The sequence below is a fragment of the Cupressus sempervirens genome, chromosome 11 (genome assembly GCF_028749045.1).
Source record: "Cupressus sempervirens isolate cs-2001-9-10 chromosome 11, ASM2874904v1, whole genome shotgun sequence".
NCBI classification, from domain to species: Eukaryota; Viridiplantae; Streptophyta; class Pinopsida; order Cupressales; family Cupressaceae; genus Cupressus; species Cupressus sempervirens.
In genome coordinates this window covers 771,841,275-771,913,363 of record NC_143128.1, presented here as the reverse complement: position 1 = coordinate 771,913,363, position 72,089 = coordinate 771,841,275, and the positions used below count along the sequence as shown (strand labels likewise).

Genomic DNA, 72,089 nt, shown 5'->3' with positions numbered 1-72,089 from the left:
CTATGTTTTGAAAGATTTCCAGTATTGATGATGATGATAAGACTTAGTTTTGTGAAGCCATGTAAGGAAAGCTTGTGTGTTTCTTTCATGTCTAACTTGATGTATGAGGTCAAGGTGATGATGTCTATTAGATAAAGGCCCCTATGTAGGGTCAATAAATTTCTTTCTTGATCTTAAAGATGTTGGTCGCTTTTAGAGGTCCTCAGTTTTGCAGAGTGATAATGAAGGAAAAGGGGTACCCATATATGCTCTCTATTTATGGGTGGTTTGTGCACAGATAACCTCTTTTTACAAGTTTTCTTAGATGTATTGTAGGAATCCTCAAATGTACTATTTAATTGCTCAAATGCGTCATTTTATGTTATGCCAAGCACTCTTCTGTATTCTGAAAGTGTTGTTTTAAATGTAGATGTGCTATTAGAATATTCAGATGCGTTGTTTTATCTGTCAAATGTGCTATTATAGGATTCCAATGTATTAAATAAGTGAGAAAATGCATTATTTTAGGTTTTAAATGTGCTATTTCAATGTTTATTTGTTGACATTAAGTCAAGTTTGTTATTAGTGACAACACTTATTCAGACAACAGTTCAGTGCTTGCCAAGTACTATAGTTTAGACCAAGCAGTTCAATGTTCACTGATCTTTACAATTTCTACCAAGTCAATAGCTTAATTCAAGTGAAGCCAGTGTTAACCGAGTTGAATGAAAATAGTGTCTATTGAGCACAGTTGTGGTAAATAGGGAATGCAGTTTATATCGAGTGACATTGTATCTACCGAGTCATCGATGTATACCAAGTTCAAAACTATGTTGAAGTGATTAGTATGGACCAAGCCTCTACTTCTACCGAGTGCATGATGATATTGAGTAATGACAATGGACATCGTGTATCAGAAATTCACCAAGTCAGTTTTCAGAACCCGAGTATCTATATTTGGGCTGACTTTGTGGTATTGGTGTTAACTTGTGTATTGGCCAACCTTGTAATTATGTAAATTGGATTGATATATATGTAATGTATTGTATCATATCCAAAAGTGTAATGAAATGAGATAATGTGAATGAAATGTAAGCATGTGAATGTGAATCAACAATAGATCAAAGTGTATTGCAAGGCCATTTTAGGAGTAGCAGAGTTACATCTATCACATAGAGGTGATCAGTACTTCAAGGATCTCAATCAATAATTCAATTGTAAGTCAAAGATCTTCTGTTTCATCCTAATAGGTAAATTAGCTTGAAATCCTTTGATAGGGTAGACTTAACAGTCTTTTCTTAAATCTCTTTACTGAGTGCATACTTCATTGTATGTTTGTAAAACCTCTAACAAGGTGGACCTAGCAGTCCTAATTGCTCCTAACAGGGAAGATCATCAGAAGTGATCATTGTAAGCCTTAATAGGCCAACTTTATGCTACAGTATTGAATTTGTGTGGGTATCATCCCCACCCCAGTTTTACTTTCTATTTGGAAGGTTTCTAGGTCACCAAATATTGTGTTTAAAGTGTTTTATGCTTTCAGTTTCTCATGCATGCAATAGATTAGATCTATTGATGGTAATTGGTTTATGCTATTAAGTTTTGAATTTGTTAAAACTTTTGAGGTTACTGTTTTACCCCTCCCCTCTCATTAAGCTAGCTAGTCTTGAATATTTCAACAATTGGTATTAAAGCTTTGTGGTTCTCGGGATAAAGTTTGACAGCTTGAGCAAAGATCAAGGACAATGGAGATATTTAGACTTGACAAAGCTATTGACAATGAAAAGTTAGATCTAGAGATGGCCATGGCCTAACTCAAGAAAGCTAAAGAGCATCTTTCCCAATCTCTAAAAAGAAGGAATGAGCAAATCAGATGAATGACCACCAGTATGTTGAAGAGAAGATTGAAGATTTTCTCCCTTCAAGTAGTTTAGATGAGGCAAATGTTGCAATCAAAGAACTCCTAGAAAAGAATGGTTCCCTACAAGAAGTAAGAAAATTAAAAAGAGAACAAGAAATTCAATCAATAAGATTGTGTGAAATCTTAGAACAGAGAAATAAGGCAAAAGAAGACTTGGAGGTAAGAAAAAATGAAATTCAAAATCAATCCCTTCAGCAAGAAAATCTTATTAATCAGCTCTCCAATGCAAATGAAGAAATCATGAGCCTAAGATCTGAAAATGAAAGGTAAGGAATGACTTAAACTCTGAAAGGCAAATCAATGAAAGGATGAAAATTGATCTAGATTCTGAAAAGCAACTCAATGAAAGAATAATGAAATCCCAAGCAGACATGGATCAATTGAATCAGCAAAGTGAACAGAATCTTTATAGGCAAAAAGGTAAGGCAAGACTTGGATACAAAGAAGAAGGTGAATCCTCCAAACAAGATGCTCAAAGGAATCAAATACCTACTTGTAATTATTGTGGTAAGATAGGTCATACATCAAATAAATGTTGGAGTAATGGAAAGGAAAAATTCAATAGAAAATGCTACAATTGCAATCAGCATGGTCATAAAGCTAATGAATGCAAAGAAAAAACAAAGTTTGAGGGCAAGTGTCATAAATGCAAGAAACAAGGTCACAAGGCATTTGAATGCATATCTAACACATTCAATCGAGCTAAACAATTTGTGAAGGCAATATTTAGTTGGGACTACAACAGTTGGTGTAGATGTCATTACTATGGAGAATATAGACACATTGGCATGAATTGTGTTAGGCATCACATGAGAATAAAGGATACCACCATAAAATGTTACACATGTACTGAACTTGGTCATATAGCTAAGAATTACATGAATACAGGTAGAATTGAAGATGAAAAGAAAGCAAAATTAGATAGCATCATGAAGCAGATGAGACAACAGTGGATTCCTAAATCTACTAAGCAAGCTAGTTCAAGTGAAGATAGTCATGTCACTCAAGAAGTGGGTGACTCCACCATTTCCAATTAAGTTCTTAAGGAAGAACTGGAACTATGTTTTCAAGGTCACATCTTAAATAGTTCCAATTGAAAGGAAGTAAAGATTCATATTGGTATTCAAGATACATAAGATTCATCAATAAGATCGGCAATAGTTATCACCAAATTGACTTACCTACCAAGAAAGGTTGGGTCATGCACTCTACCAAGCGAATTCAGGAGAAACATGGTTATGTTTGGTTGCTGAGTTACAAGCTTTCACCGAGCAGTCCATACAAATAGTGGACGAAAGGTTGTCACACACAATGTCACTATGACTCTCACCATACCAAGTATTAATGGGAAGTTTTACCAAAAAGGTAGGAAATCAACTTCATTTTCACTATGAATTTAGTATATTGCAAATAGAGTGATTTGTAGAGCATCCCATTGACATTGAGCATAATTTGTAGCAAAAGTTTTTAAAATAATTTTCTCAGCTTACCGAGTTATCATGGCATCCAACAGTAGCAAGGCAAAGAAAGGATCTAAAATGTTGGTGTGAGATGTTGAATGGAAAGCTCCTAACTTCAAATTGGTGCCAGAGATCATCAAAACCCTCGACCCAAATAGAGCTCAATCGTAGATACCACCTAAGGTACTTCTTATAAATGATATTCAAACTTATTTTAAATGTGCAATTCAGGAGATAGGAACCCTTGAAATGGATAATGCCATAATTGAAATGTGTGTGAATGGAATCCTCAAACCTGAGCACAAACATTTGGAAGAGAAAGGTTTAACCCATATTCCTCACGTACCTCAAAACTTTCAAATCAAATGGATTAGGTACATCCTAAGTCGAGTTCATAATGGTCAAGTATGGTTAGAGCAACCAATTTTAATTACTAAAAAAATGATACATCTCATTACTGGTCTTCACATGCTCACCAAAGCTAAAGCCACTAAAACCCTAGGTTGGTGATGAGTTACAAAAGAAAACCCTAGCTGAATGGGATGGTAGAGGAATGAATATCAGCAATGTAACTGACACAGAACTAAAATTTGGCATCCATGTGACAGCACACAAGATTTATAGTTCAAGCCAACTCAATAATGTGTCATGTCAAGTAGTTGACTTAGCATATAAGGTCGTAATGAAGAATTTTTCATATGACCTAGCAGATTTGTTGTTGAAGTAGCTGAATAAAAATATGGAAAGCATTAGAAATTCAAAGAATAACCCATGCAAATTTGGTTCATTATTGACATGTTTATTTTTCTATGTTCAAAAATTTATCCCCTCAAAAGGCACAATTGTATGGAGATAAGACATACCAATTTTATATCTAATCAAATGCAATTAGCTAGTCAACTACTCCATAAGAAATCAAAACAAAAGAAATTGAGAGAGGAAAGAGACAAAGAATATAAAATCATAGAAAGTGCTAAAAATATTTTGAGCAAAGCTATAGGTGTTGAAGTTGATTCTTCTCAACACATTTTGTTGCCATTAGAAGAGGCAGTTAGCAAATTCAATGAAGATCCCAGTTGCCAAGACAAGTTAATTAAGAAAGCAGAAAAGAAGTTTGATAACAAAGTGCTTGAGCACATTGCTCAGCAAATAGCTATTCAACAGGTAGAGCTTTCTTCAATTCTGTCAATCTTGAAACTTCTTACACTAATGTAACATCTCTTTTTGCAAAGTTATGTGATGTTACCAAGCATACTAAGGAAATAAAGAGCAAATGGAATAAAATTGATGAAGATCTGATGGCTAGTGCAAAGCAATTGCAACTTGACCCCAGTTCAAGCTCTACACATCATAGGAAGATCAGATTCTTATTAGATATGTAGGCAAAATTATTGAGAGAGGAAGCAAGGTTCCGGTCTACACTCATAGACATTCAAAATATGATCCTTCCCATCATGGATACAATGCAGAAGCACATTCTCTATTCCAAAACATTGACCCATGACAATAATTTCTCAATTATAGATCACATGATCAAGCTCTCTGTAGAAGTATAAGTTGCTCTTCAAACTTGCAAAGTTTTGCAAGATAATTGGGACAAGACCTTAACTCTTATTCTTAAGGTACATTCTGAATTTCTCTCACATTTTGGTGTCTCTAGTTAAGTAGATTGTGTATAAATATTTGACATTATTGTCAAAAAGGGGGAGAGACATGTACATAATTAAGGGAGAGAGGTATTTCTAAATATCAAGAGAGAAAGATACCATACCAGGAGATACACTTTGTATGTCAATATGCCTGATATGATGTGTACATTGTATGGAGGAGAATTATGCAAAGAAAATGTATATATAATAGAGTTACTAAGACAAATTTTGAAAAATCTCAAAAAATCAGCATGCCATACCAAGCTAAGTATCACACTATGTTGTACATAAGTTTTGGCTAATAAGTGCTTTTGTCACTAATGCCAAAGGGGGAGATTGTTGACATTAAGTCAAGTTTGTTATTAGTGACAACACTTATTCAGAGAACAGTTTAGTGTTTGCCAAGTACTACAGTTCAGACTGAGCAGTTTAGTGTTCATCAAGCTTTACAGTTTCTACCAAGTTAACAGCTTAAATCAAGTGAAGCCAGTGTTAACCAAGTTGAATGAAAATAGTGTCTACTAAGCATAGTTGTGGTAAATAGGGAATGCAGTTTATACCAAGTGACACAATATCTACCGAGTCACCAATTTATATCGAGTTCGAAACTATGTTGAAGTGATTAGTAAGGACCGAGCCTCTACTTCTATGAGTGCATGATGATGCTAAGTAATGACAGTGGATGTCGTGTATTAGAAATTCACCAATTCAATTTTCAAAACTCAAATATCTACAATTGGGTCGACTTTGTGATATTGGTGTTAAGTTGTGTATTGGTTGACCTTGTAATCATGTAAATTGGATTGATATATATGTAATGTATTGTATCATATCCAAAAGTGTAATGAAATGAGATAATGTGAATGAAATGTAAGCATGTGAATGTGAATCAGCAGCAAATCAAAGTGCATTGCAAGGCCATTTCAGAAGTAGCAAAGTTACATCTATCACATAGAGGTGATTAGTACTTCAATGATCTCAATTAGCAATTTAGTTGTAAGTCAAAGATCTATTGTTTCATCCTAACAGGTGAATCAGCTTCAAATCCTTTGACAGGGTAGACTTAATAGTCTTTTCTTAAATCTCTTTACCGAGTGCATACGTCATTGTATGTTTTTAAAACCTCTAACAAGGTGGACCTAGTAGTCCTAATTGCTCCTAACAAGACAGATTATCAAAAGTGATCATTATAAGCCTTAACAGGCCAACTTTATGCTATAATATTGAAGTTTTGTGGGTATCATCCCTACCTTAGTTTTACTTTCTATTTCAAAGGTTTCTGGGTCACCAAATATTGTGTTTAAAGTGTTTTATGATTTCAGATTCTCATGCATGCAGTAGATTAGATCTATTGATGGTAGTTGGATTATGCTATTAAGTTCTAAATTTGTTAAAAGTTTTGAGGTTACTGATTCACCCGTCCCCTCTCAATAACCTAGCTAGTCTTGAATATTTCAACAGTATTGCATTCTTTACATTCAATTTAGGGTTGGTTTGCAGTCGTGTTTGAATTGGCTTGGAAGGATTGTAATATGAAGCTCATTAACATGTATTAAACAAGCACATCCAATCACAAGAATGAAAAGAAAATGAAATATTCAATGCACAAACCTTTAAAAAGAAATGACCTCTTGAAAACGGTCAGCTACGACTGGCGCAAGACTACTGGAGGAAGGCTATGTTTTGAACATAATTAACTTGCATTCGATTAGGAATACAAGATGAAAGGGTTTCCCTCTCACCAACCCTATTAAGGTAAATCTTGGGAGGTAACCTTTCTACGACTGAATAAACTACCTAGTGAAAAGCATGAGTAACAGAAATATGAAGCAAGTTTGGGAATTTGATCACCCTAAAAGAGTGAAAGCATATCCCTACTACTCCAAACTCTCAAACATGACAAGCAAAATGTTTAGTTACGAGCCTTCAAATATAAAAACAAGAGGCTCCTATTTAGTTTATGTGTTTTTTCATTCCCAGATTAATTCCTACTAATCCTTTCTGAAGGTTTGGCATTCTGATCAACTCAAAGAATTGAGAGCATAGGCCTATTTCCAAGTAGATCAGTTAAATCAGAGTTCTTACTTAAGCTAGGTTGTGAACTTTGAAATGTTGCTATCTAATTGACAAGGATATTAGGCCTACTTGATTTGATGCTAGCAAAGGCTAAGCATATTTTTTATTGTCTTCATTCCCTTATCTACAATTTCAATGACCTGGGGGTTCCTGTCTAATCTAGAAGAGACCTGTAAAAAACCAGAAATTAGATCTACAAGTTAAATATGATAGTTTATAGCTTTAATCAAATGAGCTACAGAATTATACATATGCATTACATAATTATTTAGATGCATTATAATATCAGTTAAAAGCGCTAGATGAACATGTAAATGCACTAAAACATCAAGTAAAAAGACTATAAAATAATGAAAATGCATTACAGAACACTTCAAATGCATTATAAAACAAATATGAAGCATTGAAACAATTTTTGCAAGCACTTGAATGTCAGAAAAATCGCAAATCCGATATTCATGAGTTCAAGAGCATCTTTGAAAGGTTGTTGTTCCTGTTATGAGTCTTCCTGAATGTTGTAACACCTGTAACAAGTTAGATCTTCACAAGAAATAATAGTAACATAGAGATCTACAAATAGATTCAAAGATTATAATGAAAAGTTAAAGAATAATGAGGCTTTAAAATGAAGCCCCACTGTGGGTGCCAATTTGCACATGGTGGAATCGTGTATCCATGAGACCTTAATGCAGAGTGCAATCAGAATAACAATGAACTAATCTAGACCCAAGAAATCACTATTAACTAAAGACTCCATGAACATCTCATGTTTCCTAAACTACAATTGCTAAAAGTGCTCTCAAACCAACATCTTAGTGATAGTTCTAGAATGGGAGTATGTCATTAATGTGGATCTAGGAAAGTCTTTAGGAGATCTATATGAAATGCCAATTATATGAAGATAATAACACTAAAATGCTATGATAAGTGCATGCATAAAACTAAACAATGCTAAGTAATGCTAAATAGATACCAAAATGATGCTAAAATGACATTAATTCTCTACAACAATGATGTTAAAGGTGTTTGTGAGGAATGCGGGGCAACGCTACAGATGACTAGTTCAGAGCGAATTGAATTATTAATTGATAATGGCACTTGGTGTCCTATGGACATTAATTTTTCTAGTACAAATGTATTAGAAAAACAGCATACGACGTTTGACATCAAAATGGTTCAAAGGGTCTCAACTTTATTGTACAAAATAATTTATGACAAATATTTTGACTTTGAATTTTTTCACGAAGAAAAAAATGAGTTGAAAACATTAGTAGGATACAATATTACTCTTGTTAATATCGTTAAGGTTGTATTAGAAAAGAAATTCATAAAATATTTGAGTTTAGAAAAAAAGGAAACTATTAAGATAATACAAAATATTATTGATACAGGTTTGAAAACAGTTCAATTTGTTCTTTTTGAAATACATTAAAAAATAACAGATGAATTACAGCGATTTGCGCTTTTATCTATTTTTTCATCTATTTTAGATGATAAAGATTTGAAAGATGATGAACAACTTATATGGTTCATGTGTATTTTAAATATAGATACATCATTTGAAAATGATGAACTTATATTTCTATTGTCAATAGATGTTGTGCACGATTTTATAGATGCAGCATTCGATCAAACTAATCAAAATATAAATCCTTTTTTTGCTATACTAAAAAATTCTATTCAACCTGTACAATCTTTAATGGATTTGCTTGAATTGAAAATTTTCATAAATTTGACCTTCCTAATTAAATTAATTAAACAATTAGCCAATTTAAAAGAACAATTACTATCACAAGATAAGTTCTTGAAAGTAGCGGCGGTAAACTTAGTGAAAATAGAACTTGATTTTCTGGAAGAAAAAAGAAAAGCAAGGAAAATAAAAAAACTATTTCCTTTTTATCCAGGAAATAATCCAGAGACAAATTACTTTTTATGGCTGCGAAAACATACGGCGATATGTTTGATGGAAAGATATCTGGTTTTGACAAAATTTAAATATTGGTTTAAATTTTGTTGTTGTGGTTTACTTAAAGGAGAAGAATTCTATCGGTGGCTCATTTATCCACTGATTTTTTACTTCCATTCGAACTTATTTCTCTAATTCTTCTAATTGCTCTTATAGGAGCCATTACTATAGCTCGTCGAGAAGAAACAGTTTGAAAATGAAAGCTCTCGTGCGGCATAAATACGTTGTTTTATCTTCATAGATCGTTCATGTAAATTAGAAACTACCACTTTTGTTTGTATCTGAAGAGATCAAGGTATGAGGAATTATTATGCTCGAACATGCACTTCTTTTAGGTGCTTATTTATTCTTTATCGGTATTTATGGGCTAGTAACAAGTCGAAACATGGTTAAAGCACTTATGTGCCTTGAGCTAATACTCAATGCAGTTAATTTAAACCTAGTAACATTCTCATATTTTTTTGATAGTAGGCAAGTAAAGGGGGATATCTTTTCGATCTTTGTTATAGCTATTGCTACTGCTGAAGCAGCTATTGGATTAGCTATTGTTCTGGCAATATATCGTAACAGAAAATCAACTCGTATCGATCAATTTAATTTGTTAAAATGGTAATAAAGATCTCCTTGCATATGAAAAATTTGTATATCTATTTCTATTCAAATAGATACTAGGTTTGTCTCCCTAAAAATAGATATAAATCTTTTATTTAATAGAGATATTTTTTAATAGCTGCTACGCCAAAACTAGGTGCAAAAAACCAACCAGACTGACCTAATGGATAGATCAAGAATACGGAAACAAAAATAGCAATCGGAGCAGAGAACGCAATTGCATTATAAGGTCGTAATTGCACAGATCGAGCAAGTTCAAATTGGCGTAACATAAAGCCTATTAGACCAAAAGCACCATGAAGAGCAACGAAAGTCCATAGACCACCTAATTGACACCAACGAGTAAAATCTCCTTGTGCTTCAGGACCCCATAATAGTAGCAAAAAATGTGCCAAACTATTAGCAGGCGTAGAAACTGCAGCAGTTAAAAAATTACAACCTTCCAAATAGGAACTGGCCAACCCGTGAGTATACCACGAAGTCACAAAAGTTGTGCCCGTGAACCATCCGCCTTATTTGCATCATTTTGGTATCTATTTAGCATTACTTAGCATTGTTTAGTTTTATGCATGCACTTATCATAGCATTTTAGTGTTATTATCTTCATATAATTGGCATTTCATATAGATCTCCTAAAGACTTTCCTAGATCCACATTAATGACATACTCCCATTCTAGAACTATCACTAAGATGTTGGTTTGAGAGCACTTTTAGCAATTGTAGTTTAGGAAACATGAGATGTTCATGGAGTCTTTAGTTAATAGTGATTTCTTGGGTCTAGATTAGTTCATTGTTATTCTGATTGCACTCTGCATTAAGGTCTCATGGATACACGATTCCACCATGTGCAAATTGGCACCCACAGTGGGGCTTCATTTTAAAGCCTCATTATTCTTTAACTTTTCATTATAATCTTTGAATCTATTTGTAGATCTCTATGTTACTATTATTTCTTGTGAAGATCTAACTTGTTACAGGTGTTACAATACTATGATGTTAAATGATAGCTCTAATATGCCTATTGTATGGATGCCTAAAACTTGGGTCCTTTTTGCTCTTGATTTTCCCTTCTATTTATAGGATTTTAGAAGGGGGTTGGGGTAAGGATCTAGATTTTACTTTTCACTGAGGGTAAGAGTGAAACTAAAAATATCTCATAAAGCCCCAAGAGGAATAGTCCAATAGGCTTGGTTTGTAAGGATAAATAGGGATTTTCAATTCTTTAAAATTCCAAAAAGGTGAATTTCACTTTGAGAGGGTAAATGTCTTTTGTTGATTTATTAAATGTTGCTTTTATTTTCAACTTTTATCTTTATCTTTTTCCTTTTTATTTTGTTTTATTATTTTATGAATTGATTTTTCTCTTTTTAAAATGATTTTAGTCTTTTTGAGTTTGAATTGATTTTGTAATTGATTTAAAAATTCATTATTTTCCTTTGTTATCTAATTTTGTCTTTAATTTTTATTGTTTGATCAAAATTCATGTTGTTTTGGGTCTTTGCCAATTTTAGGGTGTCTATAGGTATAGTTAACACCACATTTAGCCCTCAAATTATCAATTTTACACTCCCACTCAATTTGTAGTATGTTTTCAATTCCTTCTTTCTCAATTTAGTATATTATAGTAATTCTAGGATTAGGTGCTTCTTTCTTTCATTCTACTTCTATTTCTCTGTATAGCGGTAATGGTTTGAGTTTGACCTTTTTATAGACTTGGGTTTTGGTTGATCTAAATGAGAATTCAACTTGATGCAGCAGCATCCTAGGTGTAAGAGAAATCTTGCATCACCCAAAACAAAATTCCTTGAATAAGGGTTGTCTCAGTGTAGAGTTGTTGTTTTTGGAGGCTTGCTACTTAGTAAGTCAGTCATACAAGCTTGAAATGTCTTAGTTTTAGAGGTGGATTTTCATCTTGGATATATTAGATGACTAGTTGAGGCTTAGTGCCATATCATAAATATTCATGGATTTATTGTAGATTTTTGGTGTACAATTTTGGTATAAAAACTTTAGTCTCACTGTTGAAGATGTTAGAGGCCCCGGATGGCCTCTTAAATGGGGTTAATTGGAGCTTGCACAACTCAAACCTTGTAGATGAGAAGCTGAGGATTCTGAAAAGTGATTATAATAGCCAATAATAGCAACGGTTTGAAAGTTATGGTCTTCTGAAGTTGGGTTGCCCAAAATTTCCAAAATAAGTATCAAAGATGTATCAGGCCAACTCTATATGTAATTTTAGAGTTGGTCGATCTCAAGAGTTAGGATTTGATGTCTAAAAACTTCTTGGGTGGTATAAAAATGCTTATTTAAGGAATGCCATACATTGTCTAGGACATTTTTGGGTGACAGTTTGTAGCTTTGCGTTACAAATTTTTGAAAGGAATGAGCTTATGTGGGTTTGCATGTTGTATTTCAAAATTTTGTAATTCCACATTTATAGCAATAATAAGAAGCCCATATTTTGTTCTCACCAATTGTTGTTATTCCTTTATTTATGTTATGTGTTTGTGGTATTAAGGGGAGCCTCCTTCATCAAGTGGTATCAAAGAAGGAGTTCCTAAGTGTGTAAATAGATCGTTGACTATGAGGTAGTTGCACAAGGACTGTGGTTTGGGCTATGCATATAGACAAATCACTGATTGTAAGGCAATTCGTACTAGGGTTTTGACAAAAGCGTAAAGATGCCTCCACGAAGAGAGCATGGTGGGAGAGTCATAGGTGTTACACCTAAGGGTTTTAGATCCCCCCAGAGGCAAATGCAAGCATTGCAACAACAAATGCGTAGAGGAATGACTCTTGTTGTAGGAGATGATGAAAGTGAGTATGAAAGAGAAGAAGAAGGAATCATTGATCAAGCGGTAGTAGATGTAGTTCTAAATCCAAAGGAAGAGAGGCTTTTCAAGGCTATTTCCAAGATTGGAAAAAGACCTAAGTTTGATGTTCCCACATTTTTTAGAAATATTAACCTAGAGGAATTGATCAATTGGATCAATGAATTAGAGGAATACTTTGAATATGAAGATATTAAAGATCCATATAGGGTCAAGTTTGTAAAGGCCAAACTAAAGGGTCATGAGAAGATCTGGTGGTAGGAGATCCAATTGGAGAGAAATAGAAGAGGGAAGGACAAAATCTCCACATATGATCAAATGATAGCTAAAATAAATCAACCATTCATTCTAGTTGATTATGAGCTTGATATGTTAAAGAAAATGCAAGGATTAAAGCAAGTGGGAAGATCTGTTCAAGAGTATACTAAAGAGTTCTATCGAGTTCTCATTAGAAGTGGCCATGCGAAAGTTGATAAGGAGAAAGTTTCCTATTATCTTAATGGGTTAAGGAGGAGCCGAGTCTCATTCAAATGACTAGTATTGAGGAGACATACTAGTTTTCCCTAAGAGTTTAAGAGAAGCTAAGAAAAAAGTTTGATAAAAAGAATAGTGGAAGAGGTCATGGTGGAAGATCTAGCAAATGGTCTTATGGAGGTCAAAATGATGATCAAAAGAACCAGGATGAGGCAAGTAGTAGTAGTCAAAACCAAAGGGGAAAAAATTCCAATCATTTCCATGAAAAAAATAATAGAGATCAATGAGGAAGAGGAAGAGGGCAAGGATCTAGAAGAGGAGGATTTCATGGAAAATGTTTTCACTGCAGAGAGGCAGGCCATACATCATTTAAATGTTCCTAGTTCCAAGAAAGGATAGATCAAAGAACAAAATGCAAGGCCAAAGTTGCACATGTTGATGAAGATGCAAAATCATCCCATTCTAAAGATACTAAAAGAGGAGAAGTCCTAGTTAATAGGAGAGTCTTGCCGAATGGTGAAAATGAAACTAATCAAAGGAGGACTTTATTTCATACCAAGTGCAAATGTGAAGAAAAGTGTTGTGATGTGATCATTGATGGTTGAACTGTTGGTAGTGGACTAGTATCCCTCATAGGTTTTGTGACATGGCTTAACTATGTCCTATGGTTCTATAAGACTATTGGTTGTATCGAGCATTAATAGGTCAATATTTTGGTGCAATGGCAACCTTTTCCTTTCTAATAATTGCTATCAGAGCTTGGTCACAGGTTTGAATCCTACAAGAAACAACAAGTAACACTGGGAGGGGAATTGTTGGCAGTGGGCCAGTGTCCCTCACAGGTTTTGCAAAATGACTTAATTGCCTCATGTGGTTCTATAAGACTATTAGTTGTATCAGGAATTAACAAGTCGATCTTTTGGTGCAATGACAACTCTATCTTTTCTAACATGAAGTACTGTCAATTTCGTGTCAAACAAGATGGTCACCAAGTTAAATCTCAAGGTAGAAACACCCACATCTATACCATATTGCCTAAGTGTAGGATAACCAGAAGGTCATGGTCAATGAGTAGTGCCTAGTGAAGTTTAATATTGGAAGCTAACACGATGAGGTGTTTTGTGATATCATACCTATGGACATATGTCATATGTTGTTGGGTAGGTTATGGTAATTTGATAGGCATGTTGTATGTGATGGGAAAAAAAATACCTATACTCTGACAAAGGATGGAGTGAAACATAAATTGAAGTCGTTGAAGGGGAAGGAAGGAAAGGTATGTAATGCTACTAGAATATCTTTTGTTGATGGAAAGGAGTTTCTCCAAGGTATGAAGAATGAGCATGTGTTTTGTTGTAATTCCAAGCGATGGTAAAGAAGAAGTAGAGGAGGTACCTGCAAAAGTTGTAAATTTGTTGGGAGAGATTCTTGATATTGTGTCAAATAATGTACCTGATGGATTAACCTCCAATGAGGAAGATCAATCACCAGATGGATTTGATTCTAGGAGCTAGTTTGTCAAAAAAAGCAGCACACAAAATAACACCAACAGAAAGTGAAGAGTTGAGAAAATAAGTACATGAGTTGTTGTAGAAGGGGTTGATTTAAGAGAGTCTAAGTCCATGTGTTGTACCATCAATATTAGCACCAAAGAAGAATGGAGAATGGAGGATGTGTACAAATTCATGGGATATCAACAAGATCACAATCAAGTACATATTTCCATTGCTAAGGATGGATGATATTATAGATTGTTTGAGTGGAGCTATATATTTTACAAAGATAGATCTGAAGAGTGGGCACCATCAAATTTGCATAAGAGAAGGAGATGAGTGGAAGACTACCTTCAATATAAGGGAAGGATTGTAAAAGTGTTTAGTCATGCCTTTTGGGCTAACCAATGCACCAAGAACTTCATGAGGCTCATGAATGAGGTACTGAAGGAGTTTCTAGGTAAGTTTATCTTTGTTTATCTAGATGATATTTTGATCTTTAGTAAAATATTGGAGGAGCATTTGATGCATATTCATAAGGTGTTTTATAAGTTGAGGGAAGAAAAGTTGCTAATATATCTAAAGAAGTGTAATTTTGTGAAGAAGGAGTTGGTGTACTCAGAATTTGTACTATTAGTAGAAGGTCTGAAAATGGATGTTGAGAAAGTGAAGGATATCCTTGAATGACCTTAGATCTTTCCATGGACTTCTAGTTTTTACAGAAAGTTTAGAAGAGGTTTTAATAGTATTTGTGAACCCTTGACTAAAAGAATGATAGGGATAGAAAAGAAATTAAGTGGATTCTAGGAGTAGATAAGAGTTTTAATTTGTTGAAACATAGAGTTACAAAGAAGTATATTTTAGTACTTCTTGATTTAAACAAGGTGTTTCAAGTAGACTGTGATGCTAGCAGTGCTACAATAGGAGCTATTTTGAGCCAAGAAGATAGACCATATGCTTATTTTAGTAAGAGTTGAATTATGCTGAAATAAAATACTATGTTTATGGTCAAGAATTTATGCTATAGTTCAGGCATTGAAGAAGTGGAGACACTATCTTCTTCCTAAGGAGTTTGTTTTGTATAATGATCATCAAGCTTTGCAACATTGGAATAGTCAAGGAAATTTGAATGAAAGCATTTGAAGTGGGTTGGTTTTTTGCAGAGTTATACATTTGTTTTGAAACATGGGAATGGGAAGTCTAATAGAGTTGCAGATGCTCTTAGTAGAAGACAACTTTAGTTGACAGAGATGCAGATTGAGGTGGTTGGGTTCAAAGAACTCAAGAATTTGTATCCAAAGGATCCTGATTTTGATGAAGCTTGGAAGGCTTGTATATAACCTATTACACTTAATAGGACAATTTGGTTGGATTTCATTATCCAAGATGGTCTATTGTTCAAAGGAAGCCAGTTGTGCATTCCCATAAGTTCTATGAGAGAGAATCTCATCAAGGAGAAGCATAATAGAGGGTTGGCTAAACACTTTGGTAGAGATAAGACCATTGCTTTAGTTGCTAATAATTATTATTGGCCATAGTTGTAGCAAGATGTGAAGAAGTTTGTGCAACATTGTAGAGTATGTTAGATGGCGAAAGGAGTGAAGCAGAATATACTAGAATGTAAGGTCCACCAATATAACTAAGAGGGGGGGGGGAGGGCGAATGAATCAGTTATCCAATTATTATAATAGTCATAAACCTTATTAATCCTTAACCATGTGAGAAATATAATCAACAACCATAACAAGATACTCATACATAATAATACCAAATATGTTAACTAGGGAAACCCTTCATCAGAGGAAAAACCCCGGTGGGGATGTGACAGACTAATATAAATATTCCTTGTGAGAGGATGGACCCTATAAGGAGTCAATGAAATAAATTTAGTACGTATCAATCCCTGTTAGAAGATTCCAACCTTGTTAAGAGTTATAGAAGGCAGATGAACCCACTGTCCAAACAGCTTCAGAGGCAAGACCAATGAACCCACAATCCAAATGATCTCTATATTATTCCTTGCAGAATAATAAAAATGAATTGTACTTGTACTTCCTCTTCCTTTGTCTTGTCAACTAACTAATCTTCTTCTTTTGATCTTGATACCATATCACCAACTTTGCATCCAATAATCCCTTGGATTGCTTACTCGCACATACCAAGCACTATGCTCTTATTCACACTTGATGCTCACTACTTATGCTTCTCAAACAAGGAAAACATGTTTCCTTTATACCATGTCCTCAAAACAATTCTTTGAGTTAGCCTTAAGGCTTTCACAATTAATTATATTAGGACCACATTAAGATAATTAATTATTTCTCAACCACACAACACTGTTGACTCATACTCTTTACAACTTCTCACATGTGTGACTCTAGACTGTATGCACTCACTAATGTCACCATTAGGCTTTCTTATGTCATTGTCTAAATTTTCATATCATGATTCCATCTCTATTAGAAGATATAATTCATTCATCACAAACTACTTCTTAGATATTCTATTTGTTTACTGCTCTCTATAAATCATGCATATCTTTAAGTTATTTGATGTGCACTTAACCTTGTCATCAAGACACAATCTAGAAAACATCCTTAACCACACTTGAACTGAACATCAAACCTTTGTTTGTACGAGCTTGATCTCTATCTACTACTCTACTAATCTTCAAAGAAATCATATTATGTTGTCATCAATAAAAAACACAGTCATGAATGCAACATATCAATAATTCTACCAATCTCCACATGCTCTAGCAATGCTTAGGATACTCCCCCAAATTTGAATCAAAGCATTTGAAGTGGGTTGGTTTTGTGCAGAGTTATACATTTGTTTTGAAACATGGGAATGGGAAGTCTAATAGAGTTGCAGATGCTCTTAGTAGAAGACAACTTTAGTTGACAGAGATGCAGATTGAGGTGGTTGGGTTCAAAGCACTCAAGAATTTGTATCCAAAGGATCGTGATTTTGATGAAGCTTGGAAGGCTTGTATAGAACCTATTACACTTAATAGGACAATTTGGTTGGATTTCATTATCCAAGATGGTCTATTGTTCAAAGGAAGCCAGTTGTGCATTCCCATAAGTTCTATGAGAGAGAATCTCATCAAGGAGAAGCATAATAGAGGGTTGGCTAAACGCTTTGGTAGAGATAAGACCATTGCTTTAGTTGCTAAGAATTATTACTGGCCATAGTTGTAGCAAGATGTGAAGAAGTTTGTGCAACATTGTAGAGTATGTTAGATGGCGAAAGGAGTGAAGCAGAATATACTAGAATGTAAAGTCCACCAATATAACTAAGAGGGGGGGGGGGGGAGGGGGAATGAATCAGTTATCCAATTATTATAATAGTCATCAACCTTATTAATCCTTAACCATGTGAGAAATATAATCAACAACCATAACAAGATACTCATACATAATAATACCAAATATGTTAACTAGGGAAACCCTTCATCAGAGGAAAAACCCCGGTGGGGATGGTACCCACAAAATGACAGACTAATATAAATATTCCTTGTGAAAGGATGGACCCTATAAGGAGTCAATGAAATAAATTTAGTACGTATCAATCCCTGTTAGAAGATTCCAACCTTGTTAAGAGTTATAGAAGGTAGATGGACCCACTGTCCAAACAGCTTCAGAGGCAAGACCAATGAACCCACAGTCCAAATGATCTCTATATTATTCCTTGCAGAATAATAAAAATGAATTGTACTTGTACTTTCTCTTCCTTTGTCTTGTCAACTAACTAATCTTCTTCTTTTGATCTTGATACCATATCACCAACTTTGCATCCAATAATCCCTTGGATTGCTTACTCGCACATACCAAGCACTATGCTCTTATTCACACTTGATGCTCACTACTTATGCTTCTCAAACAAGGAAAACATGTTTCCTTTATACCATGCCCTCAAAAAAATTCTTTGAGTTAGCCTTAAGGCTTTCACAATTAATTATATTAGGACCACATTAAGATAATTAATTATTTCTCAACCACACAACACTGTCGACTCATACTCTTTACAACTTCTCACATGTGTGACTCTAGACTGTATGCACTCATTGATTTCACCATTAGGCTTTCTTATGTCATTGTCTAAATTTGCATATCATGATTCCATCTCTGTTAGAAGATATAATTCATTCATCACAAACTACTTCTTAGATATTCTATTTGTTTACTGCTCTCTATAAATCATGCATATCTTTAAGTTATTTGATGTGCACCTAACCTTGTCATCAAGACACAATCTAGAAAACATCCTTAACCACACTTGACCTGAACATCAAACCTTTGTTTGTACGAGCTTGATCTCTATCTACTACTCTGCTAATCTTCAAAGAAATCATATTATGTTGTCATCAATAAAAAAACATAGTCATGAATGCAACATATCAATCATTCTACCAATCTCCACATGCTATAGAAATGCTTAGGCTACTCCCCCAAAGGAATATCAACAACATTCATGCTAACAATCTCCCCAAAGGAATACCATCAGCATTCATGCTAACAATCTCCCCCTTTGGCATTGATGAAAACATAGCTAAAAAACATATAAGTTACAAGAATACCAAAACAATACTCTATTTTTTATGCTATTGTTCTCTTTCTTTTCAAATCCTCTTCATCGATCAAATCTAAAATCCTCTAGAACACAACTTTGTTCTATATCTTTTAGGATTGGCATCAATTGTTTACACACTAAACAACTCTCAGCTTCTCCCCCATTCAATGTTACTTCCCATTGACATCATTATTATTTTCTCTTATACATAGGAGATCTCAATCTCTCCCCCACAAATCAATCTCTCCCCATTAGAGGATTGTTTCCCCCATACATGGTGCATCTCTATGCAATCTCTCCCCCATAATACTAAGGAGGTGTTTTTCATGCATGATTTTCTCCCCCATTGGCATCAATGACAAAGGCTTCATTATGTCAGTCATCTGCTCCAAGTCTTCAATTAGCTCAAGTGTCCAAAAACATTGTTCAAAACTAGCTACCAAGAGTCCTAGATCACACTGCTCATCTCAGATACTCCCCCATATAGGAAGCATCAACATTTAGTCCAATCAAACAATAGTGCTCTATACCATTGGACTAATGCAATTTCTACATCATCTACTAAGAAGTAAGTAGGAGCATAACCTCAAGCATACATCTCAAGTACTCAAATGTATCTTTAGGCAAAGGTTTTGTAAAGATATCTACAATATGATCTTTTGTATTGACATACTCCTATTCAATTTCTTTCTCAACAACTTTCTCTCTCAAAACATGATACTTAATAGATATATATTTAGTCTTAGAATGCAATACATGATTCTTATAGACATACTCACTATACCTGTGTTGTCACAATGTATGAAAACACAATCTGAAAATTCTATCCCAATATCCTTTCACATCTTCTTGATCCACATGATTTGATTATAATTATTTGTTGTTGTTGTGAAATACAATCTTATTTCTTGCTCAACCAAGAAACCAATCTTCCTCTAAGCAAAAATGCTCCAGCACTAGTATATTTTTTGTCATCCATACTTCCTGCCCAATCTATATCAGTATAAGCACACAAAATGAAATCACTTGATCTACCATACCATAATCCATAATCAAGTGTTCCCTTCAAAAATCTGAATATCATTTTCAGTGGTGCATAGTGATACTCCTTAGGATTAGCTTGAAATCTTGCTACTATCCCAACTGCATTTGTTATATCTGGTCTAGTGTGAGTCATATATCACAAATCTTCAATCATTGATCTATACTTCTTCTACTCAACTATAGGTGTCTCATCTTTGCTAGATAACTTGTGATCAGTTACCATTGGTGTACCAATAGGCTTACAACTTTCCAAGCCAAATCTTTTCAACAATTTTTTTGAATACTTAGCTTGTGATATAAAAATACCATCTATACTCTGCATAATATGTCAACCCAAGAAAAACTTCATCTCACCAATCATGCTCATCTCAAAATCATTCTTCATCTCTCAACAAACTTATTACTTGCTTCATCATTGCCTCCAAAGATCATGTCATCAACAAACATCACTATTATTAGCAAACCATTCTCAATTTATTTGAAATATAAGTTACTATCTGTTGTACCTTTAGCAAATCCAAGTTTTTCCAATTATTTGTCCAACCTTGCATACCAAGTTCTAGGTGGTTGCTTTAGACCATATAGTGATTTCTACAATCTACATACCATGTCTTTATCATCTATCAAAGGAAATCCTCCAAGCTACTCAATATAGACTTCTTCTTCAAGTTCTCCATTCAGAAAGGCTAATTTGACATTCATCTGATACACTTTGAACTTCTTATTTGTTGCATAAGCCAAAAACATTCTTACTGCTTCCATTCTGGCTACAGGGGCATATGTTTCTTCATGATATATTCTTTCCTTATGTGAATGACCTTTGCATACTATTCTAGCTTTGTTTCTCACAACTTCACCTTGTTCATTCATTTTGTTTCTAAATACCCATTTATTTCCTATAACATTCTTGTCTTTAGGCCTACTAACTAGCTCCCATGTTTCATTCTTCACACTCTGGTCCAATTCTTCCTTCATTTCTTGAATCCAATGATCATCCTTGCATGCCTCATCTACGCTCTTAGGTTCAACTTGAAAAATCAAACATAATTCCTCATGTACTCGAGTTCTTGTCATTAGTCCTTTGTCTTTACTTCCAATTATCTGCTCTACGGGGTGATTCTTTGTTAGGTTCCTATTCTGTGTAGGAGTTGCTATCTAAACTCTTATCTCTTCTCTTGGTTTAGATCTAGGTTCTCCTCTTTGCTCAAAAATATGTACATTATTCTACAAGTCATTGTTAGTCTCAAAGAAAACTTATGCATTTTCTCAAAAAATCTAGGATTGTCTTCTTCCTCATTACAATTTTAATCTATTATTCTCTCTTTAACTCCAAACTTTTCATCAACTTTCACATTTGCACACTTAACAATTGTCTTAGTTCTATGATTAAAACTTTTGTAATATTTTCTTTTCAATGAATAACCAATGAACATACCTTCATCGCTTCTTGGATCAAACTTACCAACATCATCATCTCTCTTTATGTAACACTTACTTCCAAAAATCTTGAAATAGTTCACTAAAGGTGTATGACCAAACCATAATTCATAAGGAGTATTATTTGTACCTTTTCTAATTTGTACTTTGTTCATGGTGTATACTGTTGTATTAATTGCTTCTCTCCAAAAAGTCTCGGATACATATTCTCAAACATCATTACTCTTGTTGCCTCTAATACTTATCTGTTTTTTCTTTCTGCTATCTCATTCTGCTCAGGGGTCTTGGGTGATGATAACCGGCTCTTAATTCATTTTTCTTCACAAAACATGTTAAACTCTCTAGAAGTGAATTCTCTACCTCTATCTAATCTCAAACATATAATCTTTATGCTAGATTCATTCTCAACTCTATTTTTGAATATATTAAACTTCTCAAATGCTTCAGATTTTTCTTTAAGAAATGCTACCCACATCATTCTAGTGAAACCATCAACAAAAATCATTAAGTACCTTTCTCCATAGAATCTTCTTCTTCTAGTAGGGCTACTCAGATATGTATAAAAAATCTCTAGTTTTTCTATAGTAATGAACTTCTTGCTAGGAAATGATACCTTCTTCTACTTAGCCATGATACATTCTTTGCAAACAACATTAGCAAGCTTCATGATTCTAGGAAAATCTTTGACTGCAAATGTACTACACACCTTCACAATGTTATCAAAGTTTATATGGTAGAACCTTCTATGACATAACTGATTGTTATCCACTTTTGTAACCAAATAAGTTATCTCAATAGGATTCAATTGAAATACATTACCTCTAGACCTTGTATATGTTCCTATTAGCTTACCATCCTTATCATTGATTATACAAGTCTTCTTTGTAAATTGAAATTGATAACCTTTATCTACTAGTTGTCCAACACTCAACAAATTATGCTTTAAACCATCAACAAAGTAAACATCATCAGTGTTAGTCTTCCCATCAAGAGTAATAGATCATATCCCTATGATGTGACAAGCTGCATTATTTCCAACTCTAACAATACCTCCATCATGGTTTTTGAATTTAACAAACTTGTTCATATCACTAGTCATATGATGTGAACAACCACTACCTATGATCTAATCATATTTATTTTCAACTTGAGAAACTATAGCTTTTTCTTCTCTAACTTCAATTTTAGAACTTTCTTCTTTTATAGCCACAAATCCTAGTTCATCATCACTTTCACTCTGAACTCTTTCCTCAGATTCATCATCCTCATTTATATACAAACAATCTCTAGGTTTCCCAAGCTTGAAATTTCTCTAATAATTTCTCTCTTTTAGGACACTTAAAAGCATAATGACCAAATTCATTACAAGTCCAACATTTAAATATTTTCTTACCATCTAGTTCTCTTCTTATGAGCAAGGTTATACCTTTTTCAATCTTTTTGTCCTCTTGAGATTTGGTTCTACTATTGCTAGCATAATCTCCATGTGTACTTATGCTTCCAGATAAGGAGGGACAAACACTCAAAGCACTAAGAGTCATCTCCACTCTTGTTAATTCTCCAGACTATCTCAAACTTGATTCTGTTGCTTTCAATCTTCCACGAAAGTCTCCTTGGTAAATTTCTCAGTATAGGGTATCAAAAGCTTATTCATCTGTGCTACTTGCTTGAATGGTGGTGTCAAAATTTTTAAAAAATTTAACACAATCTCATCTTCCTCTTTGGATCCACTACAAGATTTGATTCTTGCAACAATCTCAGACATCCTACTGATATAGCTTCTCACATAGCCATCTTCTAACATTTTAGCATCTTGAAACAAACATATCCAATTTTGTAATCTTACTCTCTTTGCATGTTTATCTCCTTTGAAAGTAGATTCTAAAAATTTCCAAATCTTATGAGATGTTTCTAGTGATTTTACGTGAATGTATTCACATTCAAGAAGAGCTGTCAGTAAAGCTTCTCTAGCTCTCATATTGCACATAAATAGATCTCTCTTTGCTTCATTGCATTCCACAAGCTTACTTTCTTCCACAATTGTTTTGTTATCCTTTGTCAAAATCCAATATCCAGGACCCATTCATAGCAAATGAGTCTCCATCTTTTCCTTCCAACTGTCATAGTTAACTCCATCAAAATTAAGAGTTTCTTTTCTGACGTGACTCACCATTGATCTCCCAAATCTATTAAGGTTTCTCTTCAAGGACATGATGCTTTGATACCAATTGTTAGAATGTAAAGTCCACCAATATAACTGGGGGGGGAAGAGGGTGAATCATTTATGTAATTATTATAACAATTATGAACTTTATTAATCCTTAACCATATGAGCAATATAATCAACAACCATACATGATACTCATATATAATAACACCAAATATGTTAACTAGGCAAACCCTTGATCATAGGGAAAACCCTAGTGGTAATGGTACCCACAAAATGATGTACTAATATAAATATTCTTTACGAGAGGATGGACCTTGTTAGGAGTCAATGAAATACATTCAGTACATATCAGTCCCTATTAGGAGACTTTGAATCCCTATTAAGAGATTCCAACCTTGTTAGGAGTTGTAGAAGGTAGATGGACCCACTGTCCAAATTTCAAACAACTTCAGGGACAAGACAATGAACCTGTTGTCCAAATGATCTCTGTGTTATTCCTTACAAAATAATAAAAATGAATTGTACTTGTACTTCCTCTTCCTCTGTCCTGTCAACTAGACTCTTCTTCTTCTTCTTCTTCTTCTCTCGATATTGGATCGCCAACTTCCCATCCAATAATCCCTTGCATCGCTTACTCACATTTACCAAACACTCTGCTCTTATTCACACTCTTCACACTTGATGCTCACTACTTATGCTTCTCAAACAAGGAAACCATATTTCCTTTATACCATTTCCTCAAAATAATTCCATGAGTCAACCTTGAGGATTTCATAATTAATTATAATAGGACCACATTAAGATAATTAATTATTTTTTAACCACACAACACTGTCGACTAAAAGTCTTTACAACTTCTCACACATGTGACTCTAGACTTTGCGCACTCACTAACATCATCATCAGGTTGTCTTTTGTCATTGTCTAACTTCACATATCATGATTCCATCTTTGTTAGGAGATACAATCCATTCATCACAAATTGCTTCTTAGATACTTTGTCTGTATAATGCTCTCTATAATGACGCATATCTTTTGCATATATTCTGCATATCTTCGACTTACTTGATGCACATTCAACCTCATCATCAAGAAATAGTTTAGAACACATCCTTAATTGCACTTGACATGAACATCAAACCTCTGTCCATACGACCTTGATCTCTATCTGCTACTCTACTAGTCTTCACAAAAACCATACTATGTTGTCATCAATGACAAACACAGTCATGAATGCAACATATCAATCATGCTACCAATCTCCATATGCTTTGGCAATGCTTAGGATACTCCTCTAAAGGAATACCATCAAGATTCATGCTAATAGAATATTGGGTTATATCATCCTTACTTGACCATATAAGTCTTGGTAAGATGTCAGCATGGATTTTGTTCTTGGTTTACCAAGGATACAGTAAGGGTATGATACCATATTTGTGGTGGTTGATAGATTTTTGAAAATGGAAAATTTTATTCCCTACAAGAAGAGAAGTGATGGTGTTTATGTGGCAGAGTTATTTTTTCAGAGAAGTGGTGAGACTACATGGTCTACCAAAGACCATAGTTTCTTATCAAGATATTGAGTTTGTTGGGTGTTTTAACATACATTGTGGAAGAAATTGAAGATAGATTTAAAGTTCAGTTCATCACATCATCCACAAATTGATCAAAAATCGAATTTATGAATTAGAGTTTGGGAAATTCACCGAGATGCTTGGTTGGAGATAAACCAAAGGGTTGGGATCTAATTTTACCACATGCATTATTTGCATATAATAATTTTTTCAACATGAGTACTAATAAATCACCATTCCAGATTGTATATGGGAGAAATCTCAAAAATGCTTCTGAATTGAAGCAATTGGATAAAGGAGAAATAAGTAGTGTTTAAGTAGAAGAATTTGCTAAACATTTGAAGAATATCCATGAGAGGGTGAGGAAGCAAATTATTAAGATAAATACACAATATAAAGCTAAGGCAGATGTGGAAAGGAGGTAGAAGGAATTTTACATTGGAGATGAAGTCATGGTTCATTTGAGAAAGGAGCATTTTTCCAATAGGTACATATAATAAGTTGAAATGAAGAAGTTTGGACCATGCAATATAATGAAAAGGCATGATTCTGGAAATGCCTATGAAGTGGAGTTGCTTGCTGAATTGAATATTTCACCAATATTTAACATTTCAGATTTGATAGAGTATTATGAAGAAGGTGATGGAGATGAAGTTGCAGAAGCATAGTGGAGTATTCCAGTAGCTAGTCCAACTACAAAGGAGATTGAGGAGATACTGGATAATCATGTTGGTAAAAGTACAAGAAAAAAACTTATAAAGGGTACCCGATCAAATAGAAAAGGAGGCCAATAGAATAATCATCATGGCTAGTAAGGGAGGAGGTTAACCATCTTGGTTTTCCTCTGAACACCTGAGATGTGACTAGGTTGCTTCTAAAATTACCCCTGGTGTTTGATGTAGGAGCATCTTGGGTGTAAGAGAAATCTTGCATCACCCAAAAATACTTCCTTTTTATTTCTTGAATAAGGGTTGTCTCAATGTAGAGTTGTTGTTTCTAGAGGCTTGCTATTAGAGTAATTAGATATTTTCTAACTCTAGTTGCTTAAGCTAAAATTTAGGCATCTAATAATTAATTCTTTTATTAATTATTTTGATGCAACCTAGGTTAGACCTTTTTAGGGTTTTGATCTCCTTTATAAGGATGAACTCTCATTGTAAACAATTCATTCACTTTTGATTATAGCAATCTACTTTTTTGCTACCTTCTGTAATAAGTGTTTGCATGCAGGTGATTCTTGGGAGTTGTGGGGTTGATCATTCATCAACTCCAACATGGTATCAAAGCTCCAGGTCTTCATGCCCCTGTTCTGTTTATGAGAGATTTGGCATCAGATTTGACATTGGTTTTCAGATATGAGCTTTTAGCTTTTTTTTTTATTGGATCTGGGGGCTCACTAATTTTTGAGGCACTTTGAGCAAAAACGAACATCATCATTGAGCTAAGAGTGCTCGAAAACCCCCATTTCCATAAAAAATACGTCTACTTTGGATGCTATTGAAATTTGTGGCAATTTTTTTTTGCACGCACAACATTTTTCCTAGCACGTAAATCAAGGAAACAGTTTTATTTTATCAAAATATTATTTTGATTATAATCTTGTTGTATTAATCATGGTATTGAAACATTTTTCTCTAATGCAACTATGCTTGTAACTATTCGTGAGTCTATGTGCAGCGGTCTAATCATGGTGTTTTTTGCATTGGTGGAGTCGACCGATTGGAGGTCTTTATCGACCTAATTTGGTGAAGTTTGGGATTTCCTTTTTTTTGATCGACTACATTATTATTTCACATTATTAAAGCCCACATGCTTCACATGCTTGATGGAAGTGCTTCATGTCGTTGCCCCTCTGACCCACACTCTTTTTTGGAGCCCATACTTTGTGATTTGTTTTTTGATGTGGTTGAAGGACAAAGAGACCACCACGATTTATTAGGCATGATTTTTTTGCAGATTAACATTTCTTTTTTCTCCATTAATGGGAAGGCATGATTTTTGGGGCCATTTCAAAAGTTGTAGGTTGTCACCCCTACAGGACTGTCCCATTCCCATAAAACCCACACCATTACCATGCACAATTGGTGGAGTCTTTGTGCTTGGAGCATAATTTTGGGAGAAACTTTAGCTAGTTATTGACATTCTTTGGTGGTTTAAATCCTTTCAATCACCTTCCTTAGGCCTTAACTCCAGTCCATGCACCTAGCACCTACTGCCACGTCCTTGGTGGACTATGTGTTGGGCTTTACCAATGTTATTTTTTGCATGGTTATGAGAGATGACGTGGTTTCTATGGATTTTCCACTACAGTTTATTTTTCTCCATATCTTTGTGATTTTATTGCTCCTAATAGTGGTTGGCTTTATTTAGAGGAGAAGGTGACTTTTGCAGCATCTTGGGTGATCTTCTTTGCTATCGGTGAGTTAATTACTAGCGGATTTGGGATTCTTTGGCATTTTTTGCTCTACTTTTTGCATTGTCTTCAAGGGTGGACGAATCATTTGGAGGAACTTGTGGCAAGGGTGGTCTGTGTCTTTTCTTCATAGGCCTCACCTCGGGCTTTCTAAGAAAATCTAGAGAAAGCCATTAGAAAACCAGTCATTCCCATTGATCCTCTGTCGTTTGATCTTCTCGACAACAATCTGACATGGACAATATGTACGTCAAGCGATAATTTCCTTTGCATTGCTAGCTCTCCCTGTGATTTTGTATGAGCACTTGGAAGCTCTCCCACTAACATCGACCTTCAGCTTGATTCCTTGTTGACTGTTTGATTCAATGCATTATGTTTTCGTTGGGCTCTTCTCCCAAGATATTGACACAAGGCTTTGTGCCTCCTTTCTTGGTCACATCAACATTTTTCTCCATGCCCAATGCACATGAAAGTCATACTATACAAACCCTTTGAAAGGCTCCTCAGATTCTATGTGGAAGGCAAAGTCATTGTTTGGTCCCATACACATCTCAACCATGGTTGGATGTTTGACATTTTCTAATGCATTGTTTGGCGGCCTCAGGTCTGATTAATGACCTTAGCACAAGTCTTTTAGAGGGAGACATCTTTTGGAGTAGATGTTGCATAAGACCCAGATTTTTTCCATGCTTGGCAATTTTGCGGGTTTTTATGCTCATGCTATTTCCCACATGGTGTATTTTCAAACATGGAATTTGTTTTGGCCACCGGTTTTTAATTTAGCACTAGCCCTTTGTTTGCCGATGAACTAGTTTTTTTTGACATAATGGATGTTTTTTCTTTTCGACATCAGGTGTCATATTTTTGGCATTTTTTTGCCTTGATGACTGTTTCACCATCAAATTTGGGCTCATCACTTGCTGATGTCAGTGTTACATCAACACTACATCACCACTTTTTGTCACCTCCTTGGCCTCTGTTTGGACCTACTTTCACCTTTTTGCTCATATTTTGGGCATACAAACTTTGTTTTCTAAAAATGTGATATTATCAGAAAGCTAGTTCTGAGACCGTCATAGTGGTATAGTTAGTTTTCAGTTTTGATGGCTTTTTCTGCTATCAAATTTAGGAGATCAATTTTGCACTTTGGGAGGCATATCTTGAGCATCTGATCTCTGATTTGGAAATTCTTTATATCATTGGAAAGTTCTTTCTAAGCTCTTTCCATTGATGCTAGTTGTTTTTCCAGATTCTACTCCAAGCACATTCTATTCAATCTTCTACTTTTTTGCATTCTGGTGGATATCTTGGTTGTTTCAGGTTCAGGGATCGATTTCATTGCTTCAGATGATTTGTCATGACTTGTATTACCTTTTGTATTAGTCTTATGTTTCTTCTAGTCTATTTAGACATCATTTTCATGCATTATTGCAAATGCACTAAGATAAAGTGTCATATTATATCTGTATTTTTGTTTTAGTTGTTTGCCTTTGTTTGCCTTCTGATTCGAGCAGTGTCATCTGAGAACAATTGTACAAATTACTATATTCTTGGGATTCCTTATGTCTTATGCCTTATTGTACATGCACTACTCTAATAAAGTGCCAGGCGAGGGGTTGGTGTTTGTCTTTGTTTGCCATCTTCCTATGTCCAGTGAGTGTCCCTTTCGTGACATTAGCCTCATGATGTGTCTAAGATTGATCACCTCAGTACACACATATGTACTCTTTTCTGTATCTTGATCGTAGTTCCTTGATATGCAGTTCTTTTGGCCCACTTTTCCAGTTCCCTGTCACTTCACCCTTATTTGTATTAGGGGGTTCTTTTGTTGTTTCTCATGCTTCCTTGGTTTGATTGATCAACTCTTCAAAATTTGGTGTTTCATACCATTTGTATCTTCGAGTTCAGTTGTTTGCCTTTGTGTGCCTCCTAATTCGATGTAGATTATAGTCTTCTCTACCTAGTCAGGTTCTATTTTAGTGGAGGTTCTTTAGATCAGTAGTTACTTTCGATAGAGCTTTGCAACTTCTACATGATCATCTTTGTTCCTATCTTCTGGGACATTCCCTAGTTTGGAAGCTTCTTCAGTCTTTCACTAGTTTCTTTTCAACATTATTTCCATCTCTTTTTGGAGTAGAGGTTTTCTCATGTGGTTTTCTCTATTTCTCCTCTTTTTAGAGATTTGGTTGTGCTTGGGTACCTCATCAGGTCTTATTTGTCAAGACCCATTTCTGCTTTCAGTAGTAGTTTCTAGGTTTTTAGCTACTCCCTCAGTTTATCTTAAGGGGGGTTGTTAGAGTAATTAGATATTTCCTAACTAACTCTAATTGCTTAAGCTAAACTTTAGGCATCTGTCAATTAATTCTTTTATTAATTATTTTGATGCAACCTAGGTTAGACCTTTTTAAGGTTTCAATCTCCTTTATAAGGACGATCTCTCATTGTAAAAAATTCATTCACTTTTGATTATAGCAATCTACTTTTTGGCTCATCAAAAATGTCTCGTCTATGGATCTAGCAATTTCTGCCTCCATAGCTTTTTGCTTCTCTCTTCTGTAATAGGTGTTTGTATGTAGGTGATTCTTGGGAGCTATGGTGTTGATTGGTCATCAACTCAAATACTTGCTACTTAGTAAGTCAGTCATACAAGCTTAGAATGTCCTAATTTCAAAGGTGGATGTTCATCTTGGATATATTAGCCTACTATTTGAGGCTCAGTTCCATATCATGAGTATTCATGGATTTATTGTAGACTTTTGGTGTGCAATCTTGGTATAAAAACTTTAGGCTTACCGTTGAAGAACTTAGAGGCCCTAGATGGGCTCCGAAATGGGGTTGACTAGAGATTGTGTTAGATAGGCCCTGTAGATTAGAACCTAAGGATTTCAAAAAGTGGTTGTAACAGCCAATCAGAGCAACAATTCAAAAGTTATGGTCTTCTGGAGTTGGGTCGACCAAATTTTTTAAAATAAGTGTCAAAGGTGTATCAGACCAACTCTATATGTAATTTTAGAGTTAGTCGGTCTTAAGGGTTAGGGTTTGATGTCTAGAAACTTCCTAGGTGGTGTAAAAATGTCTATTTAAGGAATGCTCGCATGCTGTTTAGGACAACTCTAGGTGATAATTCACAACTCTGTGTTGCAAATTATTGTAAGGAAGGCACCCATGTGGGTTTGCATATTATATTTCAAAATTTTGTAATTTTGCATTTGTGGCGATAATAAGAAGCCCATATTTTGTTCTCACCAATTGTTTTTATTTCTTTGCTTTAGTTATGTGTTGTGGTATTAAGGGGAGCTCCCTTCATCACAAATTGATTGTTGGAATAGCTCACAACTTTCATCTTGGAGTATAGAGTGTGCTAAGTATGCTTTAACCTAAGTTGAAAGACATTGAACTTGGCTAACAAGTGTTTTAAATGAGCATATGGTCCCTCAAAGGATAAAGTAGTACAAAAAAAGTCAATAGATCAAAATAAGAGTAGGGTTTTTATGAATGGACTTATTAACAACCTTTCGGTGTATAACGGTAAGACTCTTTGATAATGAATAAGACAAGTGAGCAAATAGTCTCTCAAAGGACAAAGAAACTTTAAGAGAGAAAAGAAAATGCTCTCTTTTGCAAAAGAATTTGATAGTACCAAATATGTATGTTCAACAATTGTTTTTCACATGGTTAAGTCACAAAGAATATACTTTGGGCACGTGCTTTTCCTAAAAGGAAGGTGACTTAGTATTCAAAATCCTTTCCTACACTAAGTATCTCACAAGCATTGACATGTTGGGGTATGAGTGAACCTCACGTTCAAAGAAACCCCATGCATGTTTATGTTTTGTGGAGTGCATATAGTGAGTGTAAAGTCTTCGGGTAATCTGGGTAGTCCACTTGGATTGATCCCTACATAAGGATTATGAAACTTTTAGAGATGAATTGGGTAGGCTACTAATTTGGTTTATATTTAGATCCATGGAGTCCTCCCAAATGGTTGTTACGTGTGTGATCACTGAAGAGTATATTTTGACCATGTTAAAATCATAGGAAAGTTTTCCTATCTCAGAAGTACCATCAGAAACACATCACCCAAACTTGCGTTGATATAAGGTCAGAGTTTTTTCAGTGCCTTATTTATATATTGACCATGCTATTTATCAATTTGAGGTTGTTCTCCAATGGGGATACAATTTCCAAAAGACATGTCTCTCTAGAAGTACTCCTAGGTTGTTGTGAATGAATTTGCTAACAACTTTTCATACATGCGTCACGTATTTAAATGGCTCTACTTTGTAGAAAATGAAAGATATCTCAAAGACATGTTAAGAAGCACATATTTAAAACACATGAAGCACTTGATTCATTCTGATTTCAATCTTTAAGATATTCCATCTAAGATTAGGAGACACTTATGTTTAGCATATATGTTCTTTCCAACTTGACAACGTACATTTACTTAAGGAATTAGTTGAAAACTAAAGGAATCAATTGTGATTTTTTCTGAAAAAGATGAGAAAGAGAGTGTGTTTCCTTTAGCATTTGAGATTTTTGTCTTCTTTTTAAGCCCCAAATTAAAGTGTTTGCTTTGGAACTTTGATAACCTAAAATCAAGTATTCATCGCATTCATTTCTTTTAACCTTTAGGCATTCAAGATTGGATGACTTTATTTTATACCCAAATTGAAATGTTTGATCAAAGAATTGTTAGTTACTCCTTCAAAGAATTCAAGCTTGTGGATTGATTTTAATGTCTAAATGAAGTGTTTTGTCAAAGCATTGATTATTTCTCCTTAAAACATTCAAGATTGTGTTGATTGATTTTAATGCCCAAATGAAGTGTTTGGATTGAATTTCTTTTTCTTTTTCTTTCTAGATCACCAAATCAATGTGTTACATTTTCTTTTGTCCTTCTTGATCCTTTCAACCTTTGACAAACCAACAAATTACTTCTAACACATTCAAACAACAAAACCCATTAGTAGCTTGGTTAGTTTTTGCAGACAATGAAGAAAAAGGAAAAAAGAAAAGAAAAGAAAAATGACAATTTTCTAGACCTGTATAAAGTACCCCGTAACTTTCACAAAATACATTATTTGGAAAATCTAAATGTTGAGAATGTGTGCAATTAGGATCTACCCAACATACTCTAAAAATTAGAAAGATCTAATGGTTCAAAAAAAAGTTATGCCCCCCATACTGAGAGTGAATTTGACTGTCACTAAATGATGAATCTGCCCACAAATTAATTTGGAAGACAAAGAAGAAGAAGACAAGGAGGAGGAAGAAGAAGTAGTAGAAGAAGAAAAGGCGTCTCTAAAAGATCCTTCAACCTATGATCTCTTTCCAAAATACCCGTGTGGAACAAGCTTAAATAATACAAACATTAGTATTATGGGTTAGTCTTGCAAGTAAAAATAAGCCAAATAGATGAAAGAATGACCCGTGAAGTGGGTCCCACCAAACGTGCCAAAATGTAAGCAATAAAACTAGTGTTTAAAGGAATACGATGAATAACGAAAGCATTCGAAACAAGAGAGTTAAGCCACATATATGATTAGACAAAAGAGAATTAAAATACCAAGTAGCTTAAGAACATGCAAACCTCTTAAACCAAGCAATCTTCCCTTTGATATATAGATGTGTCTAAAAGATGGCATGTATGCTCAAGCTTCAATGAAGTGGAGAGATTTCTGCATAATGGTGTTGCTTCTCAATGGTTTGGGAGGCAAATTGGAATGATAATAATACTCAAGTGGTGGATGATTTATGAAGGGTAGAGGGTTCTATTTATAGGATTTTTCCAAGGGTTGGGGTAAGGTCCAAGAGTCACCATGGTTTTAGGAGGGTGGAGTTTAGATGAATATTTAATTAATTTAGGAGAATATGAAGGGGATAAGGGTGTAAGGAATATGTAAGGGATGTAAGTGAATACCTAAGGGATGTGTAAGAGGTGTAAGGGATGTAAGGGAAAATGTAAGGGGTGTAAGGGATATTTTGATATTTTATTTGGTTGGTGGGAGGATAAGATAATGTTTAGGTTTAGGTTTGGATTAGGATATTTTCATCCTCGTGCTTAGTGTTGTACAAATGATTAGGGTGAGGTTAGGCTTAGATTAGAGGGAGATTAGGAGGAAAGTGGACATGTTAGATAAATGCAAGTGGCTCATTTAATTAAATGAGTTTAATTATTTAATTAGATAAGCTCAACATGGGTGAATGGGTTGGGTTGAGTTAGAACCAAAGAGTTAGGACTAGGTTAAGGGTTAGTTTAGGGTCGATGACTTTATTAAAGGGGTTATTTAATAAGAAGGGAGATTTAGAATTAAATAAAATAGGAATAGTGTAATTATTTAATTTAATAGAAGGGGACTTAATTAATAAACTAGACTATTGGCTATCATTTAATTTATCGATTGAACTATAGTTAATTAATTAGATTAATTAACTAGGGGATAACATAAATTAATCAAATATTAAATACTTAACTAATAATAGTTTAGAAGATGACTTGATGAGATTACTTAATGATATAATTAGATTTAGGTGTCTACAACCATGAGTTTGATCATAATAACAAATGGGATCAAAATGCAATACCTGAACACTTGCATGAGATTGGACCACACTTCATAAATACAAAGAAACCATCTAGGCAAAGTGGACACATTTTGTCCGACTTTGAAACTCCAAGGTATGAAATGTTGGCAAAGCAGGAAGTTGCACTTAAAATAATACATACCATAGTAAATATCCCTCCAGGCAACCACTACACATGATCATCTAAGGAACAATAGGCACATGAAAGTCTTACTTAATAACTCACATAAGGAATGCACTAAACAATGAGTTTTCGGGTTGAACAAACCATATGCTCACACTAGCACCTACAAGGATGTTCATATTCAACATACATGCATCAACAATAGACACAGTCTTCATGATTCCCATAAAAGAAATGCAAACATTGCAAGAGCAAGCATCGAAAAAAATTCAAGAAGAATTAAAAGACACAAGATACGTCTTAATCAATTAATTAAATGAGCTTCATAGGGTCAAAACTACTATTTAAAATATATAGAATATTAAGATAAACATTTCCTCACTATCAACACATGTACTTTTGAGGAGCCTCGATAATCCTTGTCAGTGACCTCACACAATTACTACCTGTGATGGATAAGCCTATCTACACAACACAATCAACTACTAGAACATTATATGAACAATTCATGATGTTGGTCACCCTAAATACAATGTTCTAACAAGAAAGTGAAAGTACAAGACATGCATAACTCCATTATATATCAGAGAATATATGAGAAGTGAAGCCAACCAAAGATAAGATGACTAGCAACCAATGATGACACACACAAATAAACAAATAACATTAGTAGAAAACGAAGAATTTGACAACTCAATGCACCTATTTACTACTAATGATACAATAAAGCTACACAATGGAAATATGTTAAAATAATTGAATTGCCTAGTAGTAATAAGCAATACGACAAGTAGAAGGAGCACAATAGAGAATGCAAGAAGTGAAGACAAACTTAAGAAGTAAATCCTACTTTGTAAAGGTTAACACATAATGCTAACAACAAACATATGGACATAAGCATGCCTCATCAATGGGGCTCTTGGTGGAATAACTCAAATTATTTACAGACCTGGTTATAACCTGCTTGATGTTCCAATGTATGTTTTAGCGAGAATTGAAAATTACCACAAGCTCCCATGGGATGAAAAATGACCCTACAATTGTGTCAATAGTTCCCATGTCACTAGACAACCAATGAAAAATACTAATCACAATGGCGTGGGCTATAACAATACACAAATCCCAAGGCTTGCTACTACAAGATGCAATAATCAACATTGGTAAGGTTGAGAGGCATCTTCTGACATTTACAACCATGTCAAGAATCAAGTCACTCAACAACTTCCATATTCAACAAATGTCTTACTTTAAGAGGTACACAAAGAATGCTAAGAAAAACAAAAGAAACTCACTTGTAGTGTGAATGAAGTGGAGGCTTCAAAATTAAGAATCTTTCCTTCTATGTACTTTTAATGTGCATTTAACACTTTGAAGAAAATAACAACACATCTCTTATGGAAGACACTTTCAACTCTTTGAGGCATCTCCACATATGTTGTATATACTTACTATAATGTTTCATAATTTATATATGCTGTTAGTGGAACTCTTTTGATACACATGCTACTTCAAAAATGAAAAATTAACAATGGAAGGCAATTTTGGGGCTAATTTTTTATTTAATTAACCACATACCCTAATTAATGCCAAACACTAGTACGAAACCTGATTCGCAAGGAGTCCTAGACCTCTGCATTCGCAAGGATAAATTACAGACAAAATTTCTTCTCATTGTCGGAAATTGAAAGAGAGGCCACTGGCAAAACTGAAACCTGGTAATGCATACAATTCTTTCTATCTGATTTTATTATCACGCCCTAAACTTCGGCACAACAATATTTAAAAATGTTTTTTCTTTTTGTAAGAAGAACGTGCTGAGAGCGGATCGCTTATTTGATTTATATCTGCAGAGAGATGTCAGCTTCTTTGCTTAAACAATTGCAAGAGAAGCTTGTGATCGGGAGTAGGTATGTGGCCAAGAATGGAGCTCAAATCTACAAGCAAACCCTAGAAAATAATAAGCATTATATTGACAAGGAGCCCACAGTGGAGAAATGTCAGGAACTTTCCAAACAGCTTTTTTACACTCGTCTTGCCAGGTTATAACTCATTCCTCGCTCTTCAATCGTTTTCCAGGCTTGATTGTAAATGTATTCAGTAAATCTCACCTTTTTAGTGATGCAATGTCAAATCAGTTATCGATGACATTGTACGCTTAACATTTTTTTTTTCTTTTTTTGGGTAGGGATCTGCAAATTATAATAATGTGGAATCTGTTTCTCTTTCATTTTTTCGGGAACAACAGCCGGCTAGTTCATATTTGTATCAGCGATAGACGCTGAAATTTTGGTAAGAGCCTAAGGAAGCTCTCAGGAAAATAAATCACATCCCTTAAGATGGGTTTCGAGTAATAACTAAACTCCATCGACATGCAAGTAGTGTATTTTGCCAGCCATTTCGGAAAAGTTATGGGCTGTAGGGAGTATAGGAGCATGTTATAATAATAATTCAATGTATATGTCTTAATGGGTAGATCTAGTTGTAATGGAAATCGTGGACAACCTAACTCTGCGATTGGAATAAAGGGGCTCATAGTGGCCAGGAAAATTTGGTGTTACCATTATTGGGCACATTTGATCACATAGTTGTGTAACCATAATATTGAAACTTGGACAGTGCATACCATTTTGGGCTCGGAGTTAAATTTTAACTTCGAAAACCCTGGTAGCCAAAATTGGTACAAAATTTAACAGTAACTGTCTTAAACCCAAGTTTTTGGTTTTGGTTCGGCTATATGGGTGCAGCAATTTTTTGTGGGGGACTGCGTACGTTTTGGTTATGGCTGTATATAAAAACTTTTATAATTTGTAAGTCTATGCCTATTTAGCCAAAACGAAAAAATGGAATCAGGCGCATTAAGCACAGAACATACATATAATAAACAAAACAACCATAATATGTTTACACGATCATATTTAACTTTGTATTGAAAGCTGTAAACCCCTTTCCGTGGACCCCAAAAAGAGCCCGGTCTAATGTCACTCTCAGGTGGACCTGACAGCGTCTGAGATAAAATCTAGTTAAATGAGAAAACAGAAAAATCAAATCCATAATACGAATAAGGTGGAAATTAAGGGTTATTAAACGTGTGTTGTTTAACTTATTATTATATAATAATATGAAGCCACTTGTCATCGCCTATTACAGAAAATTGCAACGGTAATACTTCATGATCTACTATAAAAAGACAAGCCATGAAGTCCCCAACAGCTGTACAGATCCCCAAAACTTAGCAAAAGAAAAGAATCAAGTGAAAGAGCAGTAGATGAACTTAAAAGTTAAAACAGTAGCAGCCCCAAGAACAGTAGCAACACCACCAAAAACACCATCATTTTTTTTGAACAATCATCATCCATCATTGGATAGAAAGTAAGTGGAAGTTTGAGAAGCTCCAGGGAATGACGACTTTGTACCACATTCTTTTTGCTCTCCTAACTATAATGGTGTTGTTTGTCCAAGTTCTCAGTTAATGTGGTTTATTTGTCCTTTCCACAAAATGTGACGACAACAAGGACTAATTTTTTTGTAATTAAAAGGAGCAGTTTGCAGAGGGTCCATTCTGTGCGCTGGGTTTGGGCCCTGAACTTGCCTGGGTACATCCAAAGCCTAGCAGAATCCGAGGCCCTAAGTAATGCGGCCTGCCTGCAGCTTCAGCAGATCAGACTGTAGAACTGGACCAGGAATGAACTCGTGGATCTTGTGTTTTCTGAGCGAACCAGGACTTATTATAAAGTCATCATTAATGAGCCCTTAATGTTGGAAATCCTATATTTATCTCATGAGTGCTGCCAAATAGAAATTTAGATGTTAAAATAGGGAGGGGTAGTTTTGCAGCTCGTTTGGTTTTCTTTTTAGGATTATTAGGGCCTTACAATCCATCTTAAGCCCCGTTTTTGTCTTCTACCATTTCCTAATGGAAGGTGGGATTCATTTTGTTAAATGAGGCTTCTTATTCATGTTTATATCCATAAAATATCAGTTATAGTGGTTATCATGATGCTGTGTGGCAGTGACCTCTACAGTGTTAATTAATGCACTTGGAATGGCCACATCGGGTAAGAGGGAGAAAATAGCTACGCTTATACAATAAAAGATTTATGAGTTTGGCAAAGTAGATTGATTATGTCCTAATGAGGTAATGAATGAATTGATGTCGTCAGTGTCTTTTTTTTATATTTCCTCAGTCCTTTTAGATTCTTTTCTAGTTTTTGAATATGCAATTATGGTTTCTTTTATGGTGAAAGTATTCTCTTAAGGGACTGAAAGTGCATCTTTTGATCAGTTCTTGGCACTTGCAAAACATCTGCCTGGTGATGATTTCTATCTAAGCCTTAAATCTGCTGAAAATTCATGCTTGCTGTTTGAAAAGCAGGAATTTTTAGCCTCTGTTCAAGAAGCTGGATGGGCTAATACCACCAAAATTCAATAAAGAGATGTCAAGTGAAATTTTCTTTCAATTGGGTGGGGCAAGATATTTCTTGATTGGGATTCTAGGGGAATAATGGGCATTCTTGGAATGGGGTGTATTGTGAAGAATCATTAAGGACACATGATTGGAGCTCCTTCAAAAAGTTTAGAGCATGGAATAACAATCAAAGCAGAGACACGTGCTACTTTTAGGCCTTCAAACAAGCTCGCAAGAAATTGGAAATCAAGGGAAACTCCCAAATTATCACCTAATGCACTAAGGAAGAAAGGGGCACAAAATTGGAAAATATAATTTTAAATCTTATTTCACTCATTATAAATAAGTTTGAAGATTTTTGCATGGTAGTGGGGTAGCTTTTTCTTTTTGCTAATCATCAGTACCATGTCAAACTTGACATTTTCAGCAATCTGGTTTGGGTCCTTTTGGAGATAGGAAACGGTTGAGGTGGTAAGATTGGTATCAATGGTAGTCATCAAATCATGAAGGAGATTAGTTCTTTGCTCAATCCTCAAATTTGGCAATCTTGGTATTGGTTTTCCAACTGGTAGTGGCCTATGGCCATCAGTTCAGGCTTTTATTGGGTCTCCATGCATTCTGATGAACATCTTTGCAGTTGGCTACAATGACGATATGTGTCTGCACCAAACAAAGTAGTGTTGACTTTCACAAAATTTGCTGAAGAGTTCCGGTTGATTGTTCAAATCAAGGTAGATTGGTCCTTTGCATTAGAAAATATAATAGACAGTTAAGATGACATGGATAATGTCCTTGAGAGGTATAACTTTGCACACAGATCCAGGTGATATATGGTAAAAGATATACACAAATTCTTAGCATTATGGTTTGTCATTGATGCCAACCTTTTCTGGTTGGGCAGGAATGCTTGTCTGCAGATGATTACTTGCTGATGTTTTGATTGATAAAGAAGATTTGAAAGAAGAATTAATAATGTCATTGAGGATACGTCATTGATTCATGAAGAAGATTTGTAAAAGAGGATTGAGAAGGATACTGAGGCTATGACATTGATTAAGGAAGAAGAAGATTTGTTTCCAAAAGGCTGGAATATGCATGGAAGAATACTTAAAGATCTTGAGATGATAGATGCTTGCGGTTTTGGAATTAATGACAGATTTTTGTAAATATTGATCTATCATTTGGACAATTTCCCAAACTGAATTTTTGATAATGATTTGCTGCGCCAATTGGCTGGACAGTAAGGCTGACCGTTAGATGGTTTGAATTAGCTTAGAAAACGACTTAAATTGTTCTGTGGAATAACTTAATGGGTTGTGGTTTGGTAGACTTCATCAAATGGTTTGTGTGATGTTTCACTTCAAATATCTTTTGCGGGTTTGCTCCACAAGAGAAGATTTGTTGTCACATGCAATAGTTTGCTTTCTATGTTGGTTTTTGGCTGACTCGGCGTTTGCAGTGATTTGATTCATGTTGGTTGGATCCAGATATAGGTTAACAGGAGAGATAAGAGGCTTACGGTGCTTTGGCTATCATGTGTCATGCTTTGGAAGGCATTTCACACATTGGAGATTGTTTTTGGGCCGATTGGTAACTCGTTTGTAATGCATTTTAATTTTTGACACATTACCTTTAGGTTTGACTTTGGATGTAGTTGTGATGCTTATGGATTAATTATATTGATTGGAAAAGAACTTTTGGGATATGTTTGGGTCCTTTCTACATCCTGGAGTGAACCACTTGGGGTATTTCTTCTTAGGGTGGCTAACTTTGTATCAATTATGCCTATTCTCTGTGACCAACCTTTTCGGTGTCTCTGTCAAACAATTCACTTTATATTTTGATGGTAATGGATGAGATTGGTAAGAGTGTGTGTGAAGATAGCTGCAAGGATTACAAGGTCTGTATAAACAAAATAGAATTGAGAAGCTGTTCGGAGAATTAGGTTGGAAGTTTATTGCGCTTGATCAAAAGTATTAGTTAAATCTTTGGTCAATGAGTTTCTTTCTGTTTGTTATGGATCAATACATTCCTTGGCAGTGCGTCTAAATTGATAGGGGCAGTGAGTTCTTAGCTCTCAAGCCGAAAACATTGCAATCAATTATTTGGATATAGGGAGTATATTTCTCACTGTACATTTTCCTATCTTGGGTTTTCCACCTAAATCTGGTGTTCTCATGTGTTCATGTGTATCAGGAATCTTTGCTTAATCTTCTGCCAATCATTACTATTTCAGATTTGGGATAATATTGTTCAATTTTATAAGAATGTTGATTCACCCCCCTCTCAATACCAGATTGTGATCAATTGTTATCAGAGCAAGGTTCTTCTTAGTGAAGCTTAATCAGTTGAGGTAGACCTAGTATATTTGGAGGACAAAGTACCGAGGTACCTAAGTTTGATGGAACTAACTATGCATCTCCGAAACAAAGTGCGGAGTCTCATTTGGGCTCTTCATCGTATGGAGTTCTTGGTGCAATTAGAAAGTGATATTAATATGCTGCTATAGGTACTTTTGCTACTCCAGAAGAAATCAAGGTACATGGGAACAATGCTAAGGCAAGACATGCAATTATCTATAGTTTGAGTGATTTGGAATTGTTGAAAGTTATGGCTTGCAGATCCACATTTGATGTATGTGAAAAGCTTGCTAGTATTTATGAAAGATAAGAAGATCAGGCAGATCAAGCTGCAGAATTTGAAGCAGAAATTCGAAACCTTGAATGTGTTTGATGATGAGAATATTGAAGGCTATCTGCATTGAGTAAATGAAGTTGTTAACTCCATCAGAGGCTTCAAAGGAGTGCTTGGAGATAGTGAAATAGTTTTGAACATGACGAGGAAAATGACAAAAGCTTACAAAACCCTGCTGATTGCTATACAACAGAGTCAGGATAAGGACAAGTATACCTTAGATCAGCTATATGGTGATGTGAAAATAAATATGCTGCCTTCAAGGCTACTCAAAAAGAAGAAGATTCTGATTTGGAGGAGAAAGCAGACTTTGTTAGGAAATTGAAGAAAGGGTCTGACAAATGCAAAGGTAAATTGCCCTTTATTTCTTTAATTGTGGAAGAGTAGAACACTGTGCTGCCCAGTGTCCTTTCAGAGAAGAGAGGAAGAATTTTAACATTGATGAAAAAAAGGAAAGTCATGAGAAGTCTAGCAGATACAGTAGGCAGGTTGGCAGAGATACCAATTATTGCACAATAGAATCTCACTATTAGGGGATAAAGAAGGGAATGATTCTAATGATGAAGTACTGTTCTTAGCCATCGAGGATGTATTGATGTTAGTTTTGTACCACTACATAACATATAGCAATCAAACACTTGATATGGGATATCAAACATTCAATTCCTCTCTTGAAAAGTAAATACTCATGAAGATATGAGAACAACTCCAATGTTCCTTACACCTATGGATACTAACTCAGTTATCAATGTGATTTGTTGGTAATCACGTAGGCGGCCTTACGTTGTTCATTCAAGGATGACTTGGATTTTGGGATGATGGTGATGATATTGTATGCACCAGATGATGTTAATGGTGGTGATGATGGAGGCTCTAGTGCCAAATTATTTTGGGGGTCGCTACGATGGGCGTGTTCAAATGACTTTTACCTTCCTAACTTTCTTAGAATGAAATCCAACTACTCAACTACTTGCTATTCTACTCCTACTCCTATGAATGGAAAGATTAGCAAATGGAAGGGGATTGAATCTAATGAAAGCTAACCAGCGGCTTTACCTCCATAGATGCAATGATTCAAGGGAAAGTGACTAGATTACCATGCAAGGCTTCCTAACCAGCCGCTAGGATGCTAGTGGCCTAGTTTATAGATCCCTATCAAACATCCACTAATATCACCATGCAACTATCCATCTACTCTTACTCTTAGCAACTTTCTCAAAATGAAATCTACTTTAACAACTTCAAAGGAAATCTAACTTTGACTATTTGGAAGTAGAAACTATGCAATAACACCAAATGTTCTTAATCACCATGTAAGTCACAACAATGATAAAGAGAGGCAATTTTGGTATTATCTTAGCAACAATTTTCTTCGACCCTTTACAAATGAGAGCAAATGGCGTTATATAGAGGCCAAAATTATAACCAACGGTAGAAATTAAGAGGCAAAACCAACGATCTAGTTTGGATCCTAGAAACCCTAATTAGGGTTGCCACCCCATCGGCCAATGAGAAGACGCCACCTCATCAATGGACCAATGAAAAAAAGGGAGAGTGGCAACCAATGAGAAGACACCAAAATGGTAGCCAGTTAGAATCAAACAAACACCTATCCTACCCAAGAAGAAGGAGACTTTGCCACTTGGGCTTACATCAAATGATCTTCTAATATAGTTCTACCCCTTTCTTTCATCTTTTTAGCCAAAGCAATGAACTTGGCTAGCTTGTCATTGACTTTTTTCATGGGAAGGCAAATGTATGTTTCATCTTCAGCTTAGCTGAATTCATCATGTTGCTCGCTGCTTGTAGTGTTTTCTCATGATACTTCTCATATTCTTTCGCATATCCGATAAAGGCATTGAGGGAGGCAAGGGTGCCCAAATATTTCTTCTTGATGACAACCTTCCCCAACTCATCCAATCTTGATCCAAACTCTTTCTCATTGACGTTTTCCTCTTGTCCACTTGAATTATCCCTTTGGTCTCTAGCCTCAAATATTTCCAAATCACTTCCTTCAAATTTGCTATTCCTTAAGATTCACTTTTCAATTTTCACCGCCTCTAAATCAAATAAAAGAGGTAGGATCCCATATAGAATTGCTTTTGATTTTGCATGGTCTTAAGTTGCAATTCTAAATTCTCGCTTATAATCCTAGACCAATCAAATCTTCTTTTTCCATTTTCAATTCCATCAATAAAATAATACATCCAGTTCTCGAATTGCTACCTTGAGCTAAGCCCATGTTCCGACTGAGAAGCACAATGAGATCGCCATATTCTAATTTGAAATCTGACATGGCGAGCCTTGATGATGTGGTAACTCCCTTCTTGCCTTCGTGCAACCAATTTTGCTTTAGGTGAATGAAGAAAGCCTCCTGATTATTCTCAAATGACTAGGCCAGTTGATCCATCATTACCATTGTCATGCCTTTGTACTGGGTGATATTAAATGCTTCTTTGATCACTTGTCCGCCGATGTTGGCTAACACTCTCTTCCCTTCATAAAAAATGGACTTACAAACCAAATCAAACCGGGATGCACACTCCATTACCAATTTTGGATAAGGCAAGGCAGTCGCGTTTACAATTCCGCTTCTGTAAATTTTCTTTGCGATGGAGGATTGTCCTTCCTTTAGTCGGTTCCTTAACTATATCATGTTTACTGTGCTGATATTGGTCCTCACTTTCGAGAAGAAGGTGGTCTTAGGCATCATGTCTTCCTTGTCTTTTTTGGTGTTCGCTTTCTTTGCATTCTTGCTTGCGCTAACATCTATCATCCTAAACATTTATTTCTGCTCCTTCGTTCTAAGTGATATGGACTACTCTTATCGATCTCCAACCTTATTTCTATCGATGAAATCTAGCTTATTTCTGTCTCGCCAAGTCCTATCTCTACACTTATCAATCTCCAATCTCCAACCTAGGGGTGGGACTACCACTTATTTCTACCTCTTCGTTACCTTAGGATGCACTACATTTATATCTCCCAACTTCAACCTTGGGTGGTCTAGCTTATTTCTGCCTCTCCAAGTGTCCTATCATGAAATCTACACTTATCTCTCCAAACTTCAATCTATCAATAGGATGATGAAGTGGTGGATGATGAATGCAAGAAGAATATAATGGAAACGAAACCAAGCAAGAACAAGAAGTGGAATTTGCCTTTAAACCAATCTTCACCTCTAAAATGGATAGAATTTTACCTTAATTTTGTCTTTGCCAATAACCGGGCCCCTTTTGAATTCAGATCAGATCTCGGAAATTTCAAGCTTCCTTGCAAATAATGATGCCCTAGCAAAAATCAGAACTTTGACCTCTTTCAAATTGCCCACATTTGCCAAAATCAAACCCTTGGATCACATAGTCTCTTCATCAAGCAAAATCGCCCAAATCTAGAAGTTGAATTGCAGCCTTTGGAAAGAAAATCATACCCCAAGAAAAATCGCCTAAGCAAGAAAATTTCAGATCTGCTCCAGAAAAAATCGCTAAGGGGAGAAATTTGCCCAAAATTGAAGGAAAAAAATGCCACCAAACAAGGAAAAATCTGCCCCAAAAAAATTGCTTAAATCTGCAAGCTACCCTTCTAGAGAAAAATCGCTCAACACATGAGGAGGAGGAAGATGGAATGAGGAGATGAGAGAGGGGGGATGCCCTCTTATACTAAAATTTCCATGTCCCTCTAAACTGACCGACTTGCCTTGAAAGAAAGCAAAATTAAATTAGCATATTTATTAATGGCCCAGATTTTAGTGCAATGCTAAAATTACTTAGCTCAAAGTGAAATTAGCCAATTTAATTGCTGGCTGTGATAAAAAATTGCAAAATAAAACAAGGGAAGCTTAGGAGATGCCAAAATTTTCATTTAAAAACGTTTTAGCAATAAAAATATCATTAAAATTGAATTTAGCAAGCCAAAATCGATTTTCAATTTTAATTTACCAACTTCTTTCAACATTTAAAAATCTCCTAAGCAATATTTCAACCAATTTAATGAGATTTTGCAATTTAATCCACTTTCAATTTTGCAACGCAATTTTAATTTTTTAACCAAAATAAATCATTTTTCTAGCATCCAAAATCGATTTTCCAATTTCAATTTTGTTATCAAAAATTTCCTCTTTCACTGAAAATTTCAAGATTTTCCAAAACAATTAAATCTAAAAAACTTCATTTTGAAAATGCTCAAGTCTATACAATTATATCCAATTTTCAAAATCCGTCCGAGTCCAAATTTGCCATTTTATCCTGCCAAATGTTGTTCTAACCATCAAAATTGTTGTCTTTGAAATTTATTTGGCCTAAGGTTAAAATTACATGCTCTAGAAAATTGAGTTAAGACCGGGTGAAAAAAAGAAATCCAACCACATCCCTCCTGGCCCGAAGGCATTCAAAGTGTAAAATTTTCAAATCAAAAACTTTTGGACCACTCCGAAAAAACTTGCCAAGGCAACTGGAAAAAGGGGGTCCCCAAAATTTTGGGGCAATGGTGTGAAAACTTCACAATAGGATGAAGGCAATGCCAATCTAAATGCTAGAATACTGCTCTAAATGCTATAGAACAATCCAAGTCCTAGATTGTTGATTCTAATTACCCAATTCACATGAATCGGGACAAAAGATTATTTGTGCTTCTTGAAAACTAAGATGGAGTGTTAGTTTCATTTGCTGACAAATTCTCAACACCAATTTGTGGTAAGGGAACTATCTCAATTGATAAAAAGCAGAATGTTACTGATGTATATTTTGTCAAAGGATCAAGACAAAGTTTTTTGAGTGTTAGTTAATTATGTATCAAGGGTTTTCAAGTTAGTTTTCTTAGAGGGAAATGTGAGATCAGGAATGAGTCCGAGAGACTCATTGCAAAAGTAATAAGAAATGGAAACATCTATTATTTCTTAGAATGGCGAGAACAAATTAGACCATTCCTTAAAGATGCTTGTTAAGTATGTGCAGAGAGATCATTTAGAGGAGTAGATCATTGGAGATAAGGATAAAGGTGTTTAGACAAGGAGAAGGTAAGCTAGATGAGACAAGATTCCTTTTTTTATTCTATAAAATAGAACCAAAGAATTATGTGGAAGCTATGAAGGATGAAAGTTGGATAGAGGCCCATGAAAGAAGAATTGGGTTAGATGCAAAAGAATCAAACATGGAAACTTGTACCTTGATTGTGTAATGGGCACCCCTGGATGTCCCAAAAAACTAAACCAAATTGCTGAAAGGAATTATGTCAAACAGTTTGCATTCAACTTCTTAAAACCCCTTATAACTCCGGAAATCAAACGTTTATTTGTTTGTTGTGTTTCATGCATGGAATTGGTATCATACAACATAAACAAGAAAGGAACTACAATAATATGCAAAGTGGAAATGAACTGCTGCTAATAAAATGTTATTTTCAGAATTCATAAAACCAAATACATGGCAGATTTATCAACTCACTAATTACTTCAGCAATATTGTCATAATACTCCAGCCCATGCTTACGAACTTGCTGCTACAATACTTTGTCCTTCAATCAGTCCACTACCTTCGTAATACCATTCCCTCAAAGCGGCATAAGCGTCGGACAAGTAGTGAAGAAGATATGAGCAAAATACCAAATCTGCTTGTAGCCGGAAATGCAACTAAACTGCCTGATAATGAAGCCAATAAGAAAGAATTCCAAAGGCCAAACCCCAAGGGAATGACGTCTAGAATGTTACAAGAGAGGATAGACGTCCTCAAATGCCAAGAACAAAGCTGCAACTCACACACCAATTTCTTCTCATATTCAACCTGTGTAATGAAGCCACAAATGCTTCCTTTTATTCTATTTCCAGTGGTCCGCTCAACTCATATGGGCAATGTGGGATAAAAGATGTGTAATATATAAAACATATATTAAAATACCCCTTATGTCTCCCTTGGGTACACATCACCATAAAATAAATATTAAAGTAACACTTTAATATTTTACAATTAAATTAGACGTTACTTTAATAAAACTTCAGGCATTAAAATGTATTAGCAATCGGACTCCGAATAATGCGAGTGATAGCTCATCGGAAAGCTCTCACCGAGGACTATCGAATCCAATCACCAAAATTGACCTGCACTGTGTCCTGCCGACTTACTAAAAATAGTAAGTATACCTGAAACTTTGTAAATCAACTTCGTTTTGGCCCAAACTGGAAATGACTAGGCCAAAACACTCCAGGATCCCAGTAAACCCTTCGTTAGCCCTCGGGACCATGTAGAACAAGGCTAACGCACACACACTTGGTCAACTGCTAAAAGATGGGATCATTACAGATTGGTGGACAAATGTCAAAAATGTAACTAAAACAAAATGGGTATTTAGGAACAAATTGACCGGAGATGGAAAAGTTACCAGAAATAGAGCAAGGCTGGTCTGCAAGGGTTATACTCAAGTCAAAGGAATAGATTGTGAAGAAACTTTTACCCTGTAGCTAGAAAGGAAGCCTTTAAGATTTTCTGGCTTTTGCTGTTCACAAAAGTTTAAAAGTCTAACAGGTGGATGTTAAATCTATATTTTTGAATGGAGTAATAGAGGAAGAAGTCTACATTGAACAACTAGATGGTTTTAAACTTTTCGGAGATCTATACATGGTTTGCGGACTTAAAAAAGCATGGTGTGGTCTCAAACAAGCCCATAAGACATGACATACCAAGTTAGATAAGTATTTACTGCAACAACATTTTAGCAAAAGTACAATAGACAATAACCTTTACATTAAAATTGCAAAAACAATAAGTTGTTGATACTAAAAGCACATGTTGATGATATTATATTTGGAGGAAATGACAATGCTTGCAAGGAGTTTGTTAAGAAGTGTAAAAGAAGTTTGAAATATCCTTTTTTCATGGTCTTCAAGTTATACAGAAGGATAATGGCATTTTCAGCTATTAGATCAAGTACATTTAGGAGCTACTAAAGAAAATTAGAATGAAAGAATAAAAACTGGTGGCAACATCAATGGCTACTAGATGTAAGCTTAGAAAAGATGAGTGCTCTTTGGAAGTTGATTAGGAATTGTACAAATATATGATTGGTGGAGTATTATATTTGATTGCTTCAAGACCACATATTATGCATGTTGTTTGCCTTGTTACCAGGTATCAAGCTCGTCCAAGGCATATCTTTAGGTAGCAATTAAAAGGATATTTAGATGCTTGAAAGGCACTTCATATTTTGGGCTATGGTACAAAAAAGATGTTGTTTTTTATTGGAAGCTTTTATAGATGTTGATTGGGTAGGATGTATAGATGATTAGGAAAGTACAAGTGGTGGAGCTTCCTTTTTCGGAGAGAGGTTAGTCTTATGGATAAGCAAAAAACAAGATTTAGTCTCTTTATCCACGGCAGAAGAAAAATACATTGCAGCACCATCTTGTTGCGCACAAATTATTTGGATGTAGCAAAATTTGAAGGATATAAAGGTATTCTTTGATGAGGCAATTCCAATAATATGTGATAACACAAATGCCATCAATATCTCTAAGAATCCAGTAATGCATTCTAGACCAAAACATATTTCTATACTATATCATTAGTTGAGAGAGAAGGTTGTTGATAAGGGTGTGAATTTGGAGTATGTACCCACCAAGGAACAAATTGTAGACATTTTTTAACTAAAGCTCCAGGTAAGGACACTTTTGAGTGTCTTTGATAGAAATTGGGGATCATTACCCCTTCCTTCACAAATTGGATGCATAAATGGCATGCATCTTTCTAGGGGGGAGAACTCTTGGCCATGTTTTTTGTCTTGGATTGATACTATGGCTGCTCTTAGGGGGGAGCAATGCTGAGTTATAGGTTGGATTGCAGCAAAGATGTTTTCTCAAATAGGGGAGTATTCTAGCCTGCCCTTTGTCCTTAATGTCAAAGGGCAAGATGAAAAATTGGAAGGATTTGATAAGGTTGTTGGTGTTGCTATCAATGCCAAAGGTTGAACAGGGGGAGATCTACGACCCATCATTTGTCTCTTGGATTGATATTGATATTATTGCTCTTCTTAGGAAGAGCAATGCTAAGTTACAAGTTGGATTGCAGCAAAGATGTTTTCTCAAGTAGGGGGATTATCTTGCTCACCCTTTGGGCTTTATGTCAAAGAGCAAGAAGAAAATTGGGAAGGATTTGATAAGGTCATTGATTTTGCTATCAATTATAAAGGTCAAGATTGTTAGCATTATGGTTTGTCATTGATGTCAACCTTTTTTGGTGTTGAAATAATGTTTGTCTAAAGAGGATTACTTCTTGTTTTGATTGACGAAGAAGATTTGAAAGAAGGATTAAGAATATTCTTGAGGCGATGACATTGATTGAGGAAGAAGATTTGAAAAAGAGGATTGAGAAGGATACTAAGCTAAGTTACCGGTTTGAGTTCGGTTCCGAGTTCGAAGTTTGAGAACTGCTTTGCAAGTTTGTCAAAATTTTGTAAAGGGGTTTGGGATTGTTTGGGTCTGTTTGTACAAAAAACATGAAAAAATTATATATATACATATTTATGAAGCATGAGTTAAAATTAGAATGTAGCATAGTAACATAAACACATTTAAACAACAAAAACACCATAAATTTGTAATCATAGAGATCATCCCATTTAGTGCAACATCAAAGATTCAAAACATTAAAAATAAATCATAGCATCAAGTTCAAGTATTATTGTTTCATGTTTATTGTTCAACTAATGGAATAAAAATCTATTAATATTCTAAGTTCTTCAATCTTCATCGTCTTATTCTTTGGCATTAGTTGATTGAACAATAGAGCTAAGGCCCACGGGATCAACAACAACAACAATGGTATTGGCATCAAATTCTTCAATAAATGACAAAGACAATGACAATGAGAGGCCACAAAAAAGAACCAAGTTCGAACCCACTTCGAACCACATGCTTTTTGGGCCTTGCAAATGACAATAAAGTGTTTTTTTGCAAAATCATAACTTTGACCCAGTTGATCGAAATGTAAAAATTCCTATACCATTGTTTTCTAGAGGTCAAAGACATGTTATGTTTGAAATTTCAGCTTATGACAAATCTGTTTGCAATTTCTAACATGATAAGGCAGATCAGTTTTACAGATTGATTGGCACTATAGTTTTGAAACTGTGATAGATGAAGCCAAACTGATTTCATCTCTGTGTTCTATACTGAAAATACTTCAAGTGTGTTAATCTGCAAGTTTCATTGGGAGTGTCGAGCGACACAAGTCAAAGATATTATAGGCGGATCATGTTTCTAGTTTACATTGGATCTCCTCAGCCCGATGTGTGTGTAAGGAAAGTGTCATCACAGATTTTAACAGATAAAAATAAAAATGATGACTCTGAGAAGGGCTGCTCAAGCATCATTGTTGATGAAAGTAAATGACTGATCAAGCCTGTTAGAACCTTGCAAATCGAGGCTTGCATTTTGCGATGACCTCTGTTAGGCCATAATGGATTTTCTTAAAGGGGTTTCGTATGGAGAGTCATTGAACAATGATGAGGATGAATGATTTCTCTTATTCATCTGAAACGAATCCCCTTAGCTTGCATGGGCATCGAGGGATGGAGTCTCATCCACCTTGAGAAGTTATAGGAAACCAAAGGGATGGTGTGCCATTTTGTGGGTCAAAATGGATGTCGATGATAACAGGAGACACAACATTGATTCCTCAAGTGATTTTTTCATTCGATTCAATGCAGAATCTGATACACAATTTGGGGAAGTTATGACCTCTTATATTGGAGATGGGCGCTATATTGGGCAATACATGTAGAGATGCAGGAAGTTGTGCCCTTTGCTTTGTGAAAATCACATATTCAATGGAGCATTTTTCATATTATAGAGGCGTTGTTTGTAGGCAAATGCATTTGAGCATTTGTCCCACATTGCTTGTGGATGGATCAATGTTTTTATATAAAATCATTAAACAACTGTCTTAAAGACAGATGCCTTTTGAGAAGCAAGGCTTATGTGCAGGACCCACAACCAACTTTCCGGTGGTATAATGTATATTTTGAACAACTTGGTACAGAATGCAGATGTGATATGGCATGTAGATGGGCGAATAGACAATTGAAACGTGGCAGGGAAAACAATGTGCGCGACTTCGTGGGGAAAGCTGGCGGTCATGAGGTAGTGGTCCTGATGTTGTGCGCAGTTTGTGTAGCAGTTGAGCGCGACATCGCAGGGCTTCATGGGAGGTTAGTGAAAAACTGAGGTATTGGTTGTGATGTTGCACGCGCTTTATGTAGTAGTTGAGCATGACATAGTGGGGCTTCATGTGAGGTTAGTGAAAAATGGTTGCAATGCTACGCCCACAGTTGAGCGCAACTTCTCTAGGGTTCTTAGTAGTTTGTAGTTGGCGGTTGTGAGGTTGCGTTAAATGCTAGTGGTTAGTCACAACTTCTAGCGCTCAAAGCATAATTAGGCCAAAAACCTTCAAAGTTATGAGATTATGACAAGTGGTGTGTGGTCCCCGCTTGTAGTCCAGTGGTGGTGATGTGGCAACCCATATGGATGATAACTGTAGTGACTAGGACTCTACGACCCAATGGAAGTGCGCCACGTGTCACGTCAAGAGTTGACTAGTTTGACCATGCCATTATTTCCCAAGATTGAACGCACAACTAGGCATTTTTTTACAAAAGATTTAAAATGAAGTGGGCCCCACGCATTTTCAAAGTGAAGTTGCTCATATTATAAAGTTTCAACTTTATAACAAAATCAAATATTTTGTGAGCAAGCCATCACATTTTTTTTGTTGCTCGTCTTTGAGAGGAGAATTTCTAGTTTGAATCTTCGTCAAACCTATAATTATTATATATTGTTGGAAAGGGGAGAAGACAAACTATCTTTTTTTTGCAGTCCAAACATGTGTAGGTGTTAATGGTAAGAAGTTATGCTTGAGTTTTTTTAAACAGGGGTTTTGAAACTATTTTTCCTTCGTGGTTGTTTGTTGCTCTATCATGATAGTTAGAGGCATCATTTGGAAAAATCGTGATTTGGATATGGGCCAAATGTGGAGATGAAAGTTCCAACACCATAATTTTGTCATTGCATACATTTGGTGGGACTTTTAGTAGTGTTTTTGTCGGTAGATTTGGCTTTGTCAAAGGGGTTTTCGCATAATTTTAGAGAGATATTTGACAAGTTTGTTGTGCCAAATAATGAGATTTTGTTTGGTTCTCAATTGGGGAGCGATGAGAGAGGCTTTGCTTCATTAGATGATGAAGAATCAAGTGGACAAGTGGCAGTTAGAGATCAAATCCGACCCAACTTCATTCTTCTACTTATTCCCTTTCTTCCTCATTGTACAAGATTGGTTCCAACACTTGTAACAAGTTCTCATTGCTGTGTTTCCACCATTCTCAAATGGTTTGTAATGCTCTGCTAGGGAACCCAAAAGAAATTAACTTGAAGTTTCACTAAGTTTGTCAAACTTTTTTTTTTGAAAGACAATAAATAACAACAACAAATATAATATAGCGGAAGCAATAATAACAAGAGATAAAATAGCGGAAGCACTAACTCACATACATAACAACCATCATAAACAAATTATATCTTCTAAGGGTCCCATGACATTGAATCACATGTATAAGTTTATTAATATTAAATGTAACACATAACCAAAATCTACATCATGGAATAATCACAAGTACGATTCCAATTAAATAATATACATTTACAAAGGATGCCACTTGGCATAACTAGAATGCATGATCATCTGCTGTACAAGTCACAGGGTATGAACAACTTGAAGAATATACATCATCTCATAAGATCTCTAAAAAACAAATACAAACAAAAGAGTATAATCATCCAACAGAAATACAAGATCAAATAGAAAGGAACATCTACACAAGCACCTCCAACAATGACATCCAATTGTTGGATCTCAATGGTATAAGAAAAATGTACTACCACTTGACCTTGTGGAACCTTAATGGCTCACTCCCACCACGCTGAGGAGATAAAATCAAGTCCCATACGGATATCAAAATACAAGTTATAACCAACATCTAGGTCAAGGAAACACTTGAAATCAAACTATCTCAAAGGGTACCAAGACACAAGTATCAACAAATCCCAAAGGCAAGAAAGACACGTAGGAAATCTACTATGTAAGTGGGCAAGTGTCATCGCATGAGCCAACTCTAAGGTTACCCTGGCAACGTCTCTGGACTCCGGCCCCTTAGTGTCTCTATGCGGCACTAGTATCCTTTCATACAGACAAGGCATACTAATGAAACAAGGTTGGAACCAAGCATCCTCTCTACTCCCATCCTAGCCTATACTAGCACTCGAGGCATGGGTGACGAAAAACAATGGCTCTTATTAATTCATTTTAAAAATCCATTTAATGAAATGTTATCACTTATTAAAACAACCTACAATGGGTTACCCAAGCAGCCTCTTTAGGGCTCCGGCCTCGATTGCAACCCGCTTCCCAACATGACATACATATAACCTACCCTAAGCTCAATAAAAACAAAAATCTCATAAGATCATAAAATACACTAGTTTTAAACAAGCGATTGGAAAGCACTGAAATATCACTAATCAAAATCTTAGATTTCACTAATACAATCATCCTAACAATCCAAAAATAAGTACACATATACCAACCCATGACATCACCAAAAACCAATCACAATAATCACTTCAGTCCTAAACAAGTAATTGGAAAGCAATCCAAAGATAATTGATCGAAGACTCAAAGGTTATACCAGAAAAGTCATACCATTCACTTCAATTCTACACAAGAAATTGGAAAGCACAACAAAACACTTGATCAAACTCATCATAGAACACACATGACACATCACCGTGGTCGGGTATAACATCATCATAGAACAAAATCCCCAAGCCTCTAGTAAACATCCTGATTTGGTCAAAGTACTAAGTCAAACCCGAACCCAAAATCAGTAAACCAGACATCACATAAAGTACAAACAATGTAACTTTCATAACTCCTTAGGTTTTGAAAACACCAAAGTACAATTTTTACTTATAGGTTTTCAAGTTTTCATTTTCGTTTTCAGGTATTACAATGGATAGGGTTTCAGTTTCCATTTTGTTTTAAGTCACATGTTTGCTAACATTCTCGAGTCCACACAAGTCTCAACTCTCAACAAATCATTAAAAATCTTTGAAACATAAAACCCCAAATGTAAAACCACACACATCTCATTTGAGTCTTTTAAACATTTGTTTTCATAGTTCATTTGGTTTCCAAAACACAGAGGTTTGATATACAAAAATAGGGTTTCACTTTTCTTTTTCCAAATACCATAAATATTAAAGTTTTTGAATTCACAACTAATCCAAAAAATCCTTATAAATTAGGAATCAGTTTTAAATATGAAATTGAACCATCTAGAACAAAGTCCGGGTTTAATTAAAACAATCGATTTTCCCAGTTGGATTATAATTTTCAATATAACATATATATATTAAAAATAATTCCATTTATACAAATCTTTAATTAAACATTTATTAAAATCTAATACTAATTATCAAATTAATAATAATAATTATTAATCTCTAATAAATAATATACATTTATTAATTAGTAATAACATTAATTAAATACTTTAATAACAATAATAATTAATATTTAAAGTTTTAAACATTATAAAAAGCAACATATTAAAAAAGTTAATATATTAAAAAAAATTAATTAACAAACTTACCATACGTTTATAGCCCGCCGACTTTCAGCAATACTGCCTTGGCAGTGCCACTGCTGTAGTTGCCATGTAGACTGTACGCACGTTGCCGGGGAGAAAAAGGAGAGGAGGGAGGTGGGGGTTGGTGGCTGGCGTCTTTATTTCATTTTTTTATAAAAAACAAGACAACAGCCCCCGTGTTAAAACACATACCAATAAAAAAACATTAAAACCAACACTCCCCTGTTTAAAACGCATACCTTTGAAGGTCCTTTCTTTTTAATTGCAAATTGTTATATATATATATATATATATAAAATTATCACAGTATTTATTGTGGCAATTTTATATATTATATATATATATATTTTTAATAGTGTAACACGGGGACGCGTCTCCCCCCAAAACTGGGCTGTCTCGGAGATGGGGATGTCCTCGGGACGGGGGGACGGCATCTCGACATTTCGGGTAGTGCCACTTAGAGCGCCACCGCCGCTAGAGACAGCGAGACGTCTCCGAGACCTCTAGCCGTCTCGGAGACGAGGGAGACGTCTCCGAGACGGCGAGACGTCTCTGAGTGTAGGGGTGCGGAGGGACGCCAAGGAGTCTCCTTCATTGAGGGGGGACGCCAAGGAGTCTCCTTCATTGATTTGACATTTTGATTTGGACTCTTGGAGACTTGTAGTTTTTGTTTGCATTATATACTTATTTTGATATCATGATTCATGGCACATGATACTTATTGTAATCATTTTTATGTCATGACTCATATGATCAGTGATTACTATTAGATGGTAGAATCTAGATACTTATACTATTGATCTGAATGCTGATATATAGAGTCTAGACTAATATTTATTATTTGCTGATGTTCAATGTTCAATGTTCATTGTTTGTTTTTCATTTGATCATGAATCATGATGTTCCAATTGAAAACTTCAATGCAATGTTCAATGTTTAAGTTTTTTACATCTTTGTATCTTATATTGTATAATTGTACTACATCTTTTCATAACTAGCATTTTAAGTACCATATGTATAGTATATACACCCCTGCTCCTTCCGCCACCCCCCCATCTCCCCCGCCGTCCCCATATCGTCCCCCTTTGTCCCCAAATCAAGGCCCCTTTGTCCCCCCGTCTCGAAAACTTGTCCCCTCGTCCCCCTGTCTCCTCGTCTCCCAGGGCAGTGTAACTATGATTTTTAATCAAAATTTCACCATAGATCTAATATAGAAACCTAGGATAAACAACTGAGATAAATTAAAAATTTTGGGTTTTCTTTTCTAACACCATAACTCGATTTGTAACAATCCTTAATTAACAAACAAGGGTTTCAAAAAAGATGAAATTCATATGAAATTCATTCACAGACGTCTTCGAAAACAAAGAACAATAGATTTCACAAGCAAGGGTTTCAAAGTTTTCAATTCATTTATAGATGTCTTCGAAAACAAAGAACAATAGATTTCACAAGCAAGGGTTTCAAATTGAATATAATTTGAAACGATTTCAATCAGACACGAATAAGATAGATATTTTCGATGCAAGAACTACTGTGCAAAACTAACGAGATCCTACCTGGATTTGATGCTAAACAATGAACGCACAAAACACACAAGAATTTTCCTTCCCTTTCGAAAACCCTCTTCTCGAAAATCAACTCCTCCAAACCTGTGAGTGAGGAAATGAGCTCTGATTTCTTAATAAAGAGTTTTTCCCTAAATTAGGGCTTCGATTGTGCAATTGTGCGATGCTAAACAATGAACGCACAAAACACACAAGAATTTTCCTTCTCTTTCAAAAACCCTCTTCTCAGAAATTGGCTCCTCCAAACCTATGTGTGGAGAAATGAGCTCTGATTTCCTAATAAAGAGCTTTTCCCTAAATCAGGGCTTCGATTGTGCAATCACGCGAAACCCCTTTTCCTTATTATTTTATTATTTTAATTTCATGCACAAGCTTTATGCAATTTAATTAAAATAAACTTTATTAAATTAATGCTTTCTCTCTTATTAAATCACAAGATGTTTTAAATAATATATTTATTAATTCAACTAATAATATTATTTAGAGCTAATTATTTAAATAAAACTCCTAAATGATAATTATTAAATTAAATAAATATAAATACGCCAAAATTAGAACTTTAATAAAATCTTTTAAATTTAATTCTTTTATTTAATTAATTTCTCAATTAGTTAAATATAATTAAATATTGAATTTTCTTTATAAAATTTTCATTAAATTAAATCAATAAATTATCTTTAAATTTGATTTAATTACAATTGGAAATCACACCAGAGCCAAAAGACTAAATACGACAACTCAACTGAAGACAAAGAACAAAATCAAACTCTAGGGTCAGAATCGCGAATTCACGTCACTTGACGAATTCAGACGGGTAAACAACTTAGATACTCGTCCTACTTTCTAGGACAATTGGCTTAGGTTAGGATTTGGACTCAAGAATAAATTCCCCACTTATACCATTTAGATACTACGATAGGGTATGCTCATTCTGGCAATTCAGGGAAGTCAATACCCGATATTTGTAATTTGCATAAAATCGACACATGGACATACTCGTATAGTCTAAACTAAATAGGCAATGGCGGGAAGTGGTGCATCGTGTAGATCCTGACTAGCAGGTGACTACAACTCCCTCCCTCAACCACATTAGAAACATCAAACATAAAAAAAACATACACATACACCATACACATGCAAGTATGGGGTAAGTAACCATAGAACTGCTTATAAATAATTCATCTAACTAGTCATTATGAGATAATAGAAATTACTAAATGAATATACATATATCATCGTCGAAGTAATCTTGAACACATGAAATAACTAACTCATCACATAAATCAACTGAGTATGAAATAACATTTAATCAAATCTAGTAATCAAGTACCAATAATCATTAAAAAAAAATCATAGAATAGGCCTAAAAGAATCTGGCAAAACAAATCTGAAAGGTCAACTAGGGGTAGCCATTACATGGTTTATGAGATGTTTGAGTTCAGATATCTCTTGTTTATTTGCTTTGCAAGTGAAGAGTTGTTCTCATATTGGCTATTCTGATTTTTGTGTTGGTTTTTGGTCATCTCAGGTTTTGTGATGATTTGATTCATGTTGGTTGGGCCCAAATATAGGTTAAGGGGAGGGATAAGAGTGTTATGGTGCTTTGTCTATGGCATGTTGTGCTTCCGAATGTGTGTCATGCATTAGAGAATGGTTTTGGACCGTTTAATAACTTGTTTTTAATGCATTTACACACGTTACCTTTGGGTTTGGCATTGGATGTAGTTGTGATGCTTATGGATTATTAATATTGTTTGGAAAATATCTTTTGAGATGTATTTGGGGCCTCTCTGCTTCTTGGAGTGGACCACTTCGTGGATTTTTTCTCGAGGTGTCTGAATTTGTACCATTAATGCCTATTTTCTGTGGCTGACCTTGTTGGTGTGTCAGTTGAAAAGTTCACTATAAATTTTGATGGTAATGGATGAGAGTGGTAAGAGAGAGTGTTCGTGGAAAGATTTGCCCATTATTGATGTAAGTCTTGTTCTACTATGACATATAAAATTGAATACTCAATGTTTCAAAGTGAAACACCAAATACTCAACTTCCTCTTGAATGAGGATGCTCATATGCTAAACAATGTGTCTGGATTGTATGATCAAATGAGACAACCTCAAGCTTCCTTCTTAGTCATGGACTTTACTTAGTTTTATGATGTGATATGCTGATTATCACAAAGGGACTTACACTGTCCATTTAATGGATATCAACTCTTCAACTTCAAATCACTTCGAATTGAACAAACTACAAAAGAAAGGGTTTAGGAATTCTATCCAACTCTAAGAGTGCAAGACAATGTTGATGATGGGGTGAGCCTCTAACCAATCCTTGCTTTTCCGCGTCAACCAAGCATAGGAGGGTGCTATTGTATTCGAATGTGAGAATGATTTTCACATTGTTAACATTCAACCAAATACCCTATGAAGGTGCAATCTAAATGAACATCTCCAATAAAAGTTAGACACTTGCAATTGAGGCTCAGACTAACCTTGCATTACTACTTACAATCAGCAAGCACCAAAAGGTATGGACATTAGCTTCACTGCTAATCACCATTCAACAATATCTTCCATCCATCCACTTCTACTTGTCATAAAATGAAATCGTAGTTGTAGTGAGACATGCGAAGAACCACACAATACTCAAAAATGATCATGTATATTCACCATGCAATCAAAACAATGAATCGAGATAAATTTTGGTAGTACTTTGACAATTAGGTATAACCACTAGAGAAGATGCACCAATGAAATAATTACATTATTTTGTGGGCTGATGAGAAGAGAGGTTAGGTAGAAGTTTGTAGAAGAAGAAAACAGACAAAGCCACCATTTAATGAACTAATAGAATGATGCCACTTGCATTTACACCAAGTCATCTCTAAGAATATTCTTCTCTTTATTCCCTTTCTCTCTCAGCAGATTCAATGAATCTAGATATGATATGGTGTAGCTCCACTTCGACACTTGGTACACTCTCTTTGGTTGTTGATATGGCTGCCACCTCAGCATGCTCATCCTTTAAACTTGATAAATACCCCCTTTTGATGATGAGAAATATTTGTTAAGCTGTCAATTGTGATGGCTCATATTCTTCAATTGCCTTGCCTTTAATATACTTCGTCCTTGGCTTTCTAGTTCTTCCATCGATCTTGTTGAGTCTTTATTTGGATGACTTAGACCTCTTTATTTCTTGATTCCATTCCATGCAATCAAATCCCTTTCTAAATCTAGAAATGACATTCCCATCCTTTGGAGTTCTTATTTCAGATCTGGGGACAATGTTTCATATTTGGGGTTTGTTCAAATCGAGGAAGAAATTGTCTTGATTTGTATTTAATCTTGTGTCTTCACTTATGATTTTGAGTTGTCCTTTAACTTGACCAACTCTAATGTGAATATGCTTCTTGAATGCCGGAAATTAGAGTCTAATACGAATTTTGTACTGATATCTTGACTTGATCTTCTTCATCCTTCATCCTTGAACTCCTTGTAGTGCAATTCAGATCTGGTACATCACTTCCTGCAGTCCTTGAATATGTCCATCTTGTATTTCACCCTGTAAAATAAGAAAGAGGCTTTCATAAGAAAGCCAACGCAACCTTCCTGAAAGTTCTACCACTGCTAGATTGTGACACTGCTATCACCACCCGCTTCACCACAAATGCATTAATTAAAAAAGGCTTGAGATCGATTAAATGAGTCCCCACATATACCAAAGAATCTAGTTATCATTAGAACACGCTCCTCAAAGCATATTATGTATAAATGTTAGTATATGGGCCATCTTCTTGCACAAATGAGATGTTTCAAAAATCATCCGCAATCTTCACCATTATCTCCCATATTTAATGTTACTCCCAAATTTGATAGGGTGTCCACCACCCTATTACCCTTCCTCCTCACATGGGAGATTTTTAAAATCTTCAAAGTCACAAAAGAAAATTTCAATAATTTTTATTACTAAATGGGGTTGCAAGTAGAGTGGGTTTAACCATGGAGGAACCTCCCTAGTTAAATGCTCTTGAGCTGGAGTAGTACTGGGATGCGTGACCTTCCAGGAAGTCTTGGTGCTTCACCTCTGTGAGCATCACCTAGATCCAATTAGTACTAAGTGTTCCATTTATTCTCATGAGAGATGGATTCGTGTGAATCACTACTCATGAAATGCAAGTCAATGAGTTTGACTAAAAAACTGCACAGTTAAATCTTGATAGCAATATCACATTTTGACTTGCTGTGGAAAAAAATCTCTTACATATCAATTGATGGGCTTAAGGGCCTTTCTAAAGAATGGTTCATAAGGCACAATACTCGGTGAAGGTTTTGCAAATGGGGTTGCAAGCAGAGTGGGTTTTGTTAAAGTTGTGGCTTTAGTTGGATAAATTCTTTGATATACGTTGTTGTTATTGGTAAATCATTATTTTCTATATATATGCGTATTCATGTAATAATAATATGTTTTATAGTATATAATACACACACACACACACATGCATATATATTATACTAATTATTATTATGAAATATATGTATTAATTAATGATGATATGTATATGAGATCCAAATTTGCATTTGGAACATATCAATCACAATGGTCATATTATTACATTTGCAGAAAAGATCCATGTTACTTAACATGGTATCAGAGCAGGGCACAAACGATAAAAGAGAAATTGAGAAATATACTTATGCTTGCATTATTTATGAATATTGTTTCTGATGACATATAGCATTTCTGGATTAGTTGATTTGTCCCTTGTCGGTGGAAGAAACTCCCAAGATGTAAGACGCTTCAGTACTACCCAAAGCCACCGAGAATAATCATCTCTTAATCGATTGATCATTGGTGGCCAATCACAATAGAGAGTAATTGATATATGCAGTCATACTTAGATCTATCAACTACATAAAGGGAATGGCTCCAAGGGAGAGACGTTTCTCTTAAACTCATTATCCACTCGAGGGAAACTATTGCCACCTTCGCAAGTCGACCAATAGCATATATGAAGATGATGCTAAGATGGGACCACCGAACAAAAAGAGGAGGATGAATTAATAAAATTGACAACTAATATGCCACATCAGAGAGACCCTCCACTAGATTAAGGTAAGAAGCATCGATAAGGCAATAAGGGCCGAATCAATTAATGAGAGTAAATAAAGGGTATTAGGGAAGAATAAAATCTGCCCCAAACAATAAAAAAACAAAGGTATGATTATGTATTCTCTTCAAAAAATACACCTCATGCATAGTTAAAATGTTGCAAGGAATAAATGAAGGGAACCCATGCCAAATGTGCCACGTCAACCTAATAAGAGTGATTAGAAGTTTCCAAGGCTCAAGAAAGATTGGTTTCTCGTAAATGCCAAATGTCTTGCGGTGATAAATAAAGAAAGAAGGCGTCCACGTCAGCTAACAATGAAAAGAAATCATGTCATTTGATCAAAGAGAAGGTATATTAATACCATAATCTCAATCACATCAAAGAACACATATAAAGTTTGAAATCTGATGAGAATTAGAGTACGCCCCACATCATCAAATTGAATGCAGAGAAAGTGTTTTGATAACCCGCTTATCACTCAAGCCAAGATTTAGACAAGGATGGGTTATATTAGAGCATCGAGCCCGATAAGAGGAATCACATTGAGAAGTTTTGAGTTTAAACATTGGCATTGCAGATGGATCAAATTAGAAATTCTGAACATGAATTGGAGATAGGCCATTTACCCCCACATGGCACTCATATTGGAGAAAGATGAATAAGATCTATGTGTTAATGATCTCATCCAACTACTAAGCGGGTTTTGCCATTGAGTGTGATCAGACTTATCATCTTCGACTAAAATTTCTTTGGTAGGTCTTTATAGCTTGCCTTTATAGTTTGATGACTTGCAGCGCTATATTGCATTCGAGCTTTGTGAATTGGTTTCATTACATCATCATGAATCCTGAATAGTCCAGCGCATATAAAGAAAAGAACCCAAAGAAAAAAATGCCACATGGACTGCCAATGGACTGCATACTTGGACATGTCATACTAAGGTACAAAAAGTTATAACTAAGGGAAGTATGTAATGGTGTAATACAAATTTTTTTTCTTCATTGTTTAAGTTCTTTGCATTTTTAATATGTAATAAGGGGAGATATAATAACCTTGGAAATAGTATATCAAAGAACATAAGATAAGTTTTAGTGATAATGAATATTGTATAAAGATTTATTTATATGTTCAATATGATATGGTTATACTTGATAATAAGGTGAAGAAATAATATACTGAAAGCATAGATTAAATATACATATATTCACATATATTTAAATTAGATGTTTATTTGATCTATATTAATTGGAAATTATATAAAGATTAAATGTTATATAATTAGAGCATTATGAATTTTCATTTTATATATGAGAAAATTATTTTCTCACAATTGTAGATTATTGAATATGAATCTATATCAATATAATTGAGAATTATAATGTGAATCATGAGAAATATATTTATGGTACTATTAGTAATCGACATGAGTTAAAACTACTAATATTCCTATTTTATAAGTATTGTTTGCCTTGATCTTCTTTCCTCGAAAATATTATTGCAAGAAGAGGAAAATTGAGATTCAGAGGGAGCCTGACATTTCATTTGAGACAACTTGAAAGAGGAGTAGATAGAGAATATGATTCAGTCAATCTTGGTCCTATTGATTCGAAGGGAGTAAACCATGTTGTGATGGATTCACCAATGATATAAATTTGGAATAAATAGATTGTAAGATATGTGTAATATAGGTTTAATCAAAAGATCAAACAAATACCTTTGCATGAACAAAGGAAAATTGAGTTGTTGTGAGACGTCAATGAAGCTTTTAAGAATTCATTTGAACCATCTACGAGTCTCTCTTTGATGAATGAAACTCAACATATGAGCTATAGATTCATTCATGTGGCACAATCATACTAAATCAAGATATTGGTATATTGTGGACAAGTTTGAGAAAATGGAAGGACATGTTCGATTCTACTGTTAAGCGAAAATGAATGTTTGGGCCTTCAATAATTGAAAAGAGCAAGTTGGAACTTAGAAAGGAGTTGCCATATATGATACAAAATTGTTCAACAATATAAGAATTAGTGGAAATTTTACATTGTGGGGAGAATAATAGTCAATGTTCCATTCCCACTTGAACCTTATTTAGAGAGGAGATGATCCATTCTCAAATAATCTAAGAAGACAATTTCTGAATCTTCATGTGCAGATAAGTGTTATTATCTTTTACATTTACCTACTCTTTGTAGCCTCTCTCTTATTTGTAATTCCATATATACTATAAGGGTTATTTGCCTTGATTTTTTCTTTTATGGTTGAGGATATTTTTATAGGAAAAAAAGGTTGGTACTTTACATAATGCTACCTAATATTGTGCAGACAATCTAATAATAGTAGCTCCAAAGAACCTCATGATCAAGATTGTTAAAATGAGGCTCTTGAAGCAAACATATTTGAAGATCGAGATTATGAGATTCTTCTACATTAAGAGGGAGTATGACACTTCTTCTAAAGCAACGAAGGAGCTTAGAAGATTGATACTCATAGGGAGTCTAAAAATACATGTATGTGACTGCATGATTTTGATGGGCCTACCCCTATATACATCATGACGAAATATTGACTTATCACTGAAGGTTGAAAGATTAATATCAAATTTAGAGAGAGTCAGAGAGGCATCCTTGGGTGAAGAGTCTCAAAGGGAGTAGATATAGGACCTGACTTCCCAGGATCATTGTTCAGAGGGAGAAATTTTGAGATGCAATACTTTGTGGATGAGTCCACCCTCTGACTTGGTTCATGGTGGATATCATGTGAGTTACTACATGATGTTGTTGTGATTATGTCATGAAAGGTGACGATCGTTCATTGATTTTTATATTTAGAGGGGAGCTATTGAAAGATGACGATCTTATCAATAGCTGGACCTATTATCATAGCGGACTAAATTAAGTTGCTGACTTGGAGTGCTAGAAGTTATGATAACGAACATAAGGTAACTATTGTAAGGCGACAATCTTATCAATAGTCCTAACACCAGAAATGTATTGGAGCAAGTGTTATCTTGGTTCTTCGGGCCCAGATTTTGCCGGTCACCTTGATAATGAACTCTTCATGGTTCTTCGGGCCGGATTTTGCCAGACACCATGAAAATCAATTTGTTATGGTTCTTCGGGCCAGATCTTGCCGGACACCATAACTTAAATCTATCATAGACCACACTTAAGGTGGTATACAAATCTTGTATTATAATTGCTGAAACTCTCTCCTTGCTAAAGAGTGAGTGTTGAGAAATTTAGCCTCATAGTGAATTGAAGCAAATTCCATATGTAATATGTGTTAATATATATATTTGTGTTGATGGATTTATGTTGATATCCTTATATATGTCATTCTTGGAATTTCATACTGAGACGATGTCTCTTCATATACTCGAGACTCTGAGAGCACAAGGTGTTCTATGAATCCTCCCTAGCTAAGAGGGAGTGTTGAAGTTGTAGCTTCAGTCGGATAAATTCGAACTGAGATACATTGTTGTTATTGGTAAATCATCATTTTCTATATATATGCATATTCATGTAATAATAATATATATTATTATATATATTATAGTATATAACATACATATTATAGTATATAATATATATATTATATATTATATATATATTAATATGTATATATACATATATTATACTAATTATATTATGACATATATGTATTAATCAATGATGATTAAACCTCATCTCCTCTCATATTTATATGAGATCCAAATTTGTATTTGGAACATATCAATCACAATGGTCATATTATTACATTTGCAGAAAAGATCCATGTTACTTAACAAGTTTAACCATGGAAGAAATTCCGTAGTTAAGCGTGCTTGAGCTGGAGTAATACTCAGATGGGTGACCTCTTGGGAAGTCTCGGTGTTTCACGTCTGTGAGCATTATCTAGAACCAATGAGTGCTAAGTGTTCCATTTATTCTCATGAGAGATGGATTTGTGTGAATCACTACTCATGAAACATGAGTCAACGAGTTTGACTCAAACTACACAGTTAAATACTGATAGCAATATCAGAATTTGAGTCGCTGTGGAAAAGTATCTCCTACTTATCAATTTTTGTTACTTTAAATCTTCAATGCTAGTGTTTGACCTTTTATTATTAATTAACAAATAATTGCCTTCGAGACGAAGCTTGATAACTAATTTTTTTTTTTCTGCCATCTGAACAGCCATGGGAGCTGTTTGAGCTTTGGTCTCATTGTTTTTCAATATTCCCTACCTCTTGGCATCAATTGCTACAATGCAACCACGTGAGTCCCAAGCAACATACTCTGACCTAGATGGACCCGGATTGCCCTTAGATGCACCATTGAAATTGGTTTTGGACCATCCATCTTCTGGCGGTCTGCATGCCATAGGGATTGAATTCAGAACAATTGGATTAGCCTAGTGAGGCCTACTAACAGTCCGACTGTATCCATAATGCCTATTCCATTTCCAACACAGCAAATTAGGTTTTTCTGAAGTTATACACCGGTGCTTATGACCGCTCGAAATCATAGTTCTTTATTGGCATGTTAACACACATACACTCGTATAAATACAAAACAAGCTAGATTGTTCTCTGTTGGTCCTGTGGACTTTTAAAGCTGTGAATTATAAATATTCTTTTTAATCAGTGTTTGTGTTTCTGGCATTGTCAGTTCTCTAAATCGTGAGCTCTACTTTTTTAAATAACTAGTAAAAGATTTAGAGTTTATGCATTTCCATTGCTTATGTGGTTCATTATATGCCTAATTGTTTCATTTGCTTACTTCTACAGTTTGCCTCATCGCAATGAAGCATTTTGGAAGGAAATTGATGCTTTGAAGAAGAAAGCAATGGCCAGACAAGATCTAAAGTTAGAAGAGGTTGGAGTGGCAGCCTTGTTCAGCTTAGAATGCTATGCATTGTTCTGTGTGGGAGAAATTATTGGTAGAGGTACATTGACTGGATATTATCCTTGAGTAATTTACTCCACAAATGAGTAACCTCTAGATTTTAGAATAACTCAAGTCAATTTTGAGCCATTTTACTTTTTGTTTTGCCAGCACCTCAGAATATGTTATTAAAAAACCCATATTCTAGGAGGTGCTAAATATGTTAAATTTTTGATTTGTTTGATTTGTGCTGTTGTTTTTTAAGACATAAATTTTTCGGTGAATGCTGGCAGTTCATGTCTTGTAATTTCAATGGCACAAAATATGAGTACACTTGTGATAGTTTTGGTATCTGCCTATGTTTTTTAAGATGTTGATTTTTGGTGGAAGCCAGAAGCTCAAAGTATTGTTACTAAACAATTCATTTTTTTTGAAATAAAATTTTATTGCGCATGGGAACGAGCCTTCTGTTGGTTTTTTTGTAACTTGATGTTTAAACAGGCTCTGGCTTGGCTTCATTATAGAAGGCCAGAGAATTGTATGGTATACATGTTCGCTATAATTTCGAAATGCATGTTAGTGTTTTCAAAGAATAATCAGATGCTGTCTTGGTTAATTGGTCATGGCACATCACCAAGAAATTTGAACAGCAGTATCTGCAAGTGAAATTAACATTATTGATATTTGGTGGCAGGATTGTTTATGATTAAATTCTAGATTCGGTTAATTAATGTTTAAATTGCAAGCATCTACAGACATTTTTTCTGAGATAGATTCAGCAGAGTCCCTCTTCTTTTCTTTTTTAATTATAATATCAAGGGTCTATTAAAGGGATTCATCCAATATACTAGAAAGCAACAAAACCCAAACAAACACAAACATGCATGACAGGTACTAGAAAGAACCATAAACAGCAAAAGACTGTTGAAAATGTTAAGAGCATAAAGAAGAGTAGAACTTGAATCATGTTATTGCTGGACATAAGTGCAATGTTTTATTTATTTGATTTCATCACCATTCACTCAATTCAATCAAGATGATATTACAGAACCTATATTGTGTTATAAAGCCATTCTTGTGAACAAATACTCAACTGCCAAACCAGTCACTTACAGAAAGTCCCCAAAACTAAAGTTTGCTGTATTTGTTATATACTAACTACTATAATCTAACCTACAATTTTTTTGTATAAATGTAATTTAATCTTCTAACATCACCTCACTATAAAATTTGGGCAAAGTATGGAACATTGCATGAGCTCAATATGCCAGCCGTATTGGAAATTGATGGAGTGTTTTTCCCAAATCTTCCACTCACCTAGCACACATCACAATTATTCCATTAATGGATTTCTCGACTGTTGAATTCTGCAAATCTTTTGTGCTATATGTTAAGGTTGTAGCTTCAGTCGGATTGAATTGAAATGAAGACAAATCTTTTAGGGCCCGTTTGGTGAGCGGAATAGGAATACGTATTCTAGAATACGTATTCCAAAAATTGTGAATTCCTTGTTTGGATGCACCAAAACGAGATTGGAATATGAAGCAAAAATGGAATACGTATTCCATTTTTGGCCCAAAAATGGAATACGTATTCCATTTTTGGCCCAAAAATGGAGTTTTGCAATTCCACCAAAATAGGTGGTATTGGAATACGTATTCCTATTCCATTTTATTTTATTTTAGAAAACATAAATTTTCGGTCTGCGGATTCCCATCAAATACTCGCTGAACCAAACGGAGAACAGGAATACGTTATATTCCAGAATACGTATTCCTATTCTGCTCACACGGACCCTTATGGTTATTGGTAAATGTGTGTGTGTGTGTGTGTGTGTTTGTGTTATTGTAATATATTATTTAATGATGGTTAACTATAGAGACATGCATTTATAATCCTCATATTTATAAGTCAATTCAGATCTGCATTTGGAACACATCAATACAATGACAATGTTATTACATTTGCAGAATTGGTCCTTGTTGCTCAACATGGTATCAGAGCCAACTACAAATGTAACAAAGATAAAATGAACCCATAGCGGAAGACATGCGATCAAATATAAACCATTCCAATGTTTGAACATCATATACCTAGCTACAACGTTCTAAATCTCATTGAATAGAAGAGAAGCGATTGGATGTTTATAAGTAGTGATAGGTAAAGAGGGCGTCACAATGGGCAATCTGAGTCCAGAGGAATGAACTAAAATGCAAATCATAGCCATAAGAAGAAGTTTTGGCACCATCTAAGAATGCATGAATACAAATCGAGTAAGTATACCGGAACAATCACTTTTAATTGGTGTATATGATATCTCAAGGCATTTGTAAATTAGAAACTGCAACAGAGAATTATAATACTGGCAGCATGGTTAATGTGAGTCGTAGGAATAATGCGAGTTACTGGGTTATCACTGTATTGGATCTATTCTGCGTATCCCATAAAATTGGAGAAGCCCAATATAATGTAAATAGCTAATTTATTGATAAGATCCTGGAGATTAGAAATAAAAATGTCCAAGGAATTTGTGCATCAATTTGAATTCTCTGACAACAATACATTATTCATATGTGAAAGATGGGCCTGATTTGAAATCCATTTCTAAACGTCCTAGGCGTGAAGTTATATTGGGGGTCATTAAACTTGCGAAACGTAGTGAATTCCCTTGCATTTCAACAAGGAGTATTTGGCAAAACAATAATACTTCACATCACAAAAAAAAGGTCGCATCCGATTTGCTCGACACACCTATCAGCCATTACCTAAATCTATGATAGTGCAAAGGAAGGTCAACGAGTGCCGCCAAAGGTCAAATCCGATCAACATTGTTGTTGTCGAACCTAATTGACATAGCGATCCACAGTGATCAATAATAGTATGTATGAGATGTAAGATTATTGATGGAGCAATAAAACTGGTCAAATGGGAATAATATATGATGGGTCTTGTTTCCGTCTGCAGACTACATAGCAACCAAGAAGACATAAATTATTGCACATTTCCAAACTGTAGACCAATACATTTAAAACCCTTAATTCATTTCAAGAGATGGCAAAGGCTTATAGATGAGAGAATTGGGACAATGATCTAAGAACGATATTGGTATACTTCACCACTTACCATAGATTTGCAATATTCAATAGCTAGGATTATTGTCTAATCTAAGGATTAGGAGATGGGATCTATTACGCGTTGGTAAATGTGAGATGAATAAAGAATTATGGTACTACAACATTTGCAACATTGAATTGATTGTGAAAAGCATGGAGGTTATGTCTAGCCGGAACATACATGTTAGCAAGACCATTAGATATTACCATTTAGACTGCAATTTACGGAGTTCAATCCTGATGTATGTTGTAACCAACAATATGACCATTGGATACCATTTGAATGCTCCATTCTGATTGTATATCTCTGATGGAGATGAACAAAGTTTGATTTGCAATGAGAAGTAATGAAGTATGTCTAGCTCTGTGTATGAAGAGTTCGAGCCTCTGTGAGAACAATCCAGTCTAAGATATTGTTCCTAAGGATACATTGGATATATGATGTTGTATATCTAAATCATGGGTGTATTTGATATGACTAATGTTCTGCCCGATATTGGGGGAATCATTAGCTTTTGATAGTAAAATATAGGGACAGGCTAATCTCCAGACAAAATGCACTAAAGACAAAACAAAGTCAAAACTTTTTTTTTCTAGATTCATGAAAATGTAGTGATTTTTTCCATTTTTTTTGTTGTTATTTTCAACTATAAAGTATGTAGATCATAAAGATCAAATGCTGAAATTTTTGGAAAAATCTATGATGTTTTCGATATTTTGAAGATTGGTCAACTGTACAGTTTGTAGGGAGGATAGACGCATCTTAAAATATATATCAAAGATATAAATACACATGTAATACTACCTAAGGTATGCAACTGCATATGATACATCCAATAATACATGATCTACTATTGATGATGAAATGCCCATGAATCAATGTGGGCTTTCAATAAAGGTTGGTGGTGAAATATACAAGGCAGATCAAATATCAGGTGTTAAACTAATGATGTTGGACCGGATAAACAAATGATGTCATCATTAGCTGATGCTCGATGAATGCACAATAAGAAAATATGATTGTCACTAAATTTGACTAGCAATGCCAAAATGTGTTGCTCAGATCAGATTTGATCCAAGTGTCTCTAATAAATGAGACGAATCGAATAATTTATTAAAAGTAGTTACCTCTAATATCAGTGATCTAAGGATGTCTTTACATATTTGGCTTGCTATCACATGTTGGGTGTGAAAACCTTGGTGTACTACTAGTGCAAAACTATGGAGCTCAGTCTAGGATGCAAATTCAATGTTTCTACTATCTAACTAGGCTCATCAAGCTCTACAACTCATTTTTTGATAGAAAGGGCAATACAAATCAAATTGGATAAGTGGATCGGGCATTTCTAAGATCATCTGGAATAGACAAACCAAAAGTTGAAGTGTCCCGGTTGGGCAAGAATCATTGGGCCACACACAACATTAGGACACTGATATGGGTTGATTTAGATTTGACATTAGGATCAGCTCTTTGCTTGTAAAAGGGGCAAATCATAGACTTGAGGCAGTGAACACGAGATAGGAAACAATAGCTAGTAATTGTGAATAGAGGAAAACATTTCTACATTAAATGGTTGGATAGGCCAAGTGTGGTTTCCATTGGTCAAGATAATGTCAAAGGAATCCATATTTGATGCGATGCAAAATTGTTCAACTATATAAGAGTGAGAATTTTATATTGTGGGGGAAAATAATAACAAATGTTCCATTCCTACTTGAACCATCTTTAAAAATGAAATGTTCCATTCTCAAATGTTTGTGGACCCTCATGTGAAGATAAGTATTCTTATCTTTTACATTTATCTGATCATTATAGTTTCTCTCTTATTTGTAATTCTATACATATTATAAGAGTTATTTGCCTTGATCTTTTCCTTTGTGTTTGAGGAAAGTTGTTGCAGGAAAAGAAGGTTGGTACTTTACCAAATATTGTGCAGACTCAATCTTATGGCAACAACTCAGTTGTGATCTAGAATTCATTAGTCATCTATTAGTGAATATTTTTGATGATTGAGATTATGAGTATTCCTCCATTAAGAGGGAGTCTAACACTTCTTCAAAGGAAATGTAGGATTTCAAAAGATTGATATTCAGAGGGTGTCTAAAAATACCAGTGTGACTACATGATTTTGATGGGCCTACCCCTGTATACATCACAATGAAGTAATAACTTGCCACCTAAAAGTTGGAAGATTAATATCAGATTCAGAGGGAGGCTGAAAGGAATGATTTGGCAAAGAGAGCCTCAGGGAGTAAC

General features: G+C 35.0%; 1 protein-coding gene across 1 annotated transcript; it reads left to right on the top strand.

Annotated features, from left to right (window-relative positions):
* Nucleotides 1-36,060: 36,060 nt before the first annotated feature.
* LOC149531889 (uncharacterized) lies at nucleotides 36,061-67,172 on the top strand. Its single transcript, XM_089810582.1, has 3 exons — nucleotides 36,061-36,102; nucleotides 36,238-36,426; nucleotides 66,623-67,172. Exons 2-3 carry the CDS (start codon nucleotides 36,242-36,244, stop codon nucleotides 66,804-66,806), a joined length of 369 nt encoding a protein of 122 aa, XP_089666708.1. The 5' UTR covers nucleotides 36,061-36,102; nucleotides 36,238-36,241; the 3' UTR covers nucleotides 66,807-67,172.
* Nucleotides 67,173-72,089: the final 4,917 nt, after the last annotated feature.

Excerpts from the sequence above, each read along its gene's own strand:
- LOC149531889 (XM_089810582.1), top strand. The coding sequence starts at position 36,242 with ATGTCAGCTTCTTTGCTTAAACAATTGCAAGAGAAGCTTGTGATCGGG. Across the intron at positions 36,427-66,622 it reads TTTTACACTCGTCTTGCCAG|TTTGCCTCATCGCAATGAAG; the intron begins GTTATAACTCAT and ends TTACTTCTACAG.